The 56,143-nt window shown below is 43.6% G+C and overlaps 4 protein-coding genes across 5 annotated transcripts; 3 read left to right on the top strand and 1 right to left on the bottom strand.

The window, feature by feature from the left end:
- Window positions 1–2,319: 2,319 nt before the first annotated feature.
- On the top strand, window positions 2,320–8,598 carry LOC139667873 (aldo-keto reductase family 1 member B1). 2 transcript variants are annotated; one of them, XM_071547350.1, is made up of 10 exons: window positions 2,320–2,637; window positions 3,942–4,118; window positions 4,587–4,703; window positions 5,045–5,122; window positions 5,246–5,362; window positions 5,520–5,632; window positions 6,638–6,725; window positions 6,809–6,892; window positions 7,850–7,932; window positions 8,260–8,598. In XM_071547350.1, the coding sequence occupies exons 1-10, from the start codon at window positions 2,554–2,556 to the stop codon at window positions 8,291–8,293; spliced, it is 975 nt and encodes a 324-aa protein (XP_071403451.1). In that variant the 5' UTR covers window positions 2,320–2,553; the 3' UTR covers window positions 8,294–8,598. The 2 variants fall into 2 exon arrangements, with proteins under 2 accessions (XP_071403451.1, XP_071403452.1); XM_071547351.1 differs by having other exon boundaries at window positions 2,320–2,640.
- Window positions 8,599–8,724: 126 nt separating this feature from the next.
- klhl36 (kelch-like family member 36) lies at window positions 8,725–16,403 on the bottom strand. Its single transcript, XM_071547358.1, has 9 exons — window positions 16,383–16,403; window positions 16,213–16,278; window positions 15,797–15,991; window positions 15,296–15,418; window positions 14,284–14,505; window positions 12,550–12,855; window positions 11,659–11,886; window positions 10,885–11,042; window positions 8,725–9,973 (listed from the first exon to the last, which is right to left on the bottom strand). The coding sequence occupies exons 1-9, from the start codon at window positions 16,401–16,403 to the stop codon at window positions 9,400–9,402; spliced, it is 1,893 nt and encodes a 630-aa protein (XP_071403459.1). The 3' UTR covers window positions 8,725–9,399.
- Window positions 16,404–19,271: 2,868 nt separating this feature from the next.
- cotl1 (coactosin-like F-actin binding protein 1) lies at window positions 19,272–28,440 on the top strand. Its single transcript, XM_071547362.1, has 4 exons — window positions 19,272–19,657; window positions 20,613–20,695; window positions 26,181–26,338; window positions 28,291–28,440. Exons 1-4 carry the CDS (start codon window positions 19,581–19,583, stop codon window positions 28,399–28,401), a joined length of 429 nt encoding a protein of 142 aa, XP_071403463.1. The 5' UTR covers window positions 19,272–19,580; the 3' UTR covers window positions 28,402–28,440.
- Window positions 28,441–46,453: 18,013 nt separating this feature from the next.
- On the top strand, window positions 46,454–52,826 carry meak7 (MTOR associated protein, eak-7 homolog). Its single transcript, XM_071547361.1, has 9 exons — window positions 46,454–46,505; window positions 47,199–47,370; window positions 48,100–48,372; window positions 48,756–48,900; window positions 48,994–49,205; window positions 49,396–49,582; window positions 51,363–51,481; window positions 51,676–51,855; window positions 52,698–52,826. The coding sequence occupies exons 2-9, from the start codon at window positions 47,203–47,205 to the stop codon at window positions 52,824–52,826; spliced, it is 1,413 nt and encodes a 470-aa protein (XP_071403462.1). The 5' UTR covers window positions 46,454–46,505; window positions 47,199–47,202.
- The last annotated feature ends 3,317 nt before the right edge of the window (window positions 52,827–56,143 follow it).

Here is a 56,143-nt window from a genome sequence, read left to right as displayed (position 1 = left end):
CACATGACTATATACATGTACCGTACACTGACCCTTACTGACCTGGGGTTCCTCCATAAACTTATGTAACTTAAGTTTTACAGGGGAGTTGCGTGTCGAATGGGCGTACATGTGGCAGTGCAGGGGTTTGGACTTTGAAAAACAGCATTTCTGCAGTACAGCATTCAAGATTCAAGATTCAAAAAACTTTATTGTCTATCACATAATGATAGAAAATTGTCTTAGGACAGGCGCTCACAAACAACATAAAAACATACACCCATGAAAGACTCGCATACAATTACACTAAAAACACAAACAATTCCATAAATAAATAGGAGCAGGTGTGCAAAGCTGCATTCAAAGGTAGTGACAGTCTATTTGGCCTTGTTTATAAAGGATATTGTAATGGGAATGAAAGAGTTTTTGTAAGTTCCGTCTGCCTGATGGGAGCAGCTGAAAGGAGTGGTGAAGGGGGTGTGAAGGGTCCTTAGTGATGGAGTCTGCCTTTCTTTTTACTGCGTGACTGTAAAGGTCTGAGAGTTGGGTTTGAGTGGTGTCGGTGATTTTGGTTGCATGCTTCTTCTGATTCTTGTGAGTTTTTTTCTTGCTTTTCTCTGTGAGGAAGTTGCACCAGGATGAAATGTTGAATGTGAGGACTGATTCAATGAGTGGACCGGTATACTGCTGTTAAAATGTCCTGTCTGAGATTAAAACCTTTCAGCCTTCTCAGGAGAAACATGCGCTGTTGGGCCTTTTTGTAGACCCCGTCTGCATGCTGTGTGAAGGACAGGTGGTGGTCCATCTCAGTGCCCGGGTATTTAAAGATCTCGACCTGTTCCACCGCCTGCCCCTCCAGCCTGAGTGGTCCCCAGAGAGGGTGTGGGGTGTCAGATGCCCGGCGCCCCCCACAACACAGCTCTTTGGTCTTACTGATGTTCATTTCCAGGGAGCTCTCCTGGAACCAGAGGACCATGGTGTCCACATACTGCCAGGACAGGGAGCACTCGTCTGTCAGTCTGTTTAAAACAGTGTTGCTGGATTTAAGACCATTCACTCTGACATGTTGGGGTCTGTCCTTTAAAAAAACTTTAATCCATAAAACCAGTGTTGTGTTGACTTGTAGTCCTTGGAGACGGTGCAGAAGTGTGTTTGTGTTTACTGTATTAAAAGCAGATGAAAAGTCCATGAATAAAATCCTGACATATGAGTTTGGTGAGTCGAGGTGCCTAGCCACTAGCATTTGGCAGAAACAGTCAGATCTTGCTGAAATGTTGACAAAATCAATGCAAACGTGAGTGAGCATGGAGCTAAAACCTTTCTCTACAAACTTACAAGTGTTTTCTCCACCGTTTTTGGCCTGCAACCCCTAAAAAGAAGGATACCCCCTTGCAACCCCCTGTTACATAATTCTAATTACTTTCCATTTCCAGGCTATTTTACTTGATTGGTAGGAGCGTGGAAGCTGCAAAGAAAAATGCATTTATCGCAAAAATGTAAAGTATGACAACAACAAATATATGTTTTATCAAATCTTTAAACCCTAAAATCACCAGCCAGGAGTATGAATATTCTTTTGGACGTTACTGTTTTGCTTGATAATCTCATTCCTACCCTTGTCTCTTACACACAGCCTTGACAAATACCACACAAAAACACGTGAGACCATTCTCTCTAAACCAAAGTTATGTAAAACGTCACGGTTCATACTGTATGGGCCATGATGTCATGAAAGCACCGTTACTGTATGGAGCTGGTGAAGGAGGAAAAACAGAGCGGTGAGGGTGGGACGGGGGTGCTGCGAATCTGTTGCCTCTTAAGACTGCAACAGAAGGGAACTGAAAAAAAGTTATCTTTCCCTTGAATGAATGAATAATGAATCAATCAATCAATCAATCAATCAAGCTGAAAAAGAAATAAGAATCCTGTTTTTAGGGTTTCACACATGATTTGTACTTATCACATAATTAGAATGTGATTTCTTTATTTTCCCATAAATCTACTTGTACTGCAGCTACACAGTACAGTGATACTATATCACCACCTTATGTTGAACTGGTGTACCACACTCAGGAACTATGACAACAGATTGAAGCACTGAGGCTAACATTTGCAGAACATTTTTTTCTCCTCATTGCAAGTGGCCCTGTGTGCCTGTGTGCCTGTGTGTGTGTGTGTGTGTGTGTGTGTGTGCGTGCTGCCCCTATGAGAAAAGTGACCTTTACAACTCGCTCCTCCCTCCCTGTGCCCTCAGTTACTGTGTGTACACATAAATACTAAATGGTGGTGAAGTACTTTGTGCGTTGTCCAATTATTAACTACTAGCCCGATAAGACGGAAGAGAGAGGGAGGGAGAGAGAGAGAAAGAGAAACAGAGTGAAAAAGAAGAGAGATAGAGAGAGTAAAGAAAAAGGAAGGAAGGAAGGGCCTCGACTGAGAGAGCAGCGCAGGGTAGTTTGCAGCTGGTTTGAGAGGAAAAAGAGGAAGAGGCTAAGGTGCGAGAGTGTGTGAGTGTGTGTGTTGTCAAAGGGCTGAAGGTCTCCTGCTTGTTGCCTGCCTGGCGAAACACATCTCATGGAGGAGGACACAGAGGTTGCCAGGACCATAGAGCTGAATGACGGCACACGAATGCCCACACTGGGTCTGGGGACATGGAAGGTAGCCTGAAAACACATTCTTTTTTACCTTAAAGGTCCCCATATTGTTCAGTTTTCATGATTTTGTTTTTATGTATAATATGGTTCAGGATTTTTTGCAAATAGCTGTAGTTTGGTTAAAAGAGTATTTGTGGAATGAATTCGAAGACAAAAGTCCACACAGGTAGAACAGTCACAATACTGGACTCTGATTGGTCGACAGCAGCAGCTCCTCTAATTCAAATGTGGTAAACCTGCTGAGTGGAGGATTTGCGGATGGATTTTTGGAAACACAAAAACTTGAAATTTAACGACTCAAACAAATAGATTTTTGACAATATCTACATTAAACATCTTTGATCATATGTGTACATAGATACAGGAAATTTTGATGATAATAATAAGGCCTCTTTAACCTCTCTTGGTCTTTTTTTTTTGGGTCTCTTTGTCTTACAACCATACATACCATAAAACATGCTATATAAAAACAAAGAAGAAACAAAGAAGATTCAATCCAAATATCAAAGTGTCAACACAGTAGCACAATTTATATAGACTCATGCACACATGCAGATTCATAACCTGTCTGATGTAGCTGAAATGTTATCTTATATTAATTGACAATGCATTGAAACCTACACATGTAGCCAAATCATAGACCGTTTATAACCTTGGTGCTGTGCTGCTAATGTTGCGCCATCCCCAAGAGGAATTAATAAGTGAAATTATTAATTTATAGGGACTGATTGTATGGTCTTGTTTCCATGATGTATGTGTCTTTATCTAATAGAGTTTTATGTGTCTTTGATAGTTTGTCCCTGCAGGAGCAATAAATGTATCTTATCCTATTTTTAGGTGCTACGTGTAGCATTTTAACATCAATAAATTATTACTACATTAATTTGAGATGTTAGTAAACTTAGTATAAACAAATGAGGCCATCACTGTGAAGACTGGCAGCCTCTAGCGGCCTCTACACTGCATTTTACATTGTGTGACACTGGGTCAGATTTGGCGGGAAATCTGCTAGATTGCTTTATGGCACAAAACAGGAAGAGGGCGCTGTTCTTCCAGAGCAAAATCGCTAAAGCTTTCAGAGTTTCTGGCAACGGCAGATGATGGAAGGAGATGGAAAGGAGAGGGCACAGGAAGCACAAGGGTTTATGGGAAATGTAGTCTTCATTTTGAGAAACACTAGCACTAACAGGAGAAGATACAGGAAACCAATCGTCTCCACCATGGTCTCATTTATTTACAGCCATCATACCAAAGTATCTCAGTTAATTTGACAATTGATGTTTAAAAAATTATTTCTACATGTTGCAGTCATCCCACCTGCCCCGCACCTCAGTCCAGGGGGCGGTAGAGACGGCCATTGCGGCGGGCTACCGCCACATAGACACGGCCTACAGCTACAGCAACGAGGTGGAGATCGGCAAGGCCCTCCGCTCCAAGATGCAGCAGAGCATCATCAGGCGCCAAGACATGTTCATTGTCAGCAAGGTGAGGGTTCTTCAAGGCCTCTTTGGTTAGGGTATAGCGGTTTTTATATAGAGCTGTAATGACTCAATGAACCCTCTGATTGGTTCAAATAAGAAATGGCAAATCAGAATAAATAATCCAGTATGGTTCTTAGATGTTTAATACTGCTGGTTTTGAACATTTTGCGCATTCTTAAATGGGTCTTTCCAGCACCGTATAGGTCCTGTGTAGAAGAGCTCTAGAGAACCTTTCTAAAAGGGTGCCTTAATTCACCATAAAGGGTTCTGCTGTGGTACAAGCCTAAAAAACACTTCCTGGTGCTGTATAGAACCCATATAGAAGAGGTTCCTCCCTGCTAACCAGTTCTTTCTATGCCATACCATATATCCCGTCTTAGATCCATGTTCAGTGCATCTCTTGGCCAGATGTTTTACCCTGTCAGTGTCTCAGTGACCCACTGTGAACTTCCCTATCCTGTGCCTTTCCTAGTTGTGGTGTACCCATCATGCCCCAGAGGACATCCCACTGTGCCTGGACAAGTCCCTGAGCGACCTCCAGCTGGACTACCTGGACCTCTACCTGGTGCATTTCCCTGTCGGTCTAAAGGTTGGGAATACTGATAACACATCCAAAACACTGCAACAAAGCTGGAGATCACACTCTTCGATGTTCCTGATGGGTATATTATGGCTGTCCACAGCTTCAAGAAAAAGATAATCAGAAACAGGACTTTTACCTCCCCCGTAGCTGGCGGCTAGAGTACCTCAGCCCAGGCTAGCGAGAAATGTTCTTCATTAGCAAATCTTTGAATGGGGTCTAATGGAACTGCCAAATAATCCAGCTGGACTCATGCATTGAACTCAAATTTGGTTCTAAATTCTGTCTCAGCATCTTTGTAATGGAGCGAAGACTTTGCCTCTTTGAGTGTTTTTCAAATTTCTCCCCAGAAAATGGGTGATGAGCTTTTCCCGAAGAAAGACGGAGAGATGCTGACTTCTGACGTCGACTATGTAGACGTATGGAGGGTAAGAACACATCTCTCATTCCACTCTCTTGCCTCTTGCTTGCTCCCGTTGAAGATATTTCAGTATTGTGGAGTGTGTTGTATGCGTGTTTTCAACGTGTCTGCTGTTTGTTGTTTGGTGCAGGGGATGGAAGCCCTGCAGGCCTCAGGGAAGGTGAAGAGCATCGGTGTGTCCAACTTCAGCATCCTCCAGCTGGAGAGACTTCTCGCTCTGTGCAAGGTTCCCCCTGCTGTCAATCAGGTGCTGCATGTTTATTCATTTCCTTGCCAACGTTCTTGAAAGTGGCTCAGCTCCAACTCCGCTCCTCCTAACTTTATCATGGTTAGGGAAATTACAAAACTGTCTAGATCAGCATCCATGCATTCTCACCTTTTGTTTGGTTTTGACTCGCCTATAGGTGGAGCTGCATCCCTACCTGGTGCAGACGGAGCTGATAGAGTTCTGTAAATCCAAGAACATCGCCCTCACCGCCTACAGCCCCTTCGGCTCGCCTGCAAGACCCCCGGAGCTGTGAGCCAGACACACAGCATCACTCACTTACACCACTGACTCAGATTAATGTTTTAAAACTTTTCAAATTCTAAGTCCCTGCAACTGGGCACTCCTGTAGATGTTGTAAAATTAGAGTGTAATCACACCCAGGGTTCAAAGTTTACTTTGTAGCATTTTTGTATTTGGTTAATTTAGGTTCCCACTGCCTAGTTACAAGTGAACCAGGGCTTCCAAACAAAAGTCACAAGACTCACAAGTAGCTTTGTGTTTATTGAAGTTTTGTTAACTTGTCGTCCTGCCAAGTTAGAGATTTTAGAGAAATTAAATCTATTTCCAGTCAATGTAACTTCAGCTAAGCATGATGGCCTTATTTATACTCTTTGCTGTAATTTACCTTCCCTGGTGTTCATACAAGTTAAGAACACAAAGTTCCTCCAAGCATGAGGAACTGCTGGCTATCAGATGTCCATCTCTTCTTCTACCCATAAACCCTTGTATTTTGGGGTTGTTTCCTGTAGTTGGTAGTTGGATTACGGTCTCACTCCTACCAAACCGTACCACAGTTCTCTTGGATGAGAACTGACACCTGCATTTTCAGGCAGTATTGTCATTTGGTTCCAAATGAATTTGAATGGCATGGCGAGCCGAACTAAAGGAGTAAATGCTGGAGTTTGAGTAAAAGGCTCCAAATGTACCTGGTGTGAACATGCCCTTGGATAAATCACATGGGAGTGTGCCAGAATCTTGCCATACTGCATAGGCCTCTTTGACTGCTCTAAGTTTTAATTCAATAAAAGGCAGTCTAATGAAATTCAGAGCGTGTTGGGGGAGATTTCAGCACAGTTCAGCATGTTGCTGGACTGGTTGGAAAAGGTTGGTGTTTTTTGAGGCAGCTTGAAGAAACATAAATCTTTACTGAAAGAATATGAGCTAGAAATACCCTTAAAACTACCCTTCAGGTCTATCTGATTCATATGAATTTACAATCCTTGATCCTCTGGTCTTTATATCCTGCCTGTCTAGTTTGAGAGGAGACACTGATCCATACAAGCTCCTGGAGGACCCAGTCATAGGAGATATAGCCAAGAAACACAGACGAAGCCCTGCACAGGTCTGTGTTTGTGTGTGTGTGTGTGTTTGTGTCTGTGTATGTGTCTGTGCACCTGTGTAAGTAAAAGTGATTTTTTCCCCCAGGTATTGCTGAGGTACCATGTGCAGCAGGGCATTTCAGTTATCCCCAAGAGTGACAGACCTCATCACATCCTCGAAAACACAAAGGTGAAATCCTTCTCTCACTCTCTGTGCTGTCTCTCTTCATCCTCTTTCTTTCTCCCTCTTCAGGCTCACTCTTACTCTCTTAAGCGCTTTCGCACTCCTTCCTCTCTTGCTTTTACCCTTTGGTGTGTTCATTAGTCAGCATTCATTTCTTCCTCTGGCCTATCTAGCCTGCAGCAGGTTTCCCAAAAGCATTGTGGCATGAGAATCAGCTTTGTTCCACTGACCTATCAGGGAACAAAGGCCAACTTTGCAGTACAAAGGTGTTTTATATTATATATATATATATATATATATATACAGGGAAACTGTGCCAGCGCTACTTCCTCCCACGCAGCCTACATGCAGCTGTTGCCCAACAGAGTTCAGAGTTCACAACTTCAGTTTGAAGAACAAGCCTTCTGATTATGTTTGTGCTTAGCGCTTGTACTTTTGTCTGACTTTTGTATTGACAATTATATCAAAAAGCATACCACACAGCAAAAATGAATGCATATGAATGTGAAAGATTGCATAGCATATCATATATCTATATCATAGCATATCGTACGTGTCCCCAGTAGGTCATTAGCATTCACTGGTCACTTGTGCTCCACGTATAACCACGTATAATATATGCTAACTGTTAGTGTGGAGCCTACTATCGATAGTAGGCTCCACGCTAACAGTTAGCATATATTATACTGAGTGATAGTAGGCTCCATGCTAAGTTTTGCATAAGTCAAATTTACATGACATCTTCAGAAATAGTCATTGCTGTTTCCCTAGCTATAGTGATTATACGTGGACATGGAGCACCAACGATCTACTGGGGACCAGTGGATGATATTGGTGTCTATGTCCTCATCACTTTGTGAGTTGACCAATGGGAGATTGTCCCATTGGTCAACTGTGAAACCCTCCCTATGAAAATCTGTCTGTGCTGTGATGAAGACAATCAGCTGGTGGTGTTTTGTGCAGATCTTTGACTTCAGACTGACTGAAGAAGACATGAGCGCACTGAGAGGACTGGACCGAGGATGGAAGGCCTGTGTCCTCGACCAGTAAGACATATATATATTCAAATTTATGTTTGATGACTTTTACAAGGGTTGGGAATGGGTTTTATGAGCCATAGGGTCAGGGATGAGTGTCTTGAAACTCCAATGAGTGGGGAGTTTTGGTTCGAAAACAGAGTACAAACTGGATTATGGTCAATCTTACTTAATGCACCTTTAACAGATCTTGCTGAAATGAAGCCTTTGCTATATAGTAATATGCAACCCAAAGCTTCATTCACACTGCTAATTGAATTGATTACAATCTCTGGCACCATACCGCCCAACTGTCTCTGTATTATAGACTAACTCCGTCGTGGTTCTGTCCCTCAGAATCAAGTCTCATCCATACTACCCCTTTGAATGAGACCGCCAAAGGAGAGAAGAGAGAGAGAGAGATGGATCTACCTTTATACTGCAAACATCAGCCGGATGTTTTGAAATCTACTTATGGCACACACTGTATTGCACCAATGACTCGTTTACCTGAAACAGTAGGCCTAATAACAATTAACTATGCAATGTGAAAATGACAATTAAAAACCTGAAGGCAGCGTGAATGTAATGAATGTGACCAACAAATATAAGACTACTCATATGTTCCTTTTTTTGTTTTCCTCGACACAGAAAAGCTTAATTTTTCTAATGTTTTTCTGTCATGAATAAAACATGTTCCCCTCTGCAAAATCACAATTGTCCCATTGTTTGTTTTAATGGCAACTCATTTATGATCGCCCAAGTTATGACTTTGTAATATCAAATGGACTAAAAATTCATTTTTAAACACATTGAATGTTTTATTACAATATACAATACAGAGCACATCAAAGAATAGTTTCCATACATACACACTGTATGTGTAAATTGGGCTTTGCTGGATGACCCTTGAGAAAAAATGTTAAAAGCATATTACAGATTCAGTGTCTCTGTGAGGGTTTGTTTCAGTGTGTCACATGGCATACTGATAGGCTTTTCAGTCATCGAATTAGTAGAAATCTGTCTATAAATATGGAATAATGATTTAAATTAATGCAGTTCTGTATGTCAGGGACTGTTAGCAGTTGTTAAAATGAATGCTGTTGTTAGACAATGTCAACGAGAACTGCTTGTATCCTCATTTACTTCTTCAACCCTGGAGCTAAAATGAGGATTTTAACTCTATACTGTCCTGTTCAAAGATAAACTGGTTGTGAACACTGTTAACACTATATGAAGTACACACAATGTTCATCAAATGATATAGTTTTCTTTTATGTACTCTTTATCAGGTGTTGTATATCACAGAAATATGGTGATTGGCATTATTGCTCGTCATCTCCATTGTGCTGTGATGCTGCAGGGCCTCCAAAATCTCTTTTTTTCCCTCCTATTAAAGATTTTGTATGGGAACAGTTTGAGGCTCTGTTTCAGCCAGAAGCCAGGCCTTGCTTAGCATCCGTTTTTGGGGCGAACAGAAAGATCCTGTCATTCTCTTCAAGTGGGATGTGGCCTTCCTTTCCCCGCGTGTCCCATCTTCTTCTTCTCAGGAGAGGGCGACGGAGGCGAGGGCCTCACGGTGCAGACGCACGCCGAGGCCCCGGCGATGCGCTTGGGCAGGTCGGGCCCTTTGGACCACTGGCCCTTGTCGGGGTCGTACACCTGGGTGGCTCTGGAGAACACCATGCTCTCCCAGCTGTAGCCGCCCAGCACGTAGATCCTCCCCGCCCAGACCCCCACCCCCGCCTCGCTGTTGGGCAGCAGCAGCGGCGTCACCCGGGTCCACTGCTCGGCGTGCGGGTCGAAGGACTCCACCCGCAGGATGTCGAAGCGCTCGGCCGTGTCCTCGCGGTCGTCGCTGCCCCCGATGGCGTAGATGAGGTGGCCCAGGGAGGCCATGCAGTGCCAGCCCCGGGCCTGAGACATGGCCTGGCGCTCCACCCAGGCGTCGCCGCCCCGCGACGGGTCATAGCTCAGGACGTCTCGGCGGTACGGGCCGATCTGGTAGTCGTGACCGCCGGAGATGTAGACCACACCGTGGTGGACCGTCCCAGCGTGGCCGTAAGTAAACCTAGTTAAGACAAAGCCAAATGTAACACTTTTTAGCAAAACCTGGAATTGATTCTAAGACCAATTTAAAGACCCCATGAAATGGCGTCTTTACTTCCTTGATCTGATGTATTTCCTGTTAAACAGGATGTTGGGCCAGGACATAACGAGGTGAGGGATCATTCAAAAGTGTAAAGCAATGCAATATCAGTCAGGAGAGAAAGGCAGTTTTATTTGATGTGAGGGGCGGAGGCGCGGGATTGTTGAAAAATCTGTGATGATTTTATTGGTCGCAATTTTTATTTTACGCCTACTGGTGCAGCATGAGGTCACTATTAAAGATACTCTGTTTTCCAGACAGTAAAAGTAATGGCAGTTAATTTCAAGGGGACTTTAACAAACAAAAGCTGGCAAAAATATACTATTTCTGATTGAACATAGCTTATAAATGTTGCAAAAATGATTAAAGGGCAGTATAATAAAAAAAAACAAAAATCCTGGAAATTAAATGTGTAGTGACAGGTAGTCCAATTTTAATGTTTATTACAGTAGATATAATGAAAACAAAACATGTTTCGCGTATTGTGTGTTATATCAATCGACGATAAGAGTTTAGCAAAACGGACATTAGGTTGTACAAAAATTTGTGGTTTATTACTTTAAAAAGGAACTAAACCCCAAACCTAAATCTGTGTAAAGTCTGGCATCTAATGGTGAAAAGCAGTGTGCTGAACTGGCCATCTGCTATTGGCTGATCTTTTGTGGCAGGTGATGTCACCACCTGTTGTACTCTATATAAGGTGACATCACGTGGCACCAAAGACCAGCCAATAGCAGACGGCCAGTGCAGTACCCTACTTTTCACCATTAGATGTCAGGCTTCGCCACAGATTTGGGTTTGGGGTTTAGTTCCTCTTTCAGCTGCGTTCCTACCTGGGCAGCCCTGCTATGTAGGACCAGCAGTCCTCAGCGGGGCAGTAAACCTCTGCGGTGGATAAAGCCCCGGTGTCGTTCCTCCCGCCCACGGCGATCAGGCACTCCCCCACCGCGCCCAGGTAGAAATCCACACGCCGCTGGTTCATCGAAGCGCCCTGGAAGCACATCACGCTATCATTGCTCTGAGATCTTTGCAACTGTTAAACAAACACGATTAAGAAAAGGGGAAGTCAGAAATGATGATAGAATACATAATGGTAGCTGGAGAGGTGGGGAACTTCCTTCACTCCTTTAACGATTTTGGGAGTGTCTACCCTGCTGTATAAAACAAACTGTGGGATAGTTTCTCATGGATATCCTAAATGAGCTTTATGGACTATTTGGTCACTTTTCCTATACATATTTTCCTCCATCTAAAGTTAAACTGAACAGGTGATAATGTACATCTTCAAATCTGCACATATCTACACCTGTAAATGAAATATATTTGAGAAAGCGAATAGTTTATTACGTAGATCTACACTTTCTGTACATGTATCGGCCTTCTATATTTTCTTCATATTCGCATACTCTGTCTCATTCATTATATACTGCATGTATCTCAATATTTTCAGAATTTTTCTCATCTTTATATTCTGTTTTTCTTTGCTGTACCTTTTCACTATTCTCCTGCTACTCAATTTCCCCACACGGCTCATTAAAGTTCCAACTTCTCTTCTCTTACTAAAGGAGGATTACGCTTGATTTTAGAGGGACGTCCCGGTACGGTACCTTGGTCCACTGGTTGTGGCGGGGGTCGTATCGGTACAGCAGGTTGCAGGCGGCGTCTCCGCCGTTGTCCCGGGACGAGCTGCCCCCGGCCGTGTAGATGAACCCCCCCAGCACGGCCAGGCAGTGGTGGCTCCGCTGGGCCGGGAGCTGGGTCTCCACCTCCCAGCTCCCCGCTTCGCCGTCCAGCCAGCAGACGTTGGCGCTCAGCTCCTCGCCACGCTCCGACACCTTTAGAGGTAAAGACGGGAGTCAGATTATGTGAGAGCAAGGTGAATTGCCACTTTTGCTGAGTTTAAAGTGTCTTTTGTCACCTCTATGTAATTAACATACCGAGGCTACAAAAGTACTCACTTGAATTTTTACAAAGCTAAAAAAAATGTTAAAAGTACATGAGTTTGGGTCTGAAAACTGTAAAATTCCTTCATCTTGATCTAGGTAATATTAAGACATTTGAATACACTCTATTTTCAAAATGGCTCTGATGAAACACTTTTCTAACAGAGAGGGGTACAAAAAATCAAGAGGATGATTATTTATAGTCACAGTAACCTTTCCATCCACAGGTAAAACCTTTTGGGAGATCAATTATGAAACATATAGCAGATTAAAGAGTAACTAAACCCCAAACCCAAATCTGTGGTGAATCCTGAACTGGCCATCTGCTATAGGCTGATCTCTGGTGTCAGGTGATGTCACCACTTGTTACACTATAGAAGGTGACATCACCTTGCACCAAAGATCAGCCAATAGCAGATGGCCAGCTCAGTAGCCTGCATTTCACCACAGATTTGTGTATGGGGTTTACTTACTCTTTAAATGCTCCCTCAACTGACTTGATGATATTTCCAAAAATAAAGCTATCATCATCATCATCCTCTCCCCCTCTCGTACCTCTCCTCCGACCAGCAGCAGCCGCTCCACCCCCCCCCTCAGCGTGGTGCGTCCGGTCTGCAGCAGCGGCTGGGCGCTGGGCCTGGCGTGGTAGGCCAGCGCCTCCTCCACCAGGGCCTCGCAGCCGGCCTCCTCCGGCAGCAGGGCCCTCACGGCGGGCAGCACCCGGCCGGCCAGGTCCTCCACGGGCATCAGAGGGAAGCGGATGTGGGAGAGGAGCTGGCGGGCGTGGGCCGGCCGGTCGGGACACTGGCTGAGCCACTGGAGGGCGGCCTGGAGCAAGGCCTGCTCGCTGTCGTGCTGGACCTGACGGCATGAGAGGAGATCTGACATTAGAGATCATCCCACTTTCCCTAACCATTCATTTAATTATTCAATAATGCTTTTTTTTATTATTAATTCTTCAGTTAAAAAGGTAGTGAACTATCCCAAGGTTTTCCCTCCATTCAATAGATGTGGTGGGTCATCCTGCCTTAAGGCTAACCCTCAAAGAAGGAGGATGGAGAGTTTTAGTGTCCCTTGATGGTCTCAATGCTGTTTCAGAGGCTTTTCCACCCTGACAAGAATACAGTTCTGGGAGTAAACGCTGAATACTTGCGTCATATTTAGCATGAAAATGGAAAAATGTAAAGATACCGAATACTGGCACAAAATATGGCCTATCAGCAGCTTCGGTGTGACGATATCGGCCTTCTAAAAACCCATATTTTCAAGAAACAAGAAACCACAACAACCAAGTCACTGGCATCTGTGACGCTCATCACAGCATTGACCACATTCACACAGGAAGCCTCGCTTGCAAGACTGGCATGAAATGGGAGAATGTTCGATGACACCAACTGACACAACAGAAAGCAAGCCACTGTATAAAAAGCAGCTAAACATTTTTAACAAATCTAACTCTAACTAATCTAGCTGACCTTCTGCCATGCCGTCTCCTTTTTGCTTTTATCTCTGTACATGAAGGACGTTTTGACATAAACCACACAGTTACCATGAGTTAGTTGTCTGTCTATTATTAATAGCCTGTATCATACTATTACTATTTGATTTTAACTATTCAAGCATTGGAGGAAACAATGGCCATTTGGTGTAATTTGCTCGTTTCTGCTATTTCCAAGAAAATGGGCTGATTGTGGAAAAGGGAACCGACTTGAAATAAAATGACAAATTTTTCACTACAACTATGATTATTTTTGTTTTTTTTTACTATCCTACAGATTATAGGTTTGTGAGTTAAAAGTTTGCACAATTGTGATGTAAACCAGTGGTTCTCAACGTGGGGTCCGGGGACCACCAGGGGTCGCTGAGGGCGTTCCAGGGGGTCCCCAGCAAACTGATGAACAGTTAAACTCCACCATTATTTCATTTACAAGACCATAACACAATTACAGAATGTAGAAGAATGACTGTTTTGATCATAGTTTCTCTGTTATCTCTCTACCTACAATACAGACAGTCATAGAATTCTGGACAAAATCATATCCGACAATAAAAATATTCTCAGATTTGGATCCGAGAGACAAAATCTCATCAAATGGGGGTCTGTGGCCCTAATGTGGACTAAATTAGGGGTCCACGGAAAATATTAGCAAAATATCGTGACAGTCGATATTATCAAATATCGAAGCCGAGGAAGAAGGCTCACTCTGATAAGAAGATGTAGTCCTTTCCCCGCATGACTGACACCTGTACCATATAAACAACACAGTCTACGTGAAGTGTTCGGATTACCTGGCCGCTGGAGAGGTAGGAGGTGAGTTTGCGTAAAGGGATGTCCCGCAGGAAGTCCGGGGTGAAGGAGAGCGTGGCGAAGCGCTGGAGGATGAAGCGGTCGATGAAGGCGTCGAGGCGCTCCAGGCTGTAGAGCAGGGCCAGCTCCTGCAGGTACAGGTAGTTGTCCTCGCTCACCTCCCGCTCCAGGTACTGGCAGCAGAAGTCCACCACGCGCCACACCTGCAGTCAGTCCGGTTTTCAGAACATAAAGTTAACACAGGGTTCCTACACATTTTCAATTAAAAAAAAATCCATACTTTTTCCAGACCTTGATTTGTTTTGAAGATTTTGTCTGGTGTTCAATATGATTTACGCAGATAGACATCTTGCCCCTGCTAACTAGGTCATATCACTGTATAGATGAAGATTGTTCTTCACAGCGACAAATATCACAATATGTGAGATGATTGGCAGGGTTCCTACACGGTTTCCATTTTTAAAATTCCATATTTTTCCCAGACCCTATGTTCTTGACTGGATTTGATTTTGGTGGGTATTTGATATAATGCATGCTGACAGCGGCTGGGTAATAAGAGCGTCCCTCTATCTGAACATTATTCTTCACATCAACAAAAACTGTGGACTCAAAGTGGCTCTACAACAACATACAAGCTAGAATTATGTGTGTATCGGACCTGAACCGCAACGTTTTCCATACTTTTCCAGACATTTTTTTCAAATTCCCAAACTACTCAAGACCTGGAAATGTTCAAATTCATTTTTTATACTTTTCCAGACCTGCGTAGGAACCCTGTTAACAGAAAACAGTGACAGAAAAGATTATAGAAAAGAAGGATATCGCAATATCTAATAATATCTCAGACACCACTTTGATTCGATTCGATTCACAAGTTCGATTTCGATTAAACTTGAGAGGAAGGATGCACTTTTGACCGATCAGCGAAAAACTTGCTGCCAGAAGCACCCAAAGGTGGTCAGCAGACAGCACCTAGAAGACTAGTTCCCTTACCTGCAGCAGGTGTGCAGCCTCCAGCACATAGTCGATGTTTCCTCCGTCCAACGGCAGCTCTCCGCTGTACAGAAAGTCCACCACAGCCTTGAGACCGATGTAGGACGTCCCAACCAGCTCCACCTAGAGAGAGGTAGAGAATATGTGTGTTGATGCATGACCGAGTTATTTTAATGGCTTTATTTTTAATCATTTACAGAGAGGCAGAGAGACAGACAGGGAGACAAAGAAAGCCTGACAATGACAATGGCCGAGATTGGCATGTGTATTACTGAATATCATCTTTGTTTGCCCCCACCAGCTGAGTCAATAGTCAACACCCACACAGAGAGAGAGAGATAGAGAGAGAGAGAGAGGATGACATTAGAATCAAACCCATCACATTCCCTGATTTACCCCGTCTGAAATACACCTCTCTAAACTCCATGATATTCCAGGAATTCCATAACCGGTGGGAACACACACACACACACACACACACACATACACAGCCGTACCCACCTCAGCCTGGCGCTCCTCCCTCATGCCCAGGGTGAACATGGCGTGGAAGTAGGGGCTGGAGACGGCCAGCAGGGCCCGGTGGGCGGGGAGCCGCTGCTCGTCGGCCACCAGCACCACGTCGCACAGCTGGCCGTGCTGCCGCTGCTCGTTCAGGCCATGCAGCAGCGCCGCCGCCTGCTCCACCCACCGGAACACCTAGGCGGGGGGGTTCATATGGGTCAACGCGCTTATCATGATGACCTATACCAAGTAGCATCAAGTCAAAAGTGTCTTTCACGTCTCCAGCTTGGATTTAAACTGGTATTAACAGACCAAATCACACCGCTAGAGTTCTGGCATCTCTTCACCGGTGACCTGTTAGGTTTACGATTGATTTTGAATAGTCTGCTACAAGTCTAGTCTTAGATCTAACTGACCTGGGATGATTCGCTGATCCGCTGTGGCCGAGACACACGGCTCGGCTTGCCGTTGTCCATTATGTCCTCTCAGGTTGGCATCATCTGAAAGGACACAGACACACACACACACACACACACACACACACACACACACACACACACACACGTATGACTATACTTGTGAGGACCTTTCCTTTGACTACATTCATTCCCTTATCCCTGAATCTTCCCCACTACGTGCCTGATCTTAACCCTTACCCTAACCTAATCCCAGCATTAACCCTAAACTCAAGTCATAACCCCAAACTATCCTTAACCTTTACTGTAACCTAAACCCAATTCTAATCTTAACCATAAACACAAGTCCTAATCCTGAACTAGCCCTTTGTAGAAGTGAGGACCGGCCAAAATGGCCTCACTTTGGAGGACTTTCTTATTTTTTCTATCTTTGTGAGAATATTTGGTCCACATATGGATAGAAGTACAACACACACGCGCGCGCGCACACACACACACGCGCGCGCACTGAGTTAAACAGACAAATGACAAGCTACTAGCTAGTAAAGTTCTTGACCCTAGGCTGCCACTTTCTGACTTTGTAAAGCTGACAAGTCCTTACATTTAGACGCAGGGTCGAGGAGAAGGCATCTCGTTACACTGTAATACAGCCAACGGCATGTTGTTACCGCAGCTTAGCAAACAACAGCAACAACAAGCAGCAGTTTGGGGAGGAAATCGACCGAGACGCGACGCTTTTTACTCTCGACGACGACGCAAACGCGACTCTTCCCAACAAAATGTCATTTTACCACATAGACATCCTCTTTCGAGATATATATATCCTTGCAAATGCCAGTTAGACAGGTCTATACAATGTGTTTGGCTGTAGCATCAGTGGTAAGCTAACCAGGATAAACAATAGAACTTCCTGTTAAGATTTTCAAAATAAAACCCTTATTGGGAAACCGGTTGGAACGTTTTTGAGAAAGGTAGGCACGTGAAATTTAACGTATATTATGTGTAGTAAATTAAAATACAATTGATATTCTTTGCAAAAACAGAAAAACGTTCAAAAACACCATAGTGGGGTAGGCTACACACTAATCCCCTGCTCATTCACTGCCACCTGACAACACTTCAGAAATCCATCGGTTTCATATTTTAACTTTAATTTAAATATTACACGGTCCTCTATGGGTTCTAAAATATTTACTCCGACTAATTGGATAAATTTAAAAAATGCATGGTAGTCAAATTAAAACAAGGCTGTTTTTCATTGTTACTGAAAAGTTTACATTTTCCCACAGTGACAGTCGCCTATGTTACTGCGTTTTTTTTAGCAATACAAAGAACCAAGGTGAATATATCTATACAGAGTATATTTAAAGAGGACGCTATAGTGAATGAAACTACACTGATGTTTTATTTTTTCCAAACTATTCCTTGCCACCCAAAACTTCGCCATTCTTTTTACGAAGTAATATATTTTATGCTTTTATCTTGAAGGCAGAATCGCTTACACATCCGTTCCTCTTCTGACTCACTCTGGCTAGCTTGACGCAGCTGGCTCCACAAACACCATCCAGGAAATCAGCTGTAAAGCCGACCAATCACGAGCTGCTCTAGGCGGGGGAGCCATTCAAGAGTGGTGACGTTACAAAACGTTTTGGTGCTGTTCAACACCAGCACGATAATTCAACTGTTCTGAACTTCAGGATGGATATAAGGATATTTCTCACATACAGGCATGAGTCTATTCAAACATTAAAACATAATATACGTAACTACACATTCCAGAGCCTATTAATATTTTCAAATCCTTTTGAGATAAAGACAACTATGTTTTCATATTTATTGCATACATTATGACTATGATATCATTCACATTACTAGTTTTTTATTTAATATTACTTCTCAAGCATTTGGCTCATAAACAAATGCAGCCGGACTATGCACAATATATGGTTATCGATTTAAAATAGAAGTTACAATGTTTTCATGATTCATACACACACGGAAAGCCTTTTAAGCCTCATTGCAGAATTGTACATAGCTATTTCGTCGTCTGAATTTTAATTTGTGGCAATAATTGTGTCATTTGGCATCATGTAGCCCTGGGCTGCCGTCAGGTGACTGCAGCAACAGGGCTGTAGCGGCTTTTGTTCCTTTGAAAATTGATGGACTGTTAATGGACCGCAAGGTGGCGAGATAATGCAGTAAAAAAGACAATAGAAAAAGGGTGGATTTAATGCCCACGTCCCTCCACATTGGTCCGAGTCAAGTTGCGAGAGTAAGCCAGAGTAACACCGGAAAATACTTGGTTTTGACTTCAAAATAAAAGCTCGCCACGTCAAACTAAAACTAAAAAGATAAGTATTGGGGTGTACAGAATATTTTGAGGGGAAACAAACATTTGTACCGTATTTTCATTAGCTACGTCAGAATTCAGACTTCAAAATAAAAGCTCGCCACGTCAAACTAAAACTAAAAAGATAAGTATTGGGGTGTACAGAATATTTTGAGGGGAAACAAACATTTGTACCGTATTTTCATTAGCTACGTCAGAAATGTTCCTTTATGTTCACTTTGGTACTGCACATTACTCAAAACAGAGATTGTTACTCAAAAAAATTATTTGTTACTCATTTCAAAAGTAATATTGTTTTACTTCTTACTCTTTGGGAGCGGTAATTTGTTGCACTACTCATCCGATTACTTTTGAGACATGTTTCATCTAGGCTAGCTCAGTGTTTGCCAGCGGCAACTGAGAGAACACCAACTATTTCTTCTATTAAAACATGGATGGATGGGATGGGGAGCGATGTAGTGATAACAAAAGATTGGTAACTGTAACATTATCATAGAATTTGAAAAGGTAATTCGTAATACTACTTGTTACTGGGAAAACTAATAACATGACTACAGTGTGTTACAGCCTAACACTGCTCAAAAATGCCTGCAACATGTGGTCTTCACTAAGGGTTTTATTTTGGAAGATTTTTGACCGGAAGCTCTCTTTGTATATTCTGATTAACTTGACACTGGTCCCCTATAGCGTTGTCCATTCATTGGAAGGAGGTGAATCCTGCGTCTGGGGGGACTTCTCTGTCTGTCTGCCGGCAACCTGATTGACTAACATCACCAACGCCCATAAACTGGCAATATCCAGGAAATGAACCGAGCTGTGAGAAGAAGAGACATTATTTTCCGTTAAGAGAAACGGTCCGACCGGCTCGGTTGCTCTAGTGCGGTGGTCGTGATTTGAGAGTGAAGCCTATTGTATAACAGCTAGAGTTCTCTATTGTGTTAACGGCATAGCTTCTGTGTTACTGGTCCGGACTGAAACACTGTTCACTTCGACTATCTGACTCCAACCGGTCCGAAAAATGACAACCAAAATCGATAAAGAGGCTTGCAGAGAAGCTTACAACCAAGTCAGAGATGATAACACGGAGATCAATTGGTGAGTGCCTCGTCAGGTCTACGAGCTAGCCCCAGTACGTGCCGCTGTATTCAAACTCTATTTAAAAATCTGGCCATTTAATATTGCTTTGCTTCTCGGCAAAGTACGCATGTCATAAAATGTGAGTCAAGGCCTTTTCCGAACCATTAGGAGCACCTCTTCAATTCGGCATTCATCAAATCCAACAAGCAACACTTATTACGACAAAAATCTTTTTTTTAGAATTGGTTCACCCTGCTAGCTGCCGCCCACCACGGTGCATTTTTTGCTGGATACGACTCTGGGAATAAAGGCGGACCTATTCTAAAAGTTGAAATGCTATTGAAATACGTGCCGCTTGTTGAATTGGATGTATGCCGAAGTGAAGAGGTGCTTCTTAGGCCTCGGAAAATTCCTCGAGTCATGTTTTTTGGGGTGTGTACTTCGGCCGATACGCAAGGCAACTTTAAACTGCCCGATTTTTTGAATGGAATTCGGCGCTAGCGCTCTCCATACAAGCTAGAACGGCACATATCAGGGGGGGGGGGGGCTAAAGTCTGCGACCGAGACCATCCTGGATATTTTTCACGCTCGGTATTTGAAGCCGGGCTCTAGCTCTGTAGCGATAAGGTGTCCGACACACACCCGGCCTTTCATTCAATCTCCCACTCTTCCCGATTTTAGCTGCTCGGTATTCTGGCCGTTTAGTGGCCACAGGCTGCACTGTTATCGGGCCCAGCGGGGCAGAAGTAATTTCCTTTGTCCTGTATCCAAAGGGGTACAGTATAGTGACACGTATGTACGGGCTGGCACACACGGCCTGACACCTTGCATATTTGGGCCTATGGCATTTTATTACCTAAAAAAAAAACGCAGCTGGTATGATGCGATTGTCGTGCAGCAACAGATCATAATGTTGGATCGTGAATGGATTAATGCCTCCCGATTAATGCACAGTCTGTTCTGCATCTTCCAGGGCTGCTTTTAAATACGACGGCTCCACGATCGTGCTTGCGGGACAAGGGTCTGACTATGACGAATTCAAGAGTCAGTGCACAGGTAAGGGCCCTGATTCCCTCTACTACTACACACACACACACACACACACACACACTGTAGTGGAACCACCATGCTAACATATGCACAACCACTGTAATGAATAGGTGTAAAACTTGTTTCCGGGCTGCTGCCAAGCCCAGTTTTGTGTTGTGGTGTGTGTGTGTGTGTGTGTGTGTGTGTGTGTGTGGCCTGCGTCCCACGTCTTTGCACTTGTTAAATGGCCTCTATACGCCTCCCAGCTTGACTTGCCAGGACACTAATCTTTTAAGACTCTTTCTGCTCTGTCACCCACTGGCCCTCAGCACTGTAACTACACTGTAAAAAAAAAAAAAAAAAAAAAGCACACTTCATACCGTATGGAATGCATTGTAATCTCTAAAATAGTTGTACACAGTGTGAACCCCATAGGAAAGGCCTATTATAGGCTTTGATTCCTAAGTTTTGTGCTTGAATTATGATGGGGAAAATGTTAAAGTCTGCTTCAAACTGTATTTTCCACCTAGGCCTTGGCACTTGTGTGACTGTGTGTGTGTGTGTGTGTGTGTGTGTGTGTGTGTGTGTGTGTGTGTGTGTGTGTTTCAATGGATCAGTGCTGCTGTGACTGACTATTTCTATGTACGTGGAGCATTTCTTCCCAAAGAGAGAGAGAGAGAGAGAAAAAAGCACCCAAAAAAGTCGAGCAGAAACTGTCCGATAATGACTCCCAGTGAGTGGAAATAACTGATGGGTGCAGGCTGGATATAGAAAGAACAAATCAGTCCAGCCCTCAGATGTAATTAGTCCTCTCTCTCTCTCCCTCTGTCCTCTAGAGTAAAGCATCTACTCAGATGTTGGGTGTGGCTGTTCCTGATGCTTGGTGTTGTTGTGTATAAAGCTAGTGGCCCCAGGCTGTTCTTTCTCCCTCTCTCTCTCTCTCTCTCTCTGTGTTTTTTTTCCCCCCCTCTGAACGTTTCGGGGCTCGCATTCCTGTGTTGAAATAGCTGATTTATTGCCTTATAGCAGGCCTCGATTGGTACCTGTCCCATCGGTGCCTGCAATAAACGACAGTATCAAATGACTCTCTCTCTCTCTCTCTGCACTCGTTTTCCATATTTAGGAGGGAAGTTGTAACTCTGAGGCAGCATTCGCAGCAGCAAAAAAAAAAAAAAAACTGAGCGTAGGAGGGGCTGATGCAGGCTGATCGTCACCTTATGAGTGATTCTAGATCAGCAGCGGGACTCGGCTTGACTGGCGGTCCGACTGCAGTATGTAAAAATAGCTGAATTCTGCGAGGTAAACGGAGAAGTCCCTGCGTCTAAATATCATTTGCCACCCAGAAAAAAACCCCCCTCTCAAACCTGCTTGTATTGTTTACATTTCTACAGATAAAGCAGAGGGATGACTGATGACTTATTTACCCCCCCCCCCCCCCCCCATGTGATAAATTATTAGACAAGAGGGCCCAGGAGGGAACTTTGGCCCCGGAACTCTCCGCCGATGTCGTTTCTTAGCTTCCGGATACATTTCTGGTGATTGTTTGCCTCGTCTTTGCGCCCCGTTATGATGCTAAAAACTATAAGATCAGACCTGGACTCGCTCAGGCTGGGGTGTGGGGAGCTTCCACACCTCGCCAAACCCCAGCTGACGCCCATGTATAGGGGACATGTACCTAGGAACGTATAGGGATGATCTCCCTATCTGCCTGCTAAAACGAAGCCAACTTAACGCAGGACAAAACCCACCAAACGAGCATCAGTTTGTCTTTTTTTTTTGCTGTATCATCATTGTCGTAGTGCAGTTTTTTCAGGGGGGTGGTGGATGAGGAGGGGGGGGGGTTGTGATTTGGCTGCAGTGTCAGCACCCCCCCCGCTTGTTAAAAGGGAAGAAGAGCACCGACCCGCAGACGGCACCAGGAAGAAGTCTGGCAGAGGAAGTGGTCTGGTGGTGGGAGGTGTGTGTGTGTGTGTGTGGGATGGGGGGGGATGGGGGGGCGGGGCGGGGGGTGGTAGTATTTTCCCTCTCGCATACTTCCTCAAGCGGTGGCAGTGACAGAGAGAAAAAGGGAGAGAGAAAAAAAATCCTCGCCATAAATCAATGATTTAGTGGGAGTTTGTCTATTGTCAACGAAGAGGTAATTCACCTTGGGTGTAGGGGAGAGGTGTGTGTGTGTGTGTGTGTGTGTGTGTGTGTGTGCATGAGTGCTGTGTCTGTACATGCATGTGCATCAAAGTTCAATCAGCTGACCGTGCTAGTGTGTGTGTGTGTGTGTGCATGCATGTCTGAATCTATACATGCCTGTGCGTCACAGTTCAATCAGGTGACTCTCTCTGTGTGTGTGTGTGTGTGTGTGTGTGTGTGTGTGTGTGTGTGCGCTGCCCCGGGCGGGTGGCGTTGAAACTAGCCGTGTCCTTTTCTCACCGCGCCGATAAGCCTCTTTTAAACAATGGCCGCTGTTGTTAACAGGCTGCAGGTCTGATCTGAGACCAGCGTTTTTTTCTGACGCGGTGCCAGGAAAGTCCTTTATTAGCTGCTCCCTCAGGTAAATAAAGATAACGCGGGTGCACAGGGTCACGCCGAACGAGACGGGGAGTCAGTTCGCCGCCACGTCACGGAAAGGTGCCACCTGGTACTAACGAGGGTGTCTAGAAATGCAGATTGCACCCGAGCGAATGTAGGTCCTTTTTTAAAGCGGCTTTGCGCGTTGGCGGCCCCCGGTGGCAGCGAGAGGTAACTGCTTGAAATTGAATGGACTTCGATACCCAGGAATCCAGTCTGTGACGCTTTGATACCAAAGATACCAAAGAGAGGGAAAGATCTAACGTTGGGGAGTCCAGCTTTCTCTGCTCACTGCTGTTTAGGAGACACTTTGGATTTCACTTTTTAAGTTTAATTACCTCACTTCCTGCGGGTGGAGAAGTGACCATACTGACACCAGAATTTAATTTGTAGTTTATAAGTAGGGGTTTACAGCTGGTTTGGATGATTGGATCTTCATTCTTTCTTGGGTTTTTTTTATGTTTTTGCTCCATCCCATTACATCACCAGGTTAAATGCAGGTGGACAGGGGGTCAGTGTTGCGGGCCAGGGCCGAGTTTTTGCCCTTCAGTTATTCTACAACAGGTAGGATGGCCCAGGAGTGTTGGACAGTCGCACGGAAACATCTGGAAGACGGCGAATGAGAATTGCCTTTGTGTTACGGTTGAGTAATGGGTACACACCAACGGCAAACACTGTGGAGAAGACAGTTTGAGAGATGAATGAATGGCGAGGAGAGAGACGGTAAAAGTGTGTCGGAGAGGGAGAGATAAACAGAAAGAGGCATGGAGAAAGTGAGAGAGAGAGTGTGAGTGAGTGAACAGAGAATTGGTGCATTCACTCAGTAGGCTGTAGAGGGTTTTAAGGTGATGTAACACACCCTCTGGCGGCCATATTGGAAGTCCTCAGCTCTTAGGCAACCATAGCTGAGAGCAGCTTAACGTGCCTCAACACAACTGAACAGGCATGATTAATTTCTATGCTGTTCTGCTGGGAACTGATTATTTCATCACTGATACAGCTGGTTGACTTTGTTTTCAGATAATGTTAGTTTGTTAGCTAGCTAGCTTGGTCAGCTAACCATCACTGTCTTGTTGTAATACATTTTAATTGCGCACTAGCTAACATATTTAGTATTAGCTAATGTTAGTAGCGGCTAGTAGTTGCATTCCCAAACATTAGTTTGCTAAAAGAGCCTGCTGGCTAGTTAGCTAGCTAAGAGTTAGTTCAGGTTAACTGAGCTGACTCTTCTCAAGCTACAACTCAGAGTGTTTTGGAGTAGAGACTAGAGCTAAAGACAAGACAGTTCACTGTGTCACACTAACCTACATTTAGAAACAAATCTAACCATAACCTCATCAGACTTAATTTGTACTCATGTTACTGAATTGACCTGCAGCCACACCACAACAACCTTTTTCAGGTATTTCTCTTTTTCTAGCCTGGTTGTTATATTTACTGGACTTTGTGGTAACACTTTATAATAAGGGTCACTAAGTTAAGGGTTAGTTAATGCTTAATAAGTGTTAGTTAATGTTTAATAAGCATTAACTAACCATAACAGTTAACTAATGTGTAATTTACTAATGGTGTTCATGTTAACTAAGGTATTAATTTATACATTATTTAATAGTTTATAAAGATGACTATTAAATAATGTATAAATTAATACCTTAGTTAACATGAACACCATTAGTAAATGATTACCAGACACATTAGTTAACTGTTAATTAAGGGTTAGTTAATGCTTATTAAGCATTAACTAACCCTTAACTTAGCGAACCTTATTGTAAAGTGTTACCGACTTTGTTCTGACTTGAGTTACTGTTCTACATTTAGACTTGAGACTTGTGCCTCAAGACTTGAGACTGACTTGGGACATTATTAACTAACAGCCAATTCTCCAGCGGACCTCCATGATGGAGCAAGACGTGGTTGCTGGGAGAGTTGTGCTGCAACTGCAAAGCCTCACAACAGATCTCACTCCTTTAGTCTATTGACCTGAATACTCTGCCACCCCCCTCATCCCAGACACACACACACACACACACACACACCGAAACACACCGATTCACCCCAGTTTGCGATTTTGGGCCTCGGCCAGAGCGGTGGCGCCACAACAAGCAAACCCTGCGCTTGAGTTCATGCTCTTTGGAGTAACAATGAAACTCTCTCACACACATGCACACACACACACACACACCACAGACCATAAAAATGTTCCCTTTATGATGAAACTCAATGACGCACCAGACTGGCACATCAGCACACACACAAAGCACACCATGAACACAAAGACAAACATACAGATAGTAGGTAGTACAAACACTGTTAGATATATGGGGCCTATATTGGCTTTTTATTACAATGTGAATATTGGCCAGACAGTGTTTGTTTGTTTGATTAGCAGAAAGTATCACACACACACACGCCTCGCCACAAACACCCAATTTCATACTAATTGGGTGTTTTCGCCCAATCTCATCCTAACCTGACACTATAACCTTTACACCAAATCTAGTCATTCATCTTCAATCAATGATAGCTGGCTGTTGCATGGTGCTGCAATGGCCGAGTCAGCTGCAGTGTTTGCCTGGTAATGCCAATCCACTGGCATGAGTTCTCTGTCATGTTTCTTCTCAGTCTTCACAGTTTATTTTCACTTTTCTGTGACAAAAACGATGGCAATGAAGGGTGGGCAGTGGGCGCTCTTCTTTAAAGTCACAACTACAGTTACTACTACTATTACTGCTACTGTTTCTGCTACTGTTACTACTATTACTGTCTCTTTCGCTCTCTCTCTCTCTCTCTCTCTTTCTCTGTCCTGTTCTAGGTTTAAAAGCATATTGGAAAAAAAAAAGTGGTTTGTTTTTCGTGCTGAAACATCACTGCAATCTCCGCCTCACAAACGCGTACCTCCGCAGTGCGTTACTCACTCTCTCTCCCCTCTCTCTCCCCTCTCCCCAATCAGATGACAACCGTCTGTTCGGGTTCGTGCGGATCACGACGGGGGACGCCATGAGCAAACGAGCCAAGTTCACCCTCATCACCTGGATCGGCGAGAACGTCAGCGGGCTGCAGCGCGCCAAGATCAGCACCGACAAGACGCTGGTCAAAGACATCGTGCAGGTCGGTGGTGAAGCGAACGGCGGCCAAGAGTGGTCGTCATGATTGCGATGATAAAATAAGATGAAGTAATGATCCCCAAGGGGAACATGGGTGGGTGCAGAAGTAAAATAGTAGAAATATAATGAATGAAAAGCAGGAAGAAATGAACTACAGCATTGCGAAGGTGTGCAAAATAAGCAGTAGTACATACTGAGACAAAGAAAAGAAATGACAAATATGCATAATAGGGCTGGGCGATAATTCAATATTATCGCTTATCGCATTTCAGTGGAATCATATCATGATGATATGACGAGATTTTGATATTGTGACACACATTTCTGCTGTCTAAATTGATGATGACAAGCAAATTTTACTTAAAAACTCTCATAAAATGAGTTATGGTAGGAATATTATTTGAATATTTCTGTTTTCTTTGACATCACACCTAACATTACGATTCAGTTCAATGAGATGAACATTAATTTGATTATTTAACATGATTTTGCATAAATGAACCATATCGTGATATATATTAATATCGAGAAAAATCCTTATGATTATCGTGATATTGATTTCAACCATATCGCCCAGCCCTAATGCATAATATGAAAATTACAAATATATGAAGATATTTACAATATTTGCAAATGAGAAAGCATATGAAGAAAACACAAATACATTTACTTTATATGTCTATTATATTCATATTAATTTTTGCCACCAGCATTTTACCAAGTGGTGTCTTACAAGACGAAGATCAATTGTGTTTGTAGACTTATCTCTCTCTCATATTATGGCGCGCTTTGTGCAGTTGCTGCTGAACTGCTCTGTGTTGTCCAGAATTTAATGCTAAGGAGTTTCTGCTCTTCAGGGGTTTTTTTATGCGAATAATGACATGTCACAATTGAAAAGCTAAAAGTAAATGGTGAACATTCAATAAAATGTCCTTGTTTGAGGACTAAAAGTTTTTTGTCCAAAAAGAAACTGTGTTAAAAATGGCAAAATGCGTGTGTGGAATACATAATGCCATATGCTTGGTTCAGTCTAATTACACAGCAGTTGAAAAGTAGCCTTGGACTACTTCTGTAAAATGTCTGTCCATCACGAATTCCCAGAAATCTCATACATGTTGTTTCTCCTAAGTCTTCATCATGGCTGTATGACCATTATTTGGTGCATTAGAATATTTCTTTCTTTTCATCTTCAGATGGCATGAAATATGGCCAAGAACTGACACTGATACCAAAGAACAATAATAACTTGCCCAGTACTGATCAATTCTTGAAAGACTCTTTCCATGGTTCTGGTGAATCTGACATTCAGGAAGCCAATTTATTTGCTTCAACCCAGCTGATGTAAAGGCATCTAACTTACATCATATTGTGACATTTCAAAAGTTTTCTTAAAATTAGCTTGACAACTGGATGGAAACACAGCTATTAGGATATACTGTATAGTATATACAGTAATGTTTTCTCCTGACGGAGAGATCTTTAAACCTTTCCTACACTGTATGGTGTAGGAACTTGTGTCTAAAACTGCCTAAAATCTACTCATGGACATCAATTGGATATGGCAAAGTGTGGCCTAAGTGAGTCCAAATGTGATCTTGCATGTTTTAAAGATCAAGCAAAAATCAAAAGAAACTTATTTGGAAGCCATATCTGAAAGTAAAAGTCACTTCAGGAGGAATGTTCCCTCTAAGCTGATAATTTGGTGACCTACATCTAATAATTTATCACACTGACTGTCATCAGTCATTGCTCCACTTTGTCTCAAGAAGTCGATGTAAATGTGGTTTGAAGTTTTGCTGGCAGATGATATTAGCTTCGGGTTCACACTGTACTTCAAGGTTTAGTAAATTTGACGCGCCCCTGAATGTACCCATCCCTCCCTTTTGCGCCACATGGCGTGTTAACACTTTTTCACACATTTTCTGACCCCCCCGCGTGCTCGTTTTGTTTCCGCAGAACTTCGCCAAGGAGTTCATGATCAGCGATATGAGGGAACTGGAGGAGGACTACATCCGCACGGAGCTGAAGAAGGCGGGCGGCGCCAACTACGACGCCCAGGCCGAGTAGAGCAGGCAAACGCCCGACAGTCCACTGGAAGGGTCGGGGTGGGGGAGGGGACGGGAAGGGAAAGGGGGAGTGGGGGTTATAGGTGGGGGGTGGGGGAGTGTTGGGGCAGGGCTGCTACCTATTTGGGAGAGGGAGAGGTGGGCTGGGGGGGAGGGGTGGTGGTGTTGGCTGCGGGTTGACACGCCTCGGTGGAAGGGACATACACCATACATACACGTTTTACTTTCAAAGTGAGTGCCGGCAAAAAACCCTCGAGGATTTTCTTCATTTACAAGAACACACATACGAATAAACTAGAGGTGCACTGATAGCAATTTTCATAACTGGTGTAAGTGCTTTACTTTGGTATATCGACTATCAATGATCCAAACTGCTGATTCAGAATAGGTTAACAGATTAAGAAGAGTGTGGTAGGTTAGGCCCAGTAAAAAAGAATGGCATATCATCTGCATAGAAACAAAACCTGTCACAAATAGCAGCATGTCAGCATTTTCAGATGACAGGAGAAAAGTTCCATACCGCATCAAAGTGCATGTCATTAAAAGAATCAATGTCAGGACAGCTTCATTTGCCTTTGGAGCTGGATCGGTGCACGTCCCGTTAACTACAGATACTACCGGTGCACCTCTACACCAGACAGACATGCCAACAAATAGCCCCCTTTCCTCTCCTCTCCCCCGCCCTCTCCCCAGTCAGGTCATGGTTGGTTATCTACTGTGCTGTGCATCATCATCTCACACTCGTCCTCATCTCAGCTGGGCTGCAGCAGAGCTAAAAGCAACACTCAGCAATATGAAGTCGCATCAGGATTTCAGGGCCCACTCTCAGCCAGGAATAATGTCACAAGATGAGGATGTGAATAAGTGAAGGGTTTCACTCCGAAATGCCACATACCGATCATGGAAATTGTAAGATAACTAACCCATCAAGTTGGGGAGGTGATTTTTCTAAAATGAGTAAATAAAATGAAAATACATTTTGCCCATGAATGTAACTTTTAGTCCAACAATCATGATATTGTAAGAGAGGGTGGATATGTTGTTTTGAAATGAAACTCTTCAACTGTAGGCATTTCTTTGACATCGGAGCATGCTCTTAGTCATGATACACTGTACCTACAGGAGTAAAAGATCTCCACTAAGCTCGTGTCATATTGCCAAGTAGACATTTAGTGCCCGCTCCATCTCTACCCAAGTAGCTGTGTTTTGGATTACAGCCCGAAAGTGAACCATTACAACTGTTCTATGTCCGAAGAGGGATGCTGTTTGGTCTCCAATCCGCCCTCCTATGTTTGCATACTAGCGCTTTTTGCCCTAACTTCCCTGACAGCTGTAGTCCAAACATAGTTATTTGGTGAGCGAAAGAGCATGACCATTTTTGAATCTTCTCTTTATCTGGTTTTCACTTTCTCTAACCAGTTTCGGGTAGTGAAAGCAATGACAAGCCGTGCATACACGTGAACCAGATCTAGGACAGGAAGCGAAGAAGAGCACATGCCAAGGAATGAGGCTTTTGGCCCACGTCTGAAGGCTCATACAGGATGCTACCTGTAGGTATTATGCAGTAGGAATACACAGAAACGATCTCTAACATAATTCACAACAGCAGCATCTGTAGTCAAGTATGAGATGTTCCACAATTGGTCAAATCTTCTGATAGTAAACTTCAAATAGGTTCTGAGCTGCTATACTCGGCAATATGAGCTTTCAGGGCTTCGAGAGTGGAGGTCTTTTCTCCTGGTGTCCCATCTTACGATCTACCACTTAAAGGTATCCATGCATACTGTAACCTACTGTGTTTGACTGCCTTAATCTCCCATGGAGAGAGGGGCATCATGGGAGTTTGTGGACACTACACTGTGATTGGCTATCCTCTCACGGGGGTGGGACTTCGATTGGCCTGTGGCTCACTATCCAATAGAGCGAGCTCGTCATCCCAACCCAGGAGGAGCCCTTTCTCGGTTGTAGCATCTCTTTTTATTTGGTTTCAAACCCCCCACCCCGCCCCCCACAAAAAAGGAATGTTTCTTTCTTGTACTTTTTTTTGTTTTGTTTTTTGAGATGATTTTTATTTTCTCCGAAGAGTTTTACCTTTTGATTTTATTCTTGAGAGCATTGTTATCTTGGACATTGGAGGAAGAGATTTTCAAAAAATAATAAAAAAAAAAGAAAAAGAAACTGAATGGGCACAAGATCAATCATTTCAGAATAAAAATTGATGTCGTTTTTTTCCAAAACCTGCTTCTCAAAGTGTCTTTTGTGTGTGTCTGAAGCTCACATTGAAATGTAAAGAAGGGTCTTTTGGTAAGGATGTGAATCAAGTTAAATGAGTTTGGTTGGGCCGGTGGCGGTCAGAACTTTTTCCGTTGACCGACACCCAGAAAAACGAGGGTTCTTCAAGGGTTCATTGGTTAAGGTAGTGGTTCTATATACTGCAGAGCTGTAATGTTCAAAGAACCCAATGATTGGTTCAAATAAAAAACTGGTCAATCAAAATGAATAACTTGGTATGGTTCTTAAAATGGTCTTTTAATATTGCTGGTTTGGAGCATTTCATGATTTATTAAATGGTTCTTTACGGCATCTATATGAAACCATTTGAGCACGATGCTACAGAATAGAGAACCTTCTAAAATGGGTACTGCTATCACAGAAGCCTAAAGAACCATATTCTAGTGTTCCATAGAACCATTTTTTTAAGAGTGTATGATGAGGTAATGGGAGTCTTTTGGCACTGAGCGGCTTCAGGGTCCACATGGCAACCGTCTCCGGGAGCTTAGGGGACTCCCATGGGTTGCCATGGTCACCGTTACCGTCACGCTCAGCCAATCAGCAGCCAGGGTGGGCAAGGGGTGGGTGGGCGGTCGGGGGTAAGCTGCAGTGTTCTGGTTCTACAGCGTCTCAATAAGACCCTCATTACTTAGCTCTACCCTCCCTTCATTATTATCTGTCTCTGTCCCTCTGTTGTTGCCTAACCCCCCCCCCCACCCACACACACACACATACACACACCCCAAACCTGCTTTCTGTTAAGCTGCCCTGCCACCCCCACCCACTTCTCTCAACTGGTACTTTGCTTCAACAGCTGTGAACTTGCCTTGCGAACAGCGTTGGACTCATTACCCACCGAAAATGGAATATATTACTCATTACATGTCAATCAATTCAAAAGTAATATTATTAGTTTACATATGACTCCCTGGGAGCTGTAATTAACTATACTGGTCATTATTAAATTTCCATTATGCCCCCCCCCCCCCCCCCCCCCAATTGTCGATTGCATCCTCTCTTCTCTTCCTCTCTATAATCAGGTTAAGGCAGTTTCCTCTCGTGTGAATGATCACGAAACCAAACAGCGTTGATGTCCAATGGTTTGGTCATCCTTTTATTAGGTAAAATCAAAGTAGTGGGAATTCTTCCACCCAGAGAAAAGTCCACCTTTGACCATTCCTCATCAAAGTAATGGGAATACTTTCACCTAGAGAAAGTCAACTTTTGTACCATTTCTCATCAAAGTAGTGGGAATTCTTCCACCTTGACAAAGTCCACCTTTGGACCATTCCTCATTAAAGTAGTGGGAATTCTTCCACCTTGAGAAAGTCCACCTTTGGGACCATTCCTCATCAAAGTAATGGAATACTTCCACCCAGAGAAAGTTCACCTTTGGACATTCTTCATCAAAGTAGTGGGAATACTTACACCTAGAGAAAGTCAACTTTTGTAGCATTTCTCATCAAAGTAGTGGGAATACTTCCACCCGGAGAAAGTCAACTTTTCTAGCATTTCTCATCTACGTTCACCTCATCTTAGCTCAGTGTGAGAGGACTAATCATGATGACTAAAACAAATCAAGAGATGGGGGTGGGGGAGTTTATAAAAGTAACAACTTATTTTTTTGGAGTGATAATTAACTCTATTGTTGAAACTGAAATAGTAATTCACCTCACTCCTCGTTACTGGGAAAGGTAATCACATTACTGATAAGCGTGTTACCGCCCAACACTGCCTCCTAATGACTTAATCTATGGTCAGTAAGCCTCTTGCGCTCTGCTTTCGTGACTGGGACAGTCAGTACTTTCAGTACAATCATAATGAAAGGGTGGAGTCAAGCTAATTTGAGTGTTATCTTGATGCTTTGGGTGTTGAATATGCTTGACTGCTACTGTTTTGTATCAGGTCAGTCAATGGCACCCAGCTTTGCTACTGTTCATATCCAGACACCGCTGGTATCTGTCTCTCTTTTCACTCTACGTGTGTGTGTGTGTGTGTGTGTGTCATGATGTTATAGTCATCAGAGGAATGGATTTATGGTTGCCTGTGTGAGTCAGCTACTGATCAAACATGATTCCTGGTGATAGTGTGTGTGTGTGTGTGCTTCGGTCTGGTTGACTGGCTGGGGGGCTGCAGTGCTCTATGGGGACTAATAGCAGGTTACATAACAGAGCTCTGGTATTATGGCTTACTATTGCTTTGAGTAAGCTGCGGTGAAGTGAGTAGTGAAGGATGTATTTTAAGCTCATGTTACAATGTGTGTGTGTGTGTGTGGGAGTGGAGGCTAGTTGGCACTGGTGTGGCGGTGTGTTGGGGGACCATATTAATGAGATTAATGCCTTTAGGGAGATTAAAATTAAGTCTTTGGGTGCGATCACAACTATAGTTTGCTTTCTTTGGCCCAAACTATAGTGGAAAAGTTTATTTTGTTGTGTTTTTGTATTTGGTGCATTTAGGTTCACACTGCCCAATTACAAGCGAAGCAGGATTTGTAAACAAAAGTCACATGACTCACAAGTAGTTAATTTATTGGACAGATTTTTGGTATCCTGTCAACCTGCCAGGTTATAGGTTTTGGTCAAAACAAATCTGATTCCAGTCCCTGTAACTTTAGCAAGTCTTCTCTGGTGTTCATACCAGTTCAGAACAAATGAAGGCTTTCCGAGCATGAGGAACTGCTGGCTATCGGATGTCAACATCCGTCTCCTTCTACCCATAAACCACAGCACAGTTCTCTTGCATTTCCAGGTGCCTCGGCGTGGTTATTTGGTGCCACCAGAGTTTGAATGGCAAACTGAACAAAAGGAGGAAATGCTCCAGAGTTCAGATTAGCCGCTCCAAATGCTTTATTACTGCCTCACTCTCACTCTGCTAACAAGCAAGTTGCTCTTTCACACAGACAAACAGGATCACACCGTACAAAACTGTTCTCACAGTTCATGTTGATGTAGGAGCCAACACAGAAACCACACGCTTTCTACACACTTCTTGTTGTTGCGCCACCCAAAAGAATTAGGAAAATACACCAGAACCAATGCAGAACAGCAGCAAGGTGACTTCCCACTTCTATGGGTATGACTGTATTTTTATGACCAAGGTTTAAACTTACTCTTGCATTGGAACTGGCTCACAGGGTGACACAATTAAAGGCCTTGATCATCCCATGTGACTCCCCCCATCCTATAGTGCTGTGCCAGCTATAGTGAATGCACGATGGCAGCCATTGTGGAAGCGTCCCACCCCATGCATCTTTCCTGCAGATCATTGCAACAAACATGTAAAAAGTCGGACCTTATAATGCCTGAAAGAGTCTTACATTATATAAATTCAAGGTATTCAAATGTCTTACATACTGTAAATAGGAGTTATTCAGGTTTATTTCCAACCAACCAAAGTTACACTTTGATGCAACTATGAAATTAGTCAGTGGTATTGAGAGATTCTTTACATGGAGTGATACTGAGTTGGAATGCAAGTCAAATTCCACAAATTGTGTAGTGTCACCAAAAGATGTGAATGGGAGTGGTAATGTTGGTATTCTTATGTTGTATTACATTACTGCACTTCCAGTTGATCCATGTGTTTCCTTCGGGTGCTCCAGTTTACTCCCAAAGCCATGCAAGGGCAGATGGATCAGAGACTCTAAAATGTCCATAGGTGGGAATGTGAGTGTGTCTTCTCTGTTTTAGCCCTGCGATTGACTGGCAACCTGTCCGGGGTGTCTCAGTGCATGCTGGGATAGGCTCTGGCCCATGACCCTGAATTGGAATAAGTAGGGCAAAGACAATGAATGAACTGTCTTAAATCCAATTCCAGGTAGCATTAAAAGGCCTTAAATGTGGCTCTCTGAAACCTGCAGATACCCTTCTTTCCCATGGCTAAATCTGCACCCAGACCAGCTCTGACATCTTCTTGGGATGTGTATGTATGTCGCTCCGTTCAGTCCTGAGCTCACACCAAGAGCCACCAGAGGATAGCGCAACATTTTGGGACTTGAACTGCCTAAATTGAACTTGGGACTCAGGGGCTAGAAGGACCGCAATGGATGTTAAACTTAGACCGATACATCAGTTTGCCGATATTTCAGCCAGACATTGGCCTTTTATTACGTACTGTATGGATGAATACGTTTTCATGTCCTGAGGCGTTTCCACCCGATACAATTCTGCAATTCTGAAAATGTTTAAATATTCAAATTTAAAGATATTGAATACTAAAAATTCAATCCAAAAATGTTGGTATCGTCCTTCAAAAAGCCATATCAGTCAAACCCTAACGTGCCTCACTCTTAGGAACGCCAGTGGATATTATAATACGTATACTGGGACATTTTGAGACTTGAAATGCCTAAAATGAACTTGGGACTCAGGGGCTAGTAAGGGCTGTAATGGATATTGTGATTATTGTTGCACTGGCGCATGTCTCTCTCTCTCTCTCTCTCTCCCTCTCTCTCTCTGTCACTTTTTTGCAGTCTGTTTGCAGTCCTCAGTATAGCCCTGCATGTCCTGACAGCTCCAGTCAGCTAAGCCAAGGGTGAATACAGGCAGCGTCACATCTTCTCAGGCTGTGTGGGGAGTATAAGTATATTATATTCGTGTGTTGTCTCAGAGAGAGAGAGAGAGAGAGAGAGAGAGAGAGAGAGAGAGAGAGCGAGAGAGAGAGAGAGGGGTCAGCATGCAGGACCTGTAGGAGTGTCCAAACAGGGATTTTCAGAGCAGTTCCTGCGGAGCGATACCACTCAGATCCTTCCTGCATTCCTCAGACCTCCTCTACACTGCGGCATATTTTGCAGCCTACACCGAGTCATGTGCTCCGTCCGAGCACGTGCGTGCGTGTGTGTGTGTGTGTGTGTGTGAGAGAGAGAGAGAGAGAGAGAAGGCGAGAGAGAGAGAATAGCTTTATAACCACACCCCATGTCAGAATGTGTGTGTTCTTGGAATTCTGTCCTTATGAGAATCGAACGTCCCCGCAAAGATAGAGCGATGAGGAAACTCCTCACTTAGTTTAGGATTAGGATTTGGATTCAGAGTCAAGATTAGGATTAGGTTTAATTTAGAGTAAGGGTTAAATTTAGGCATGTAGTGGCAAGGATTAAGGGTAGAGTGAATGCGGTCAATGGAACGTCCTCATAAGTATAGTAAGAAAACCTGTGTGTGCAAGCCGGTGTGAACACTTTTGCAAATCCTGATCTCACTTCTTGTTCCTCTGTGAAAAGCGCTGAAAGGCCGACATACATAAAGTCAGTGTAATTCACAACCGAGGATAATACAATGTAAGACATTTTGGGGTTTCAAAAGAAAACAAACAGCCTTTTCGTTTCAATTCCGCGGCCCCAGCCCTCGGTGTTTAATTAAATGAAATATTTGGTTAGTCACAGCCTCAGCGGGGTCCCAGTCCAAACGGGCCAGTGTGCTCCGAGTCATCTGTGTGTGAGCGATGTTGAAACAACCCCTCGCCCCCGGGGATGAGCTCATCACTTCGGAGAGAGAGAGAGAGATGGGTGGGGGTGGGCCCTGGGGTGTGGGTGTGTGGAGGGGAGGGGAGGGAGAGTCTCTTCCCACTGAATGATTTCCCCTCTCCAGTCAAGAGAAGGGGGAAAAGAAATCCCTTCTATCTCTCTTTACTCCATTTCTTTTCCTATAGCACTCGTTCTTACGTGATTGTTAGGGTTTTTAAATTAAGAATTTCTTAATTTGTAGCAACATGTGAGTCCATTCCCTCCAATCAGCTCCTGGTTAAAGATTCCAGAATTCACATTTTAAGCATATTGTTTTATTGGACAACCATGACAACACTCTCCTTACCTTTGATTTATTTTCCTGCTCAATGGTAACAGGAGACTCTGACCTTTGCACTCCTTCATTGTGGCTGCTTGTAATTTATTTTTTTGTGATCTAGGAATTGAATAGTATTCTACCGTTGCACTCGGTGTAAGTCGCTGCCGGAGAAGAGCGTTGGCTAAATGCATAAAATGTAAATAGAGAGGGGCCGAATTGCGGGGGGGGGGGGTTGTCAGAAGAGATGGAGAGAGAGAAAGAGAGAGAGAGAGAGAGGGAGAGTATGGGTGGCGGGTGGGTGAGGTGTTGGGGTGTTGGGGGGGGGGGGGCGGGAATGGAAATTGGGGCGACTGAGCGGAGCAAAGAGGAGGAGGTGGGAGAGGCGGGAGGGAGGTCTGGGTAGGGGTAGGGGTGGGTCTTTTCAGCTTCTTCCAGGCCATGTGAATAGGGGAGAGAGAGAAAGAGAGAGAGAGAGAGAGAGAATGCGAGCGTGAATGGGTCACTTCTCAATGCTCCTGTGTGCCAGGGCCGCAGCGTTGGCACAGAGATGCCATTGTCAGGGGGCTAACGAGCTGAGGGCCACTTCATCCTCTCGCCCCGAACGAGCATCTGTCTGGTTTACTGAGTGCGTTTCCACTCCACATACACACTCATGCTAGGGTGTCTGTTTGCCATATGGGGCTGATACTAGCCCCATATGGCTAGTGTCAGCCCCATATTAATCTAGAAAATCAGTTATCAGCCAGTCGGTGTGGTCCACCTCTGATATGATTGCATATTTATTGTGGAATTGAGTTCAGTTATAGTCATAGTGTTCATTCATTATTACCCTAGGTTTCAATGGAGAGTTTTAGTGTCCCATGATGGTCTAAGTGCTGTTTCAGAGGCTTTTCCACCCTGACAAGAATGCAATTTTGTGGGGAAACACTGAAATCTTCCTGGAATTTATTTTGCATAAAAAAGGTTTAATTTAAAGATATCAATAATCAGCACAAAGTATCGGCTAGTGGCGGCTTCAATATGGGTATCGGCTTTCCAGAACCCATATTGGTGAAAGCCTACAGTGTCATGGTTGTGACTTTTGCCTTGTCTAGGTTTTGTATTTCTTTGTATGTTTCCCTGTCTAGTTCTTTTAGTTCTTCGTCTACCATGTTACCTGTCTGCCCCAGCTGTGTCTAATTTGTAATCACCCCCCATGTGTATATTAGTCTTGTTCCCCAGTCAGTCTTTGTCGGATCATTATGTTATGTTACTTGTGTCAGTTTGTGTAGAGCTCTTGTTTTTTGGTTTCCTGTGTCACCTGCTATCTGTTCATAAAACACCCAGTCTTGGGGTTTTGGTCACAACCTGCGTTTGGGTCCTCGCCACACCTCCCCGTGACACTACAGTCTGCTATAGTGGTTCTCAACATGGGGTCCGGGGACCACTAGGGGTCCTTGAGGGGGTTCCAGGGGGTCCCCAGCAAATTGATGAATTGCTAAACTTTAGCATTATTTAATTTACAAAAAGTTAACACAATTAGAAATGTAGAAGAATGACTTTTGATCATAGTTTCTCTGTTATCTCTCTACCTACAATACAGATAGTCATGGAATTCTGGACAAAATCATATCTAACAATAAAAATATTCTCAGATTTGGGTCTGAGAGATAAAATCTCATCAAATAGGGGTCTGTGGCTCTAATGTGGACTAAATCAGGGGTCCTTGATATGAAACAGGTTGAGAATCGCTGTGCTATACGCTCTCCTCCGCCGGCACACTCTATCTCTCCCTCTCTTCACAACGTTTTATGTTTCCCTCTGTCACCTTGTATCTTTATCATTCCCTCGCTCCCTGTCTTTCTCGGTCTCTTTCTGTCTCTGGGTCCCTGTCACTGTCATTATGCCGGGACGTCAGTGCAAGAAATGCTAAGTCACTGTCTGGCTCCCGAAACAGTAAAGAAAGCCTCTGTCTGCCTCTTGTTTGCATTTTCTCCTCTTTGCATCTTCTCATTTCCACGTTAGCGCTTGGCTCGGGTCAAAGTATAATTAGTGCCAAACGAAGCGAAGGTGCTTATCTGCCTCTGCACGTCAGGAAGCTGAAATAGGCCGCTCGCTTCCTGTTCCAAAGGTCATTTCAAACGACGGCTCCGACCAATCAAAACTCAGCAAAGGAAGCAATGCAAAGAGGAAAGAAGTGAAACCGCTGTCCTCCGGGATCGTATTCGTGACGCTTATCCCCCGATCCAGGGTCAGCGGCTCAGGTTAACTAGGCAAATAAACTTCACAGTGACCTGCTGCATGAGGTGGAATGGCTCCCAGATGAGCGCTGCTATTCTGGAGTCATATATGAATACCGGCCCTAGCTTATAGGATGCGAGATTTCAATTTCAGGGAATTGAAAGATGAAAGGAAAAAAGGAGAGAGAGAGAGATAAATGGGAAGGAAAGGAAAAAAGAGAGCCTCTCACTGGCCATGCGGGCCAATATCTTGCATATTTCTGCTTCACTTTCACTCTCTTTACCCCTCCTCTCTCTCTGTGACTCTACCATTAAATGTTCTATTTGTTCTCTCTGGATGCTAGCTCTGATCTATAGCAGTGGTTCTCAACGTGGGGGTCCGGGGGCCACCAGTGGTCCTTGAGGGAGTTCCAGGGGGTCATTTACAAGAAGTTAACACAATTAGAGAATGTGGAAGAATGGCTGTTTTGATCATAGTTTCTCTGTTATCTCTCTACCTGCAATACAGACAGTCGTGGGATTCTGGGCAAAATCATATCTGACAATAAAAATATTCTCAGATTTGGGTCCGAGGGACAAAATCTCTAATGCGGACTAAATTAGGGGTCCATGATATGAAAAATGTTGAGAGTCTCTGATCTATAGCATCCAAGATCAATTTCAAAGAATGTGACAATAAAGAATTCCTGTATTATATCTTGCATCATATGGTGGTATCGCATCGCATCGTACTGTATTGTACTATACCGCACCGTGTCGTATTGTTTCGTATATCATATCATATCATATCATATCATAGTGTCTTTTATCATATCATATCTTATCAAATTATACCTTATCAAATCATATCATATCAAATCGTATTGTATCGTATCTTATTTATCGTATTGCATCGTATTTTATCACATTATATTGTATTATATCAGATGTATAGTATTTTTATATTGTATCTTATTGTATTGTATGTATCATATATCATATATCATATCATATATCGCTTCACATTGCATCCCATCATATTGTGTCACATTGTATTGTGTCATAGTATCCCATGTGACAGCGATCAGTGACCCAACATCTGCCAGGAGGCCAGTCTTCTGTCTGCAAGAGGACCCTGGTCTAGTTTCTGTTCTTCCAGGAAACCTCAGTGAGTGTCACATGTGCGTGTCACACTGCCACTCGCCCCGCTCTGCATCTCATACCTTAAGGCAACACATATTTCTCCCCCCCCCCCCCCCCCCCCCCCCGCTTTCTCTCTGTCTGTCTCTGTCAGCATCTTACATAACTCTACTCTCTACCCCTCCCCCCGTCTCCCACCATTTAACGCTCTGCTTTATCTTTTTCTTTCTATTCATCGTTGCCTCTCCCATTCTCTCCAATTGCTAATAGGCCGCCCCCCCCCCACATCTTTTTCCTGCTGGATACTCCGCTCCAAATTTAATTAAACTATAACTCTCTGCTCTGCATGGATCAGCGACGCCCAGTAAAATGGTTATTCATTTATTGGATTAAACCGGCCGTATAAGATCTGAAACGCCACCTCTCCAGGCGAAGAGGTTACAAACGAAAGGTCAGCCGCCCCTGTGCACGGGCCTTCATAATAAAAACGAGAGTGGCCGGGCATTTTAATGGCATTCCAAATGACTCCAACACCAGTTTTTGTAATGACACTCTAACTCAACCTATGGGTCAACTGGGGACCTATCTAGGGACGGAGGCATCAGGCATTGATCTGTTAGCTACTGCTAGATCTGCTGGATTCACTATTGTTTCCTCAAGGGAACGCAAACTGGATTGACTGCAGATGGGAGTATTTACTCGCACAGTACAGCCATTGAAAGAGACAGTTGTTAGTTTTATCGACCGGGAGATGTTAAACACAGTGCGTTAAACTTTATATCGACAGGGAATTCTTTTTTTCCCCACGTAAAGCCTGGGAACTTAAGGTTGAATCTATTGTCCTTGAGATTGAGGATTAATCAGATGGTACTACTTTTCTACCTCCTTAAAGGAGATGTGACAAGATTGCCTCTAGCAGGGTTCCCAATCGACAAAAGGATCTCAGTCACTGTGCGATCATGCCTACAGTTTGAATTTCCCATCTCTGCTGCTGTCACATTGTTTCCTGCATATCACTGCTTTCAGACCCAATTGTTCTTCTGAAACACTAAAGCTCTGACTCTCTGCTCCACCATGGGAATCCTGGGCTGAGTACTGCAACACGCCTTTTTTCACAAGGTTGCAGCTTACAGTCAAACGATGAAGTCCCGACACCCACATGAAAGACGCGATGACATCCTGCGTCCTCTCGGCAGACGAATCAGCTGCTCTCACAGCAGACCAGAATGAGGAAGTTCTCTTTCACTGCTTGCTGACAGAATGAGATATGATTCTTAATAAGGGCGTGTGTGTGTGTATGTGTGTGTGTGACTCGTTTTAGGTTCATTTAATCAGTCATCTGCATGATCACACTCGTGCTAGCATTTCCGTCACCATGGAAATGCTCTGAATTCTACAAGGATGATTCCATTAACGGCGCGGCTGCATTCAGAGACCACAATGAATCGCAATAGCATGGTGGATTCTTCATGCGGCTCTCCATGACTGATAATTCTCCAGTCAGAACAGATGATGCAACCTCTACCATTCCCTGCGGGGGAAAATGGTATTTCATTAGATCATCTACCATGAAACCACAAGACAATAAAGTGGAAGGTTTATTACGAAGACTTAAAAAATGAAGTTCAGCTGCAACCCGAAGCAGTACACTGCGGTGTACGAAGACACGCAGAGGAAGCTGTTGGGTTTGTCACCACAAAAACCCCCAAAATTTTCAAAGACATTTCCCTCCGATTCAAATCCTTGAGTACACAAATGCAAAGCGCACAGGCAAATGGGCGGAATGTGCATGAGTTCCTAGTGTCGGCGGGGGTTGATTTGAGTGTTTTTAGGCTTGTTTTAGCGCGAGGCCCGGGGAATAAACAGTTCCCCCAGTGAATCAGACGGTGCTTCATATGCCATTTACGTCCAAGCTGTATTCTCATCAAGAAGAGCGACGCTCTGGGTTTGGATCGTTACCTTTGCTGCGTGTCATCCCCTGTCACTCCATTGTCGTCTAGTACAGTGGTTCTCAAACTTTTTCACAACATGGACCCCTAATTTAGTCCACATTAGAGCCACAGACCCCCATTTGATGAGATTTTGTCTCTCAAACCCAAATCTGAGAATATTTTTATTGTCAGATATGATTTTGTCCAGAATTCCATGACTGTCTGTGTTGTAGGTAGAGAGAACAGTAAAACTATGATCAAAACAGTCATTCTTCTACATTCTCTAGTTGTGTTAACTTCTTGTAAAGGAAATATGCTGGAGTTTAACAATTCATCAATTTGCTGGGGACCCCCGGAACCCCCTCAAGGACCCCTGGTGGTCCCTGGACCCCACGTTGAGAACCACTGGTCTAGTACAGCAATAACTGCATAAAAATTATCTTTTTATGAAATGGTCAGTGGATCTAGTCCAGGATTCCCGCTGAGAATTCAGACAAAAACCCAAAGAGAGATGGGTACAAAGTGACCACACTGACATCCACACAGTTTCAATCACATCGGCTCGAGCTGGGTGACTCGACTCTAGAAGTTTTCGCAGAAGGGCCTTTGCAAAGAGAGTGAATCAGTCCAACTGGTGCGTCATCATCCCGCATGTAAAGATAGCGGGTGACACTGTGTATAGTCAGTCTATAAAAGTGGTTTTGACTTTTTTTTCTTCTTCTTTTTTTTTGTTCATGGTACTCAAGTGGTGAATTTCCTGTGCAGTCAGTCACTCAGCAGCAGTGAGACTTTTACCATATAGGGATGCGGCTGTGGGGAGGGGGGGGGAGGAGGGGGGAGGAGGAGGGAGGGAGGGAGGGAGGGAGGGAGGGTGGGTGGGTGGTGGGCGAAAAGGAAGAGAAAAGAAGAACTAACAAGAAGGAGAGTCACTCCTCAAGTCTCGACTTGCAGACGAGGCGATCCGGTGCGGAGGGGGAGCGATGCGGCGGCTGCCAGAGATAGTAATCAAGCCGGGGCGCACTCTCTTTTTATTGGAACGTGTACATGTACACACTCATGTGTCAGTGAAGCGTGTGTAACGCCTGGTTCTGTCCGTACCTGCACGAAACATCCGCGAGGAGAAGGAAAAAGACAGCGAAAGAGAGCGAAAGGTCTAAGTGGTATAAGAGTCTGACTAGACCCGAGGGTTTTGCCACATCAAACTATTGCTTTCTTGCGAATTTACCCTAGGAACTTGTCAACAGTTGCCCTATTCTTAGAAAACTAAACTACCCCTCTAGCATTTGAATCAGCCCATACCTTCCATTGCAGGGACTTTTTAAAAACCAATTTCTTAGGAATAACTCGGGTACTCAATTTAGGATTCCTACCTTCTGGCATAAACCAACCAGTGACTTCAGAAAGAGAGTGGACACACGCATGCGAGTTGGAGAGTGTCCAAGCTTTTGGTTTCAGCCTGGGAACACGAAGTGACCCACAGCAAAGTGAATTCAGCTCTTTTACTTTCACTATTACTCTACTCTGAGCTGGCGTTGACATGCAGATACACTGCACTTCAGAAGCAGGTTTCTGGACAGTGAAAGTATCTTAAATAACTATTTTGAATGGAGTAGGTGAGGATGTCGCCTAGGAATGACTGTAGGTTCACAAAGGGTTTTTAATCCAAAAGAAACAAGAGCAAATAAGCTGCTTCTGCAAGTCCTTTCTGTACACTGTCTATGCATCATTAACCCGATAAAGGTTTTGCTTCCCCTTTGCGTTTCCTCTTTTATGACAAGGCTCACGTGAACTCTGAGAATTCATGTTGCCGAAAATGTAACATTGAACTTTATACATCATGCATTTGTACGTGCTTGATGCAATCTGGCAATTTCTGGACAAACTGAGCATCAGCTGTCTTCGCACAAGGGTTTGTACTTGCTGTCTTTGTGTGTGGACGCCTATAGACCTTATTATTTACATCACACTTGGGGTGAGAAACTCCACCCAGAAGTGCAAGTAGCCTAGCTATGTCTTACCGCTGTGTACCAAGATTTACATGATACAAACTCTGGGATGAGGACAAACATTTATCATTTCACAGATTCCCCACTGATAAATGTCGTATTTGTCCCGCTATAGCTAACATCAGGGCATCCAATTCCGGACAGCATATGACCAAAAAATCACAATCATATACCAATATATTTCATCCTGTACTGTTTTCGCTGAAGTTTCTCATAAATTAACAATCCTCCATCTGTCTTTTTTAAAGTTTAATATCGCTTTTACCTTAACTTGTAATTAATTTTCTTCCAGTCCCTGCAAATGGATGATAGCGCGCCTATTTTTGAGATTCAAAAGTCGTATCCAATTCCGGACACTTACTTTCGTCCGTGTCGGTGTATTCATATACTCTATATTAACCCTTTATTAACCCTTCCTGTACCTTCACAATGTTACAGATACTTGTAAGAAGTGCAGGCTATGTACTCATTACTACTTATTTTTCCATTGATCAGCCAATACGATTCTCTGCATGAAGTAACTGTCGCCCAAAGTGGGATTTAAGGCTTCCCGCTTCTTGTTCGTGACTAAGTTCATAACTTAGTGTTTTATGTGCTTAAATGTGTATAGATATTTATTAAATTTGATACCTAGCTTCTGAAATGTGTATGAATTTACGTCACTTAGCTTTCGGTTGGGAACTCTGTATAAAAATGCCAGTAAACACTGGAAATTACGCGAGTGACCAAGTGGCCGGAATTGGATACAGTGTCTGGAATTGGATACAATTCCGTTAGCTACCAGAATCTAGCTAGGTAGTAGCTAACTAACTAGTAAGCTACTAACATCCCTGCTCAATTCAAGCAGTTGTTGTAGTTGTTCCTGAGATTGCTAGCTAAGTTGATTACTGTTTGCTCTGTCTGAAGTGCTCATCTGTGTGTTGAAGTAATGCTAGTTTAATCCTCCCAATGGCGTTTTCCACCCAGAGTGATGGAAGTTCAAAATGGCCACCGTGGGAATAAGGTTATTACGCTTTGATGTCACATTACATCTAAGTTTCTGTTCATGCTAAATCATCTGATTGTGTTGCATCTCTTTTACATTTTCATTACATTTTAGATATTACTTCAACATGATGGGTAGCCAGAACCTGAGACCTTCTGGTTATGGGACAGCCTCTCTAACCATAGGCCCTTTTCACATCGTCATGGTAACGATGACCTGTTTTCACTGACTCCTGAATCTAAACTAGAGAAAAGCTACAAGTTCTTCACCTAAACCATAACCATAACGTTATTACATTGTGTATCTAGTGCTAGTAACCGTTACAATGTTGTTGTGTCTTTGTTGGACTGGCTTGTCAATAAGTCACAAAGAAGAAGGTTGCCACAGGAAGTTGTGATGCACCGGTTTCTCAACATGGAAGCTTTCGATGTGAAAAGGGCCTATTGGGTCACACTGCTGCCCTCAGACTTTTTACATTGCATACCACACAATGTAAATTCCCATTAGGACAACAAAGCATTCATTGATTGATTCACTGATTCATTCATTCATTCAATCAGTTTCATTTTACAGAAAATACACTCAAAACCTGAAAGATGAAAGATGGTAGACACAGATCATATTTCAATGTTATACTTCAACACTTCATATCCTTCAATGTGACCTGCATAGGCAAATTCATGGATATCCTGTTAACACCCAGCTGGTTTACTTGAAGTGGGCTGATGGGTGCGCGTCACCTTCAGGTGCAGCTGTATAGGAGTGGGTGCATACAGTGGCCTCTACGACTTCATTACAATGCAACACACCCAGCTCAGCACACTCACATAGTAAATCTCATGCCCTTAAAAGGCGTTTTTCATCGCCTGCTGTTTCTGCAAGGGCCTCCGTCCCTCTCCATTTGCTCCTGTGCACACTCTCCTGGTGAAAGATGGGATAGGACTGGGCATGACAATATACTCTCATTGCTGTATAATTGAGTAGCATGTTATTGAAGTATGTTTCGACTGAGGTATCATACTTTACGTTTTAATTCACATCTGTCACAGAGGATAATATTGCAGGCACTCCATAAGCATTACATCAGAAAGAGGCCAAAATACATGTGATTAGTGAAGGAAGCAAGGTAGGGGAAAGTCAGTGATGTCATCACATGCAAACCCATGGCCTTGGCCTGTTTTGTTTTATACTTCAGAAAACACTGAGTGTGTTGGTGAAGAAAAGAAGGATGGTTTGTACAGTAACACCACTGACTCATTTCTAAATTGTTGTGTCGATTCTTGCTTTACTTTTATTTTGTAAAGTTTTTTTTTTATTAAAACATCATTCAAACTCTGTTGCCTTCTATTTTTTTAAGCATGTCATGTTGTGCTGAGTAATTGCTGTCTCCGGTGCGGTTTGTGGTTTTATGCAAACTGGAAAGAGCCTTGATTTGCCATTAACTAAACTATTCTATTCTATTCTATTCTATTCTATTCTATTCTATTCTATTCTATTCTATTCTATATATAATTGCATGATACTTAATGTGTCTTTTATCTATATTACGAACAGAATAGAACAGAATACATTATAAACTTATGGAAACATAGTGCCTTTGAATATACCCCTACTAGATGAGAGCCAACTCGCCCCGCCCCCCGACACCATGGACCAATCATAATGACGCAGCTGTACATCTTGATCATTTGATTGGTTGTCATCAGTTTCCTTTTTTGCGTTCCAGGAAGTTTACATTTTGCTGTCAGTTGATATGGTTGATATGGAATGAAAAGCCTAGCTGCTGTTCTTTAAAAGGTTAGCGTTACACACATTTATTGCTCATTTATAAATGCCATGTCATTTCATGTCTGCTACAGTTTTATCACGCTTAAAGCCCTTTCATCTCGAGCCATTCCGAAGGGGACACACATTAAAAACTGCTGTGCTAGCCATCTAACGTTACCCCAACTCAGGTTACGTTCTCTATGGAGAACAATATCAAAATCTATTCAAAACCTGCTATTTAATGTGTCGTTGCTTATCGGCAAAGCTCCACACCTCGTAGAAGACGAGTTAAGACCTTTTTCGAATCACGAGGGTGTGCTTGTAAATTCGGCGTACACCTAACCCACCAAGCAGCACCTAACGTACATTAAATTTCAACTTTTAGATTTTGTTTCACATGTTCTCTACATCCCACCATGGTGTATTTTGGTCGAAGAAGACTGAAAGTTGACATTTTATTGTAGTAACATTCTGCTTGGACTATTGAATGTGTGTCGAATTGATGTATGGCTCATTCTGACTCAGAAAAGGCCTTAAGTCATGTTTTACAACGTGTGTATGTTAACCGATAAGCAAGGCGACGTTAAATTGATAGATTTTTTAATGGAGTTTGGCGTGAGAACGGTACGTACAGGGGCTAACGTTACCCTATGTATGTGTATGTGCAGAGAATGACGTTGACTTGTGTGTTCCACTGTACTGTACGGTTCGACTGTACTGTAGGACCATGGGCAACACCGAGAGCGTGGTGGTGCAGAAGCGGCTGGCCCGGTTCCGCCCCGAGGAGCGTCCCGTGGTGGAGGGGGTCTTCGACAGGCTCCAAGCCGGCGGGGGCCCACCAGGAGCCGCGGCCAAAACATCACCAGGGAAGGCTCTAACGCTGGAAATGCTGAAGGTGCGATGACGATCAAGTGACTGCTAAGGCAATGAACACACAACCGGTGCAAGTGGATGTCATCCCAACACACACACACACACACACACTGAAAAGGTCACATAAATTTGCTGGATTCAGCTTACAGGGGATCTAAAAGGTGTTAAATTGTTGAAATTTAAGGTTGTAAAAAGTATTAAAATGTCTTAAATACAGTTGTTAGAGATCTTATTTTTTCACTATGTAATAACATGTCTTTGTGCTGTATGTCTGCTCTTAGTAGTACAATGTATATCTGCTTTGCTTAACACTTCATGCCCCTTAACAATTAATTTCCTGGTGTCCTATTTCTTATATTGCCCATTTATAGTTTCACAACTTTTATCATCTACTGTATGTTCAACTGGAGATTGATAAGGTACATGCAGATTCAAACAGAAGACCATAATTGACTTGTGATGCTCCATTTTGCTTTGATAAAAAAAAAACCCGTATACAGCAAAAAGAAAAGCAACAACCTATCCAATTGGTCTTTAATTGCATGTAACATTAAGAAATATGGCTTCCTGAAAGCTGCAGACAGCGTGGTTTATGCTCTTGCTCCACTGAAGCGAATATTTACCACCAAACGTGTTCTATTTCTGCCTCCGAGGCGGAAAGGTACTTTCTGCCACTGCACTGCCTGAGCAGGCGTGCTCACTTATGTCCAAGCCTGGAAAATCAAACCCTCTTCTCCCTGTCTTCTCCCAGGCCTCTATGGGCAGCGTGGCGTCAGACTCCATGATAAACAGGGTCTACCGGGGCATGTGTAGTGTCGACCCTGGACCGGGACCGGCACCGGCACCGGCGGGCTCGGGGAAGACCGGCGCCGCCGCTGTTTCTGCCGTGAGTCGAGAGCAGCTGGTCATCTTCCTGGCGGACGTCCTGCGAGGCACCGCGGAGGAGCGGGCGCCTCTGGTCGCGGCCATGTCCCGGCAGGGGGCGGGCGGGTCAGAGGTCGTCACGTGTGACCAGATAGCTGAGGTGAGTATACTGAAATTCAATATATCGCAAGAGATTTTGGGGGAAAATCGGAGTAAAAACAACAGTCAAGATGGAGATCAATTAGATACATTAAGTAGGTTCAGAGAAGATAAAAGAGATAAAATTGATACAACATATCTTACATCAACACATCTTGAAATTCATGACAACCATGTACTTCTCTTTAATAGGGTTGGGCTTAGATGGTGACATCATCCTTCTATCTCTCATCCTCCGTTTTTCTTTTGGTCCCTCCATTCAACCCCTCCTTCCATCACACACCCATTATTTCCTTTTTCTTCTTTCACCTGCCTCCTTTCTCCACCCCCCCCCTACCTATTTCCGGCTTCTCTCTCTCACACTTTTCCCCCCTTTCTCCGCAGTTCCTACAGGACCTGGTCTCCGCTGTAGTTCAGATCCTGGTCCACAGGGGGCGCCTGCAGGGCTGGAAGCCAGACAGAATGGGTGACAGCTCCCTGGGTGTCAAACTCCTGGCCGAGCACATGTGCTCTGAACTCAAACCTTCAGGTAGATGGATGGATGATGTGAAGGTTTGTGTTAGCGGCTATGGAAATCCGACTGTTTACCCTGCCTCCCTCTCTTCTCCCCCCTCCTCCTCAGACCAGGGATGCTGTGACGTTCCCTGTCTGGAGGACTGGATCTTCCGGGTGCCCCAGGTGTCGTTGTACCTGGAGATGCTGGTAGCCGAGGGCCTGAGCGTGGCTCTGAGTTGCCGGCCGGCCCCCACCCTGCTGCCCCCCTGCAGGGAGACGCCCTGGAACGAGCTGAGGTGCCTGCTGGACCTGCCCACCCTCATGTTCCTGGCACCGCAGGTCAGTATACAAGTACTGTTGGGGAGTTAAAGCGTAACTCTAGCCAGTTTTGACCCGGATCCTTTTGTTGAACCATCATATCCCGAAATCCTAACACTACAAACTCGTCCCAAGCTGCATCCAATCTTGGCGTTTAGTTTATATTCTGGTTTTCATGGTTTTCTTCCCTAACTCTCCCTTGGCGCTCCAGTTGCCGGACAGCTACAGCGCCCCCTGGAAACTGGTGTTTTCCACGAGGCTGCACGGAGAGAGCTTCACGAGGATGGTGGGCGGCCTGGCGAAGCGCGGGCCCACCCTGCTGCTCATCAAGGACACCAAGGGCCACGTCTTCGGGGGCTTCGCCTCCCACGCCTGGGAGGTCAAGCCTCAGTTCCAGGGTGAGAGGAGGAGCAAGCGCAGATTGTGGGCAGTCCCAAGGCGCTTTCATGGCACATGGCATGCCGGCCTAATTAACAGTATATCGGTTATCAGTTTATATGAATGTAGCCTCTATCTGCATTCATCTCTTTTGTGGAGAATACAGCAACATTAGACAACTTGGCTTGCCAGTTAAAGGAATAGTTCACCCAAAAATGAAAATTCTCTCATCATCTACTCACCCTCATGCCAAATGAAACACAGGTGAAATGTGTTAGTCCATATAACACACAGGGAGGTTGCCAGCACAACTTGGTAGCAGCCTTCTCCAAAACAACTGAAGTCAATGGGGACCTGTTCTTTAGAGTTCCAAAACAAAAACAGCCAAACAATCACACTGTGAATAGAAAGACCTAGACACCATTATTTGTTGCAAATCAATCAGCTGTAGTTAAGATTTGCACTAAATGATGGTGTAAATATACTGTAGGTCTTTTTGGAACTCTGAAGAACTGGTCCCCACTGACTTCAGTTGTTTTGGAGAAGGCTGCTATGGAGTTGTGCTGCCAACCTCCCTGTGTGTTATATGGACAAACTTCACCTGTGTTTCAACTGGCATGAGGGGGAGGAGATGATGACACAATTTTCATTTTTGGGTGAACTATTCCTTTAACGTTAGCAACTGAACCGTTAGCAAACATAGCATATAGCATTTTACAGAGGCACTGCTTATACAACAATGCACTTTATTAGAAAATGCGTATGAGTATGTGTTGCTTTACCATCATGAAAGATTTTATATATATCACAGCAGTCCATGCAAACTAATAGATGAAAAACCCAGAAGCACTGCATTCCATCCAAAGTCGGAAGTCTGAAATTTCCTGTTGATAGGTCAGAATTACAACCGCCATGCATTTGAGTGGTCCAGCTTGGGAAAATCAAGGGAGAAACATAGACAACTACGAGATTTAATTTGTCCGACGCAAAATACTGTTCATCACACAACAGCTAATGTCATGTTGATGATATTTGGTAATGCTACTTAGCTAGTTAGCATAGAATGTTAGCAACTGTAAGTGCAACTTTGCATTTCAAATTTTAGATGTTTAACCGTTTGCCACACAGCTGTTTGATGGAGTTAGGGTCATGCAATGCTGAAAATCAAATTTAAGTGTATTTTCAGGGTTATAAATATGTTAAATGTAACACTGTGTAGCCTTTACAGTGCAGGCCGCTATGCTAACGTGACGTCAGATAACTGCATCTCTGAAATCCCGCCCGAGTTTCCTACTCGAAATTCTGACTTTAAGGGCCGTTTTATTGCATTTTCCCCCGGAAGGAAGCCAGAATTTCCGACTTTCCAACATCTCTGGAGCGCAGCATTAGCTCTCCCATCGTGTAACATCATCAAAAGTCATCTGCGTATAAAGATAGAATTTGGGGAAATTAAAATTGCATCTAAAGTGCAGTTAAAGTTACCGTTACAAAGTTACAGTTACATTTTTTTTTTTACAACTTTTATTAATAATATACTGCTCAATGAAGAACAGCGTTGATTTATACAAAGTGACTTTTACCAGATCATGACAAGCTACAGAGGAGTGAAGGGTCTTGCTTCTGATCGATCGAGCTGAACTCAGCTGTTAAATATGATGATGCTGTGGTTTATGTGCTGCGGTAAAAGTCAAAACAGGACCATCATGTGAACGTGGACCCCCAGACGGACCGTAATGTCAATGCACAGATGAAAGAACACGCTGAGGAAGTATTACGGCTTGTGCCTCCGTGTGTCTGCAGGAGACGCCAGATGCTTCCTGTTCACCGTGTTCCCCAGGCTGAGGGTTTACACCGCCACAGGATACAACCAGCACTTCATGTACCTCAACCAGAACCAGCAGACCATGCCCAACGGACTGGTGAGGCTGCACTGCTTTGCCGGAGTAGAAGCTTGTTCTTCTTCTTCTTTGTCTTCGTCTTCTCATCGTCATCCTGGTGGAGTTTTAGTGTCCCGTGACGGTCTAAATGCTGTTTCAGAGGCTTTTCCACCCTGACAAGAATACAATTCTGTGGGAAACACTGAATACTTATACTTTTTTTTTTTTTCTCTCAGGGTATGGGCGGTCAGCACGGCTACTTTGGCCTGTGGCTGGACAGCGATTTTGGCCGCGGCCACAGCCGAGCGCGGCCCAAGTGCACCACCTACGGCAGCCCGCAGCTCTCCGGGGACGAGGACTTCACCCTGGACTCCGTGGAGGTGTGGGCGGTGGGCAAGCCCCCCGAACCAGAGGAGGTCAGAGGAGTAACGCCCTGCCTCACGTTCACACAGTCGCACACTCGCGCTACAGTACCGTACAACCACAGTCTTCTACTGTTCCACTGGGCAGCTTTACTGGAGCAGTCGGGAGTTCGGTGTCTTGCTTAATGGCACCACAACAGTAGTTGTTTAGGGAGGGGAGAGAGTTACTCATTGACTTGCACCACCCAGAACTCTCCCAGTTGGTCTGAGGATTCAAACCGGCGACTTTCCAGACACAAGCTCGCTTATCTAATCTCTAGGCCACGGTTCGCTAAAGTTGTAAATACGTGTCACACATTCCAAGTGCATTTGGTCAGAAATAATAACAAAATGGACTGTGTAACAACAGCAGTTTTTAGGTTTAAATGTCTAAAGCATTCATTATTGCCCTCGATGGCAAGCAATAACATGTAATAGTCAAATTCATCACTTTTATGTGCGTGCAACTCATAATTGCGACATTTCCAATCGCACTTGAAAGCAGCATAAGGACCACGATCGGATTCTTACTTAAAACAGGTTTAATAAAATGTCATTTCTACCTCCGGATGGCGCCCCAGCTGTATTCACCACATTGTGTTGGTATTATTACACAGGATGACCACAGTGATGCCGCTCCTCTAATTATTCAGGTTCGGTGGAAGCTGACCACCGCTACTACCAAAATGCAAAACAAAGGAAAACCACCACACGTCATATTACGTAGATACACGTCTGTGCATGTCTGCATATTTTGGAAGTAACTCATTTACATCAGCTTGTTTACATTATGCTGCCCGTGTTTCCTGGAGAATATGGAGAATAAACCTCACGGCATGTCTATGTTTGCCTTTCAGGGGGAGGAGGGGGAGGGCAAGAGGAGTATCCTGGACGTGGATCCGGAGGTGCAGGCCATGATGGAGATGGCAGGGAAGACTCTCCACAGCCAGGGCCTCAGGGAACCCGAGGAGGACCAGGAGGAGTGAGGGGAGGAGGGGGGGGCAGGGAGAAAGACCCGGACCCTGACCATGTCCGGATTGTGTCTAGATGTGATTTAGCGGAATCAAAGAGCGAGGGCTTTTTGCACCAACGTTCAACAATCATACAGGGAGAAATCCATCGTAGAAGAGGAGAGAGACCAATTTCTCCACTGACAGTAGCCTCAGTAGACCAGAATGCAATGCAGCAAGACACATGAAGAATGACTCATGCTTTTTCTCGACTGATAAAACTCTCACTCTGCTATCAGTATTGCTCTCCGCCTACGGGTAACCCACAGCTGTATGCAACAAGTTCACGCTAAAGGCATTCTGGGAAATGTAGGAAATCACTACCTAGTATCACAGGGTGGAATTTTCTTTTTAATGGCAGGTTTAAAGGGGGTCTAAGATCCTCTTAATTCCATTTTAAGTAAACGGGACAAAGGTGATCAGTACTGCCAAGATGTCTTCAGGAAACAATTTAAAGTCAATGGGATAAAGACTTTTTTCCCCCTAAAATACTTTTGTAAAACCATTGTAAATCAATAGGGCAAGGATTATCTTGGTAATAAGGTGTTTTAGAAAAAAACCAACATCCTAGGTTTAGGAGACGTAAACTCACATGAGCCAGTATTTATCAAGCTTCTCAATGGCAGGAATGCTGCTCATAAAAGTGTAATATTTTATAAAAACCTATCAGAGTGCTGCTACAAAAACTAGCCCTGGTCTGGTGCTGTACACCTTGAGGTGTATTCATCAAACTTATAGCTCTAAGATCAGTTTCATACCATAATGAGCTAGTTCAGAAAATCTTCTTCAATCTTGTGACTCTTGATTTCTCAAATGAAAGGGGATGTATTTAAAGGTATTGTGTAAAACAGGATTCCCCTTGCCTCTTTGATTATAAAGGAGTTGGATGGTCTATCTAAACAAGGTGAAAGTATCAAAATGCACGGTCGCCAGCTAAATCCACACAATCCATATTAGTGCAGCGAGCCTCTAAACGAGCCGTTTGGACTTCCGTAACTTTGTGGCGTCACAAAGGTTCGCTCATTAGCATTTTTGTAAGAAATAATAGACTAACAAAGTGTTTTTTTCAAAGCGGTTGAGCGGTGGTCATTGTTTATTTACCGGAGAGTTTTCCCTACCTGTAGCCGCCGGGCCGCGGCGTCTCACGTTTCACTCTCGAAACGGTTAGCCAATCGGAACAGAGGGGTCGTTAATATTAATGAGCCTTAAAGACACGGCGACAGAAACGGCCTGTTCTTGGTAAGGCTCAGAGAGATGCTGGAAAATGAACGTGTAAAAATGGATTGAGAGTGTTTTTGGTTCATGACACCACACACACAGCTTTGAATGTACCTCAAGACACAGAATAAAACACTGGAAAGTGTAGCACATAGGACCTTTAATTGTTTCTCCTCATCAGGGACGCTGAACCTCTTGGTCCCCTTCAGATCGAGACCTGACTTTCTCCTAGCATACATCTAGAAAATATGAATAGAGGATGTATTATTCTAATGGACACAGACTGATCCTGCAGTTGTGACAATATGGATTTTATTGTTCTCAGGTGTGTAATGATTTTAAAGGGGCATTAAGTAATCTGGGAATTTTATCGCCCTCTATCGGCGACCGAAGAACTGCAACAGTATTAACAGGTCTCTTCTAGGGACGGGACGATACGCTTATCTCACGCTACGATTCGATACGCGATACGAGGTTCATGATTCAATACAACCCCGATACGATGTAATAAATAAAAATTCCAACGACAATAAAAGTCTGACTGTGCAGAATTCTGTTAATTTAAAATCACATTGCAGTCCGTCTCGTTTGCGATTACTCCAGCAGAATAAAATGGAGCTGATATCGCGATTCACATTTTTGTATCACGATATATTGAATTTCAATATACTGTCCCGTCCCTAGTCTCTTCACTACTGTTCACTACTGTCTCAGCACCTGGTGAAGTAATCGAGGAATTAGTATTGATCAACAAGCCTATCAACTCCCCACGGATGTCATTTTTTGCTACGGGGCAGTAAGAACGTTAACTTATTGCTACTTTAAAACATGTAATTATCAATAGATATAGTATTTGAAGTTGAATGTGTGTGTGTGTGCGTGTGTTTCTTTACCTGTATATCTATCTAGTCCAGCGATTACATTGTTGCCTATGTGAACCTGTAAAGTTGCTTGTATTAAAATAAGAGGGCGCCTGGAGTGTCCACTCACTTTCTACTGTGTTTCTCAACTCATTTATGAGATGGACATTTGCTTCCATAACTCCTAATAGGCTTGAATTCCTAAACACCTCTGATTGTCTATAGCTTTTGACCATGCCAGTCCTTGCCCATGAATAGCTAGATATAGACTATGAAGTATTGCTGTAGACATAGATGACAAGATCTCCACCTTTATAGCACCAACAAACGCATACTCTGCCCAGAGACTGAAAGGCCGCTCTGTGCTCGCCCTCTCTCTCTCCTCTGTTCTCTATAATGCAAATTGGCGGGGCAAGTGACGTTGCATATGCAAATCTGTTATATCGGTCCACAGCGGCCCGCACAATGGCACGATGGACATGGTTCCATAAAGTCAAAATATAGTGAAAATATTTGTGCTCATCTTTGTATTTGCGCAGGGGAAAATACCGGCGAGACTTCGGTGCGATTGAGTTTATGATTTTATTTCCATATTTGTGACCCCCAGCCTGCAATACCAAGACTTTTTACAATATTACCTTCATTACAACATTACATTACTTTTTTTCTCATACAGATTGAACACTGTTTATAACAACTGTGCACATATGTAGCCAATATAAAGCTTTTGGAAATGCAAATGCATTTTGCACATCCTGTATGCTGTAAATTCACACAACTGCTTTCATATTCTCAGTTTTCTCATCTCCTATGCATTGCATATAATTTTTCATTCATTTTCACCCTGCGTATATTTCAGAATTTTTGTATATTCTAATGTCATACAGATTTTTTCCAGTAATTTCTCAGCATGCTCTCCTATTATTATTGTGCACACACTGCATACATACAGTATATTTCATACTCTTTATTCATATATGTCTACCTCACACGTTCTAATTTTGTAATTGTCAGTTTGTGTTATGTTTAATACCCCAACTTGCTCTATCCTATTTATATTATATTTTTCTTTGCTTTTATGCTATCATTTGCTGACTCAATTTAATTTAAACTGAGTAGACCTCCAGATTTGAAAAATGAAATTTAGGATTACAATAGTCAATATTCATTCTCTAATTAGGATGATTTCTACTCAATTAACTCATAGTGAAATTC

Source organism: Centroberyx affinis, unplaced genomic scaffold (assembly GCF_046629955.1).
Source record: "Centroberyx affinis isolate AG114_WGS23_722 - 3 ecotype Tasmania unplaced genomic scaffold, CSIRO-AGI_Caff_v1 ptg005840l_1, whole genome shotgun sequence".
Classification (NCBI taxonomy): Eukaryota; Metazoa; Chordata; class Actinopteri; order Beryciformes; family Berycidae; genus Centroberyx; species Centroberyx affinis.
The sequence above is the reverse complement of the archived record's forward strand: the minus strand, read 5'-3'. Positions and strand labels throughout refer to the sequence as shown.

What these genes read in the sequence shown, in the direction of transcription:
- cotl1 (XM_071547362.1), top strand. Translation starts at nt 19,581, where the DNA reads ATGACAACCAAAATCGATAAAGAGGCTTGCAGAGAAGCTTACAACCAA. An exon ending in ATTCAAGAGTCAGTGCACAG is followed by an intron (nt 20,696 to 26,180) that starts GTAAGGGCCCTG and finishes CTCCCCAATCAG; the next exon opens with ATGACAACCGTCTGTTCGGG. An exon ending in TGGTCAAAGACATCGTGCAG is followed by an intron (nt 26,339 to 28,290) that starts GTCGGTGGTGAA and finishes TTGTTTCCGCAG; the next exon opens with AACTTCGCCAAGGAGTTCAT.
- meak7 (XM_071547361.1), top strand. Translation starts at nt 47,203, where the DNA reads ATGGGCAACACCGAGAGCGTGGTGGTGCAGAAGCGGCTGGCCCGGTTC. An exon ending in CGTGTGACCAGATAGCTGAG is followed by an intron (nt 48,373 to 48,755) that starts GTGAGTATACTG and finishes CTTTCTCCGCAG; the next exon opens with TTCCTACAGGACCTGGTCTC. An exon ending in AGCCCCCCGAACCAGAGGAG is followed by an intron (nt 51,856 to 52,697) that starts GTCAGAGGAGTA and finishes TTTGCCTTTCAG; the next exon opens with GGGGAGGAGGGGGAGGGCAA.
- LOC139667873 (XM_071547351.1), top strand. Translation starts at nt 2,554, where the DNA reads ATGGAGGAGGACACAGAGGTTGCCAGGACCATAGAGCTGAATGACGGC. An exon ending in TTCCCCCTGCTGTCAATCAG is followed by an intron (nt 5,363 to 5,519) that starts GTGCTGCATGTT and finishes ACTCGCCTATAG; the next exon opens with GTGGAGCTGCATCCCTACCT. An exon ending in ACAGACGAAGCCCTGCACAG is followed by an intron (nt 6,726 to 6,808) that starts GTCTGTGTTTGT and finishes TTTTTCCCCCAG; the next exon opens with GTATTGCTGAGGTACCATGT.
- klhl36 (XM_071547358.1), bottom strand. Translation starts at nt 16,403, where the DNA reads ATGAATGTAGTCAAAGGAAAG. An exon ending in TGAATGTAGTCAAAGGAAAG is followed by an intron (nt 16,279 to 16,382) that starts GTCCTCACAAGT and finishes CCAACCTGAGAG; the next exon opens with GACATAATGGACAACGGCAA. An exon ending in GGGAGGAGCGCCAGGCTGAG is followed by an intron (nt 15,419 to 15,796) that starts GTGGGTACGGCT and finishes ACCTCTCTCTAG; the next exon opens with GTGGAGCTGGTTGGGACGTC.